Source organism: Rhipicephalus microplus, chromosome X (assembly GCF_043290135.1).
Source record: "Rhipicephalus microplus isolate Deutch F79 chromosome X, USDA_Rmic, whole genome shotgun sequence".
NCBI lineage: Eukaryota > Metazoa > Arthropoda > Arachnida > Ixodida > Ixodidae > Rhipicephalus > Rhipicephalus microplus.
In genome coordinates, this window is record NC_134710.1 from 217,508,761 (window position 1) to 217,580,849 (window position 72,089).

The following is a 72,089-nucleotide window of genomic DNA, read 5'->3' on the forward strand; positions in this document are numbered from 1 at the left end:
GTCTCTTTAATGTTCATTGTCTCCAATTTCAAGTGATATAATTTGTATATTTAGGATATTACTTAGTCCATTGAATGTATTAATTCATGATGTGCTTCCCATCAATGTGTATTCTGATTTCCAAGAAGTATCATAAATAGTGTTTAATGATTTCACGATTAACGTGAAACTATGGTGCTATGGAATCTTAAACAGCTTATTGCGAGGTCGTCTAGAGGCACTATCCCCAAACGTTTTCATTACCACAAATGATTCATGATTCGCAACGAAGTGGTATCTTTTTAGAATATTTTGTACTGCTTTAAACTGGTTACGGTTGTTTCATTACGTTTCTTCAATCTTGTGTCTACTTTTCTTGCTGTTTTTATTATTATTATACATTGAATATTGTGGCTGCGTGGATGAAATTCTCCAACTGCAATAGCTGCTAGTTTTACCGACACATCATTGGTGTGCTCTTTGCTTTCGGCACAATCGCTCAGCATGAAGCATTGGAGATCCTGCATATACTTTACAAAAATAGAATCCGAAAGTCCATAGACACTCTAAATTCATTCTTGTGAGGAATATACGATTAGTTAATTTATGTTAGGTACGTCATCATCAAACTTTGTTTTCAATGAAATTGTTCATTACTTGAAGCCGCTTTGAGGGTAAGTATCTTCACATTCTTTCACGTATAGCACAAACTATAGGGAGTATATTACGGAGGCCGTCAATTATGAGGCATTATCACATCTAGCACGTGTTGCTTCTGGAAATTATAAAGACATGGTATTTCCTTGACATAGAAAATCAATCAAAACAAGGATGACTAAGACGTCCGCAATGGATTAGCTACGGTTCATTTCCTCACTTATCTTTCACTTGCACCCATGTGGCCTAGTTCCCATTCCTTTCGTTCTTCTTGCAATCCGGTGTAAGTGAATCATCAATTTTTTCTCTCTTGTCACCGTTTTTCTGCTTGAAAGAAAGGGTGTTTAAGACACTTGGCATGGGCCTAGCAGAACCTGGCAGTATCCGATCCTTCGGAGCTTCTATGATCTGAGATTACGACACAACTAAGAATGTTTGCTGTACTGTCGAAATGTTTTTGAGAACGCCAACAGAATTTTTTTTTTAAATGTTGCATCTCTTTTATTTGTGTATGTACTCTCGAATTCTTACTTCCATTTCTATATTGTGAGCCGACAAGTGAATTGCTCTTCCTTCCCTTGACATATCTTCACCTGTATATCTTCGTCATCTGTACGTATCATCATCAATGTGCTTTAGCTTACGAGGAACCGCTTTATTCAGCCAGGCTCGAGCTAAAGCATGATGACAATATGTCAAGATAATGAAGAGTCATTCACTTGTCACGCTCACAATATTGATTTTGTCACATAAGCTCGCCCTTTAAGAACGCTTAATATATACCCATCCTAACAATTAAAATTTCTTTATTTAATATTTTTTGAATTTATGAATACCTTGTCGGATTAAAAGTTATGAGTACAAAACTTGGCCTAACCCACCAATTCTATTGTCAATAACCCTTCATCACTTGCTCGACGGGCAACAAAAGCGACGACAGCGCCAAACTGGTATTTTTATGGTTTGTACAAAAAGTATCCCAACATAATTTATCGAACATTATGGCAAGCGACTCTCTGCCAGTATGCACAACCACTTGCAGTATCCCAGAACTCATCAACTTTCGTTTGCACTAGCTCCTCCCCATGGCAATGATTACGTTTTGCACCGTGGGACCCGCCGCTGTAGTCTACTGGTTACGATGCTCGACTGCTAGCCCGAAGTTCGCGGAATCAAATGCCGACCGCGGCAGCGACATTCACGAAGAAGCTGAAAGTGCTTGAGGTCCGTGTACATATATTTAGGTGCCCGTTAAAAAAACCCAGGTGGTGAAATCTTCGAATCCCCCAACTACAGCATCCCTCGTTATAATATCGTGGTCTTGGTACGTTAAACTCAACAATTACCAATATTAGTGCACTGTATCACCCCGCATTGCTCCTAACTGAAACGACCACCTGGCTTACTCATTCCTTGGTGGCCGCATTTTAATACTGCCTGCTTTAGCTTACGTCATTATGGCTAAATGCTGAAATTTTGAAATACTTTCAATATTCAAAAAAAAAAAAATCTAAACTCATAGTATCTTCTGACTTCAATCGTATGAGCTGCTCAATGACTAATAATTGGTGTACAATGGTGTGTCTCAACGGGAATATGTAGCCGCATATATGCAGAACCAATTGAAATAATGCTGCATAAATGTGGTCAGGAATTACAGAGGGCTGATCTCTAGTTGGTAGGTAATCATAGTATATAGAGACAGGGCAGAACAAAGTGCTCAGAAAAACGCAGTAATATAGATGAAGAGATAGAACATCAAAAAAATAGAGAGAAAGAAGTAGATGAAGAGGAAGCAAGCAAACCATGCACACTGACGAAGACACTTCGCGCAACACCCGCTCTATAGAGCGCATAGTTCGGTCGTGCTCGATGGTGTCCAGAAAGTCGTGAGGCATCCTTAGAAAGCGCGTACTCCAGAGAAAGAAGAATCGTGAATCTGGAGACGTGTCGGTCGACGGGGAGTCCAAGTGGCGATTCGTGCTTCACTGTGCTAAGGTTTGTGCGACTTGGAGCAAACACATTTTTTTTTTACAATAATGGCAACGATATTTCTCTGGTGTTACATTAGTAGGGCTGTTGACTTGCCACCTTTATTCCGGAGTCCGCCAGAGTATATCAGTGGTTAAAGGGGTCCTGAAACACTTTTGTGAGTAACTGTGAAATTTATTCACTAGAAAAGCGTATTGTCTGATAGGTCAACGCCGCAAAAATTTTAATATTCCGTCGTGGACGAGCGGAGTTAAAGATTTGTCACACCCTGCAATCGCATTCTCTCTTCTCTCGTTCCGACGAAACCGCTGGAAGCTAAGCAGGGAGAGATAAGAGGGGCAAACAAACAAACAAACAAACAAACAAACAAACAAACAAACAAACAAACAAACAAACAAACAAAAACACGTCACGCGCACCTTAGGACCCTCAGCATTTTTTTTTTCATCAAATATGTGGTTTTTTCAGCATACTTGCGTGCGTACGCGTGGGCAAGTGATGGCCTCTCCCGGTGATTTCTGTAACAACCGAGCACGCCAATCAGCCAATGACTGATAGATTGGTCATCTACGTGTGATTTTTGGGCCCATTCCGTGATTTGTCAAGCGAAGAGAACGCTATTTTTAGCTGACTGATAATTTATCGAGAATTCCAGGCCGCGTGCTGTGCTATACCATGTGGCTCGCGTGTTCTCGAAAGCCTTTACTACCGATGGGCAGCATTTTCTGACCATGCTCGAAAAGTGTTTCAGGGCACCTTTGATGTGTTTGGCTGCTGATCCGAAGGTCGCGAGTTCGATCGCTGTCGCAGCGGTCGCATTTCTTCGGGAGCAAAATGCTAGGGGCCCGTGTACTATGCGATGTCAGCGCACGTTAAAGAACACCAGATGGTCGAAATTTCCACAGCCCCCCACTACAGCGTCTTTCATAATCATGTCGTGGTTTTGGGATGACAGGCCCCAGATATTATTATTTATACCCGAAAGCTGGGGACGAATGGCAGGCCTTTGTCAGAAGCACGTGATCAGTACATTTTCATTTTTGCATCTATTATAGAACTCGTTTCTAGTAATCATACGTTTACGCAGTTTGCCTTTATACTATTCCTCAGCATGCACCTGTGAGAGACGCGAATGAAGATATCGCTTTGAAGAGTATCAATTACGAAAAGTAAACATGTGTGCTTTCTTGGGGCTAAGCTGGACTACTGAATAAATTAGCGACGTACTGCAGACACTACGAGCTTAGCCCTTTTACCACAGGTAAGCAACGTTCGGTGGTTGGCTAATATAAGCTGAGGATGCCAATCATCATGATGACAAAGTTGAATATGGCAATAATTTTCAACCACGTGCTCTTCACAATTTTCCTAATTTCTCCCAAAAGCTTCCGTTAGTACGGCCGAAAACAATTGTCAAGGCCTCAGAGTTTTCCTGAGAGTGCCTCTAGCAGCGACCAGCTTAACGGTCCTCCATGAATCTCGGCCGCCACCGAGATTCGGGGAGTCTCCTGGCCTCTCTATAACTGCTCATGCAGCTATCTTCACTAAATGAATTGCGCCCAGGTCGAGCATTCCTCAGTCACCTGCGGCGACACGCGAAATCACATCTCAGCTTTTTGTCGTGTTTGTCTGGAATTTACCAAAGAAAGCGAATTGCACTAAGCCACTTTGTTCATATGGACAGCCTGCTGACCCTTCCTTGGATGCACAGCAAGCAGTCGTGGTACTGTGGGGCAGAGAATGCCTGTTCTGTTGCGGACACAGCAGAGGTTTGTTTTGGAGAAGCGCACACGAAGATCTCTGCATATTCACAAAGATCTATAGACAATATAGGACTTAACATAGTTCTCGAGTGACTTCCGCTGCATATATGGTTATAGCGGGTAATAAGGTGGCGGACAGAATTACTCGGAATGTTTTAGAGCTTAGGTAAAAAAATAAAAATAAAAGGTTCCTAGAGACCCTTAGCATCTATTCAGACAAGCCACGATGAATAGTTTTCAACGTTCATGTTTGTCACCCCACCAGCCCCACCAGCTTTATGTGACAAAAGGGCTATTCAAGACTACATCGCATCCGCATGGGTTCAGCACGTATACGTACGTGTTGTTCTACAAAATTAGACTTGCAGTGACACTACTATGTGCTGCTTGAAAGGCCTATATATGGGGATACGTAGCATCATTTGTTGAACAAGGAGGACCTTGTTGAAGATCGAAACTGTTTGAAGCACTCAAGCGTTTAAGGCCCTCCACACATCACTGTGAGCAATTTGCTTTTTTTCTTTCTGCGAGGTCGCTGGACATTCAGAAGAGAGTCGTCTCGATCGTTCTTGATTTTGTGAAATGGTACCGCCCCAGCCTTTGATTGGTAAGTAGTGACTTATTCTAGAGTGTTGTGGCGTGTGGTAGGAGACCCAGCCCAGAGCTATGGGATGAAGGATGCACTTCACATGGGCTGCGCCAAATTGTGGCTTCACCCCAGACAGTGAGACCCTAGCGTACTTCAATTGACACCTACGGCTTCCTAACGAAAAGAGGAACCCAGAGGTACCAACAAGAATACGCACGATGATGAGTGACCATCCTAGACCAATTTTTTTCTCGCGGCCACGCTGGTTGCCGCGCTTAGAATTACTGTATATGCTCCCTACGGGAGCAGAGTTTCACTTATGTGCGCCATTATGTTCCACGGCTGCGCAGTGAGCCACTCGTCGCGCACGCAAGAGGAAAATGCGGCACGATGTTCTGGCGTGGGCGGCGTGCCGCAGACTTATTTAGACGCGCTGAACAAGATTGCACGGTTGTAGAGAGGCGGTATGTTGCTATATGTAGCGAAAATGGTTGAGGCCCGTGTGCTTAAATTTAGGTTCACGTGAATGAATTCCAGGTGGTCGAAATTTCCGGAGCCCTCCACTATGGTATCTTTAATTAAAATATGGTGCTTTGGGGAAGGTAAACTCAACAATTATCTGAGTGAGGTGAAAATGATTAAAAACGTAACTCATTCTTGATGACGCCGCAGTGCGGTTTTTACATCAGTCGTACAATGCACTGTTTCTGCAAAAACAGTTTTGTGGTCGCCTGGTTCCTTTTGAAACCGCTAGATGGCGCGACCTATCTAGTCTGTCAGCGGCTCACACGATTGCGGTTTCCATGTTCTAGCAATTTTAGCTTTGGTAATCCGGCTGAAACAATGTAATCGCTATTGGCGCTTGCCCTTCGGCTTATTTTGATACGATGCGTGGAATGTCCGCAATGCGGATATCGTGAGTTTTGACGAACGAAGTAAAGCCTACCCGGCGGGTAATTTACGTTAGGTAAAGCTTTACATCATGGAGGAAGGAAAGGTAGGAGAGGGCATGCCCAGCCGTCGCATTACGTGAAAAGTGTGGAGGAAATGACATCGTAGTGGCGATATTCACTGGGCACAATGGTGGCGCTGCCATGGTTACGTGTTGCGCAGTGGAGCTGGCGGCGGCATGTGTGCCTCCCCAGGTCTCGTGCTGAGCCGTGGCGGACAATATCCGTGCTCTGCGCCGCGTTATTGGTTACGCAGTGTTCTTCTGGCAGTTACCGTACTCTTAGCAACGTTTACAAATCCTTTTATTCATCACGGGGTTTCAACAGTATGTAGAGCGAGTGCATATCCATGTGTCGTGCGGCGGATGACGTGGATGATGCAATTAGTATTCAGCGAAATCGCTTTGGGCACTATGACGAAGCGGAACGACGACGAACGCCTTGCAGGTCAGTGACGGTTGGGCAGTGCTTCTACTTATGGCAACGGACGACGCTGTTGAGCCCAGCAAGACGCAATGAGGACCATGTGCACACACGCAGTTTCGTGTTGTGTGTGTACAGTAACAACTTGCATGTGCGTATTAGAACACATTTTCTGTTCCGCTTCGTATACTCTCCCCCAGCATTGCATGTAATCTCAACGTAACAGCAACCACGTTCAAGTGTCACTTGCAGCGTGCTCAAAGTCACCACGGTCGCAGAATGCTGACGCCGGTGAGTTTCGCACGAAACACGACACAGTGGCCGGACGCTGCGTCGGCCGCGTGGCGGAATGCAACCGTAGAAGGCGCACGACCAATCGTGTTGTCTGTACAGTTGCTGAATTAATGACGTGAAAACACTCACCGTTTTCAGTACATCTAGCGCGCGTTCTCTTGTACTTGCTTCGTTGTCGGTGAGCTATTACTCGCCGTTAATACTCGGACGAAATGATTTCACCGAAGGTGTCGCGCTGGCCCTGAGTTTTGAGCCTCGTTCTATTAGTATCGGATCGTCACGACGCGCGCGCTGCGCAGCTCACGTGATTTTCGAGCCGGAGAGTCTCGCCTTCTGTTTTACATTCGGATGTAAACAAGAGAGGAGAGTTTTCCCAGCCAATATGGCCGACTTTCGGCTTCATCACGGCTTCACAACGAGTGACGTCAGGGCCTTTCCTACCTTTCCTTCCTCCGTTATTTACGTTCTGTAAAGACCCGCGCATGTGCAGATTCTATCCGGTAACATGGTAACGTAAATCGTACACGTACAAGGTAAAACCTCCAATGGCAGTCACGATGAGGCCAAAGTATGTGCTGGCAGAGCACGCGTGGGCGCTGCGCCATCGTGCACGTGAAGTTGGCTTCGCCGCATGAAATTGAACATTTGACGTCACTTCACACCACGTGACAGCGCTCGCTGAATAGCGGCGCGAGCGGCGGAAGAAAAATGTATGCGCAACTCTGGTACCTAAAGGTAGCATATACAGTATCTCTAGCCGCGGTAGGCCTACCGCGCCGAGCCGAGGATTGCAGACTTCCTCCCAAAACAGAAAAGAGCCACCTGCAGTCACCCAGCAGCTTGGAGTTTCTTCTACTATGCGCCATCCAGCTGCGTCACTGTCATCTTCCCCCGCCTCACAAGGACATCAATAGCCGGTGAGTACGCAGGAGAGAACTCCCAGTACCTCAGACACACACAAAACCATTGTAGAACTGACAGCAGTTATACAACTCATAATCGAAGTGGAGGCTCTTGAAAGTCGAACCACATCACACACCCCGCTTACGCCGGTCGCGCAGTCACCACCTACGGTAGAACCTATGAAAATGGCGCCTCCTAGCGGACCAGCACACAAACGCAAAGCTCCAGCTGACAACAATCCCAAACCCGAAGATTGTCAAACTTGTCTCGACAAACTCCAGAAAAAATACAAACTCAGTCACACTCTCATCAGGGCACTAGAAGCACACATCGAGCATTCACTTAACAGAATTGGCTTATAGGTCGCCCAACAAATTGAGGGCTTGAGCAAAATCATAGAAGCCCAGAGAAAACCCCCAGTTATCACTGAACCCACGGCCACTGCGCCGGCACTCTCTTTATTGCCAAAAGTTTTCCAGCCTAATCATGGCTAACACCACCGTCTGGATATGAAACTGTCAGGCGTTCGCGCAGAATCCTGTGGTTCTTCAACAGTTCCTCATCGTGAGTAATCATCTGGAGGTGATAGCCCGGCCTTCAAGAAGGGTGAACGAACACGCAAATTGCCGGTTTCCCAACATACTTGTCAGAACGAGTAAAGCCTCAAGTACCCACCATCGTCAAGCGCGAACTCACTAGCCTGCCGCATAATTTGAATCATACATTCACCTAACACATATTGTTAGAAGTATTACCTCGATCCGTGAACAATCGTCGCCCTAATTAGTTTTTATTTCATGTATACAGCACTCCACGGGCCCCTAAAGACGTTTTCGGACTCTTTTTTTTTCCCTAAGTGCCCAGGAGCTAGTGCAAGGGCAGCCTCTCCTTGTAATCAGTGACTTCAATGCGCGTCATCGCGCTTGGGGCTAACACTACGAATCAGCCAAGGGCAGACGCCTCTGGAATGACTGGCATACCCACCAGCTCACCCTTATCACAGATTTATCCTACCCTACTAGGCTGGTTTCGGGCCTACACCGAGACACAACGCCAGATCTCGTTTTTACGAACTCCAGAGCAGAAGCTTCTTGGTTTTATACTAACGAAGATTTTGGAAGCGATCACTTCATGCTTGAGATTGTGGTACAAGAGCCCATGAGGCAACGCACATGGCCGGCTCAGGTGATCGACTGGGACCTTTTTCGCACACACAAGAAAGAGCAAGCCGCACCTTCCGCCATTACTAACATCAACACATGGACAACAGAACTTTTCAAACAAGTGGCGGACATAGTTATGAAGGGCACAAAAACACGGGACACAAAATGATGAGAACACAAGGACGCGTGCCGTTTGCGTGGCGGACGCCACGCAGGCGATCGAAGTGAAGGACACAGTCCTTTACTGTGACCGTTACAACTCCTATCTCTGGGAGCACAAGAAGACGCCGAGGCCCTACTGTCCTCTTCAAAATATGACCATGACATCCGCCGTCGGTCGGCATGCTCCCATACAGATACAGAGAACTACGCAATCGAACTCACCGACAGAAGAAGTAAAACATTTGCTGCCAGGTAAACAAGACCCTTAACACTAGAAAAACATGGTGCCTTCTCAGACATGTGGTCCATGGACACAAGTGGAGGAAAGCTTCAATCACGCTAAAAACTTGAGCGAATCTTCTACCTGTATCTTGGCACGCCAGATGAGCTCAAACAAAAGCTAGTAGACACTCACATTTGGACCAAACCGGCAACCCGCCTCTCCATTTATCAGAGATTGAACAATCATACCTTAGACGCTCCCATCCCTTTAACGGAAATCCAACCACAACTCAATCGCCTTAAGACCAACTCAGCGGCCTGCTCCGACCACCTTTCTAACACACTGTTTATAAATCTGGACGACGTCTCTATTCATGCCCTTACCGAGTACCTTCAAGAATGCTAGGCCAGCGGCACCATTCCGAAAGAATGAAAGTGCACCAATTGAGTCTTCATTCCCAAGCCGGGAAAATCACCTACCTTGGCCAATCTGCACCACATTTCTACCACTTTCTCTGTGGAACGCGTGATCTAGGCTAGACTACTTCGCTACCTTGAAGACAACCACGTTCTACCAGGCACAATTATGGACTTTCGCCTTATCTAGCAGCCCCGTACATTATGCTTATTGTTCACCACCAGATCGTCATGCGACGCACCCTTGATATAGAAGACATTGTGGGTCTCGATGTTTCGAAGGCTTTCGACAACGGTCTCCACGAAGCGATTCTTCGACAACTACAGACCCTTGGCATCAGACGTTGTACTTATGCATACGTACCAGGCTTTCACCCCGACCGAAAAATAAAAATTGGCAGATCCCACGTACAGCGAGAATCGATGATATGCGAAGCACGAAGGACGAAGGTTCATATGTCAATTTAAAATCAGCACAACGTTACGAGGCGGACGTAAATTATGGGGTACATGACTTCCATGTCATGATTATCATGTTGATGCCTGGCTTTTGTGTTCGTCGTCCATTCACATCACGTAATACCCAATTTCGCATATGGGAAGCTAGCAAAACGGCCGCGAGCATGCTATGAGCGTAGCATGTAGTCATGTTCTACATGATACGCATGTTATGATTATCTTGTTTGGAGGTGTCATTTACCTTCGTCGTTCATTCAAGTCACGTAATACTAAATTTAGTATATGTGAAGCTAGCGAAACGGCCGCGAGCGCATCATAAGCGTGACGTGTAGTCATGACTTACATGACATCCATGTCATGATTTCCACGTTAGGGCCTGTCACTTATGTTCACCATGCAGTCAATCATACCATACCAGTTTGGCAATATGTCATCTGAACGAAACCACCACAAGAGCAGCAAGACCATGACATATAAAATATGACATTCATGACATACACGTCGTGATTTCTATGTTATGACCAGTCATTTAAGGTCGTCTCACAGTCATGTTTGGCCATACCAATTTTTGTATAGATCCGATTATGTAAACAGCAGAGAGAGCTAAATGTTGTAGGCGGATTGCTAGCTAACTAGCTCGCTAGCTAGCTCGCTAGATACATAGATAGATAGATAGATACATAGATAGATAGATAGATAGATAGATAGATAGATAGATAGATAGATAGATAGATAGATTCAAAGTCAGCGAAGTTCGCTGTGAAATGCTTGTCATTTAAAACTGGGTATCGGCACGGCAAGTTCATGTATCGTCTCTCCTGGTAACAGTCGCACACCGCAAGGCTCTTGTATCACTCCTGCTTTTCAACGCCGCACTGATGGGACTTCATCTAAGCCAGGTAGTCATGGGACTACCTGGCTTAGACCAAAGGCAGAGCAGTGGCAGCCAAACCTAAGAGGCGCTCCAAACCGCCTTCGTTCGTGTCGGCAGATACCTCCATACAGTTTGTCTTAGATGTTCGGTGACTAAGTCTTTTTTTCTTGGGGTTTAACGTCCCAAAACCACCATTTGATTATGAGAGATGCCGTAGTGGAGGGCTCCGGAAATTTTGATCACCTGGGGATCTTTAACGTGCACCCAAATCTGAGTACATGGGCCTACAACATTTCCGCCTCCATCGGAAATGCAGCCGCCGCAGCCGGGAATCGAACCCACGACCTGCGGGTCAGCAGCCGAGTACCTTAGCCACCAGACCACCGCGGCGGGGCTCGGTGACTAAGTCAGAGTACATCATAATCCCGTCCCCAGGATGACGTGCATCAAAGCCACTTCCTCAGATGAACCTCCAGGTCCATGGTAGCCCCATCCCTGAAAGAGATCACACCATGATTCTGGGTCTGCACCTACAGGCAAACGTCAGTAATACTAGTTCGTTCCAACGCATTGACCAGTCGGTGGTGCAGATCGGACGTCATCTCAAGCGAGCCTTTAACAAGCACCGAGGCATGCGAGAGTCTGACCTCCTGCGCCTCTTTCAAGCCTTCATCTGCTCTCGCATCACCTACTCTGCACCTTACCTACAGGTCTCACCCACGCCGAAAGCGAACGGCTGGAGACAACACCTCGCAATGCATATAAGACAGGCCGGGGTCTTCTCATGTCCCCAGTCCCTCACAAAGTAATGTCCACCTCTTGGCATCACCAACACTGTGAGCGAGCTGATGGAAGCTACCCTCACCACCCAATATGAGCGGCTGTCATTCACACACGCTGGCCGGGCACTACTGCAGCGAGTTGGACCAACGAGCGCGGACCCCAACAATTGAGACCTCGATCATAACAGAATGCCATCGAAGCATCTGCATCCCTCGCATTTCCAAGCGAATAAATCCGGAACACCACGCTGAAAGACGGGCCGACCGGGCACGTCAATTCGATCAACGCTTCAATGGACGTCCGGACGTTACGTATAGGGACGCCTCTTAGCACCCCTCAAAACCAGCGATGGTAGCGCTAGCCCTCACCCCGCACCATAGCTGGCAAACAGCATGCAGCGTTCGCAAAACAGAAACGGCCACCGTGGCAGAGGAGGTTGTCATCACGCTTGCGCTAGCTGATGCCATTACCAAATGTGGTGTCGGTGTTTTGATTACGGTTTCAGTAGTGTGACCTTGTGAAGCACACCGGACACCACACCACCGATGCAGTATTTCCTGATGACTACCTGCTTGTGACACACCAAAACTATACCTGCATTTCTCCGCGTCTATCCTGCCGAAATGTGAGCCATTCTACGTTCTACCACAGAACACCTATATACTACCATTTTCTCCCGTGCAGATTACTATGAAGACGCTAACTAGGGATATTTCGGTGGATTGACGGGACTGCAGACCTTTACACGTGGAGTAGCTGCTCTACATTCATTACCTCCGCATCCGGCCTGTCTCGGCAGCAGCATGTTCCCCGCAACTCCACCACCTCCGTTCTTGCAATGTCCTGGCGTGCCTTCGATTCCGTGGAAGACTTGGCGCCGCGTCTTGCAAGTTTACGTTGACGCAGTGGCCCTGGACGCTACGCCAGGCAGGAAGAAGGCGTTGCTGCTTAACGCGCTTAGAGTTGAGGGATAGCGTGCATACTACAATGCTGATGACGAGCAGACGCTGCTTGACGGCGTCGGCGCTTCAGGAGATGGCGTTACATGTGACGCGTTAGCTGTTCTGGACGCATACTTCGCGCCGCCTGAAGACGCTGTCTACGCGTATGCCTGATTCCGGTGGAGAATTCAAGAACCGGACGAGGCCTGCCGTTCAATTCATGCAAGTGCTGCGTCATTTGGCCAACAACTGCGATTTCAGCACCGCAGGAGATAAGATAATCCAGGACCAAACTCTACACGACCTGCGTGACGCCAACCTGCTTCGGACATTCATTGAGAGGAGGGACGCTTTCACTGTCCAGACAGCGTTGGAACATGCTAGGGAAGAGGAATGCGTCGACCACGCGTTGCAGCAGCTGGCTGCTCTGCAAATCGACTCGGTTACTCGGTCGACTCGGTTACTGGGTCGACTCGGTTACTGCAGGTCGACTCGGTTACTGCAGCTCAACTCGGAGGTTGCCTACGGGCTTGTGCTAGCTGACCCCATTACCAAAGTTTTCATCAGGGACTCTCAACAAGCGATCCGCAAATTCGATGCAGGCCACACCATTCGCCAGGCATCACACATACTACTATCTCACATACTACTATCCCGCTTACTCTTTTTGGCTCCAGCCCATGAGTCGCTGAGCGGAAACGCACTGGTGCACACTCTCGCCCGAGGTCTTAGCTGTAGAGCTGAGTGTAGGGTTCACCGTGCCGCTTCCCCTGATACAAGTATGTCGCGCGACACTTTATGCTCCCCACGTATACGGAAATCTTACAGTGCAACCGGTCCGGAAGATGCTTATACCCTCCTGCACACCACGATTTAACAAGAAGTGAGGCCATCTAATGGCACAAACTACAGACCACCAGCTTTCCACACCATCTTTTATATGGCAGGATTTTACCGGAATAGATAACACCAAGGTGCAAGCCTTGCTCATATCCGGCGAGCCTCATATATACGGTGTCGACGTGCACGCACTAGAACACTGACAACACAAAATCCCCAGAGTCGTAGGAGTCCATCTCTCGTGCTTTCGAGCCAGAAGACCAACGGTGGCTCATCCAGCGCATGGTGGAGGCTGCGGTATCCCAACAGATCCCCGTCGACCTCCTCTGAAGTAGCGCAACCAGTCTCTGCACTGGTCCCCCCCCCCCCCCCCCATATATTTTTCTGTGGGAGAAATAAAGGTGTCACCACCACCGCCAGCGCAGCGCTGTGCGCCGGATGGCTCACGGGCCGCCGACAAGTGAGCTGTTTCGTCGCGCTGCACCTGTCTTCTTCGCATTCCCGCGCTGAGCTTATAAGAGAACTTCATATTCCCTACACATCCTGAAAGGAGGCGACAGGGTGGCTTGCAAGGCTAGATCCTTGTTGTTCTTATTCACCCTCACCTTTGGCTCACACCCGCTGTGGGGCATTGGCCAAGAATTGAGTGGTCTTATGAAATGTTATGAAGCTTCAGATTGAAGAAGGTTATATTACCAAATTTTAAATCTGGTAGGAAGGCTTGGTGCTCGGCCACTTGTATATATAAAAAAGCAGTGCTTGTTATAGTTACAGATAATACAAATAAATCACAACCCTATTTAAAATACTACACATGTGCTGACAAAGATGAATATTATTAGATTAGCTAGTTCACTGAAGCGTTTCATTGAGATAATTACGCGTAGCTTCACATATTATCACATTGCAAATCCCTCAAATAGAGGCCTCCTGAAAAATGACCGGCACAGATAAATCCATTCCAAGGGCACGTACACGTGTTTTTTAAAGGGTTTTTCGAGCAGTAGTAAACCACCTGCAGGTCGAAAGTAAATATTCGATAGTTTCTGTCTCACCACAAAATCCGCACCATGAAGAAGGTGCCTGAAAAAAACTTGTTCCGGTAAAATTCAGTTTCGACTCCCCACAGCACAGCCTCGTTATTGTCACTTCTAGTTTACGGATTTGACGGAATAATCTCCTCCAGTGATGCAATAAGAGTTAGGCACGAATGAAAAGAGGGGGGGAGGGGGGGCTTCCTACCCTTGAGGTTTGTCCACTCGGCAAATGACGCTAGAATATAGAGACACAAGTAAATGTTGCGGCATGCGCATTTAAACAAATGAAAAGTAAGCGAATTAAACAGAGCTAACCATGCTACCAAAGAACCTTTTTCTGAAAGCATGGCAACGCTCGCCGAGAAATTCAGCATCTGGCCCGTGAATCAGCGCAACAACTGAAGCACCCCTCACTCATATGTCTGAGGCGCCAGCGAAACCATTGCCTGTACAAGAAAGAAGACATCCATGTGACTGATAAACCTATGACCACATGCTCTCTACATATTGCCAAAGACAGTCAGTCCACCGAGTGAGACATCCGAAGACGCTCTATACACGGTCAGCTTAAAAAAGGGGGACTTCAGAACGGAATTCGACGGCTTCGACAACCCATTAGCCCATTGGGCTCCACTCGCACCTATGTGAGCCTCGGACCCTTCGTCCGCTGCATGCCTCTGTCTTCGGGCAGGCGCCCGCGGGATGGAAAGAGTAAAAAGTGTAAGCAATTTGTGTGTTTTGGACACCCACTTGTTGAATGAGGGTTTTTGCGGCTCTTGCGCGCCGACGGACGGTGCCATAGTTGGCGAACTTGCCCATCACTTTCGGGAAAGTAAGCAGACGACCATCGTTCTTATTTACGTCGTTATTTGTGTGGTACCATGTTCTTCATGTTTCTGTTTCCGTTAGAAAATAGCAAGATTCTTCGTATGTGTGATGCCTGAAACTTTTTATGGATGTCTAATAGTTGCTCTGGGGTGGGGTGCTCAGCACCTACAAAACTCGCCCGCCACACGGTTTTACTCACTTACCGCAAAGCCTTATGAGAAAGAGCGACAAAGGCAATGCATCGCCGCGATGTGTTGGGACAGATTAGCCGCTCAAACATTGGGCGAGTGAATGCGTCGCTTCTTCTTCTCTAGCTTTCATACTGCCCTATCGGCTCTCGTTGCATGCACTCTATCATGCTGACACTGGTAAACAACGAAAGTTATCGTATCCTAAGCATGTGTTGGTTTGGTTCGACCGCCGTGCAGGGGCACTTTGCCCGAACGTTGTGTATATACTACTTACAGAAGCAGAAATTGGGCAATCGTTGACTTCAGCAAGAATAAAGCAGTAATTTAGACGTCGCATTCGTAATAAAAACAAATCAAATGGCTTGACGATGCACTCCTTCGCAGTAGGAGGTGATCACGTGCCTTCTCGGCAATCTTCTTCAAAACTTGTCACTGCACCCACGGCCTCATCTATTGATACTTTTGAACAGTCCGACTGACGGCGCTACGTCATCAAACACGTCTACTCTGGTCAAGCGAACTACAATATCTCTTGAGCAACAGACTTCCCTAACTGAGGCCTCACTGAGTCATCTTGCGTGCCTCCGTTGCTGTGCGCTTGGACCCGGGCTGGGGAGCGAGGGAAGCTTCTGCATGATTCGTGTTTGCGTAGCACAGCGAAAACTGTGGGGAAGGGCCACATCCTTCTCACAGATTCGTATGTGGATTCAAAATATGGCACTTTGATTTCTCAAGTTCTCGCGATCTTGAACAGTGTTGGGGCTTTGAAGTTAGAAGGGTGCACCTCTGCCTCCAGTTTGTTGGGACCAGGTCCGGCCGGTCTCGACTGGTAGCTGGCCCTGGTCACCGGACCAATCCTTTGTAGTGAGGAGATGTACTCTTGCAGAACAGACGGAGGTTTATTTACATCTCACGAGGATAGAAAAGAAGCAGAAGAAGAGGAAGAGCGCAATGTATAACCGTCTTCGGCTTATACAGCCAGTCGTCGTACAAGCCTAAAGGCACCCGGTGTCCACAGTTCCCGCCAGTTAGATGGCTTGACAACCCAGCGGCGAGGATGAGAGTCTGACAGGGTGAAAGTGAAGGAAAGAGTGTCGCTGAACTCCAGGGGTGCAGGTGCTCTTCTGGAACGACTTCCTAATGACTTTGTACACGCCTTGTTCATTGGACTCCCTGAACCTTTGTTTGAGTGACACCTTAGCCATCCAAGATATTCGACGGACTTTGCGCAATCAGTTGAGTGTGCACTTTCTTTTGGGCGTCGCCCAAAAGGACAGCAGTCGTGAGAAAAAACATCTGGAAGCGCCTATAATTTCATTTAGCCGGCTGCACTGATATTGTGAAAAAAGGTTTGTTAAACGCCACAGTTGCATTGGTTAGAGAAGCGCTATCCGAAATAGTTCGCTCACTTGAAGAGTTCAGAGACACCTTCTGTGACAAAGCAACAGCGTCCATCGCTCATTGCCTCTATCAGCGAATCTGTTTGCCCAACTTTCTTATATTCCTAGCTGTTGGCGAGACATTCCTAGATCTCACACACCATTTCTCTGAGTATCTTCAGAGGCAGCAGAGCCTATCTATTGACATGAGCATCGCCTTGCAGCAGGTTTACTTGGTTATGACTATGCTGAAAGAGATGGGAACTAAGGTGTAGGCAGAATTTCACAAAATATTATTTTCTCTATGTCAAGACAGAGCGGTGGAGTTTGGAGTGAAGCGCTAGATTCCATGGGTGGTAGGAACACGGAGATACCGGGCAAACTACGATGGTAGTTTTGCGAAAGACTACTACAGCCTCGTTTATTCCGTATACATGGATGGATGGATGGATGGATGGATGGATGGATGGATGGATGGATGGATGGATGGATGGATGGATGGATGGATGGATGGATGGATGAATGGACGGACGGAAGGACGGATGGATGGATGTATCCAGCAGTGCCCTTTAGATCGGTCGGTGGCTCACGTCATCTAGTCATAAAGTTAAGTACTGTCACTATGTGTCTAAGGATTAATTTCACTCGCGCCTTGATAGTAACCACCAATCAGTTAGCCTCCTCCTGATTATTTCTAACCGGTTAAAGTCCATTTGGCCTTCACTGTCTCTAAACCTCAATGTTTTGAAAAATTCAGCGCCATTATCTTGGACTATAGGGTAGAATCCTTGTATAGAACATTATCAAACGTTCAGGTGTTTCCTCCTCCTCTCTACACGCACTACATACCGTGTCTGTGCCTTCGTATTCGGCTCCGTACGTCTTGGTCCGCAATACTCCCGTTTTGGCCTCGAACAGCAGAAAACTACCCCGAGAATCATCGTAGATCTTTTCTTTTACAATTTCCTGCTTGAAAGTCCGGAAGGTCTCCAGTGATGATTTCGTAAGCATTCGGATCTTACACATGTCCCTCTCTGTTTCCTTCACCTTCTTCTTAACCAATGTTTCCTTTTGGCTTTGTATTCTGCTGTTGTCTAAATACTTGCTTGACAATTTTCGAGTTCGCTTCCTCCATTTAGTACCAACATTCTTCATGTACAAGTAGCTGAAAACTTTCCTAGCCCAACGCTCCTCTCCCATTTTTCTCAATCGCTCCTCAAATTCTATCTTGCTGCTAGAAAGATAAACAAGAACGATAGAATCCCTGCACTCAAACGATGTCCATTCCATGTCACCATGTACCCCCTGATATGGGGTATTCCCGTGTGCTCCTAAAGCAAGTCTATCTATGCCACGTTGTTTAATTTCCAATCTTGCTTGAACCTGTGACATCATGCACAAGTCCGCATTGCCAAACGTCGAGTCCAGAACCATGGCACCTTTAAAAATTCCTCTCACAATGTCATACATATTGTAGTTCCACAGTGCCCTATTTTTCATTACAGCTGCATTCCTGTTACCCTTAGTCATTACGTATCTTTCATGCTACCTTAGGTACTTAGCCCCGTTATTTATCCACACGCCCGAATATTTGTATTTATCCACTATTTCTAGCGTGACTTCCAGTATCTTATGCTCAATGTCTTTGTTATTACTAAAAATCGTGATTGTCGACCTTTCCCTGCTGAACTTCAAATTTAACCTATTTCCCTTATTACCACAGATGCCTATCAATCCCTGCAGATCTTCCTTGTTGTCGGCTATCAATACTATATAATCGGCATACACCAATGCTGGTAATGACTGTTCAATGTGTTTTCCTTGCCTGGCAAAAGGGAAGCTGAGGTCGAGTCGACTCTCCTCTAATTTAGATTCTAGTCCCCGTAGATATAGCATAAATAACAAAGGTGACAAGGAACATCCATGTCGAAGCCAGCGTTGTTTCTGAATAGGTTCAGGTACCTGTTCTTCCCATTTTATAACTACCTTGTTACTTTTATGGATATCCTTTGTAAAATTAGTTATTCCATCTTCTACATCTAGTGTGTCCATATTACCCACAAGTCTTGAATCACACTATCGTAAGCTCCCTTGATATCTATAAATGCCAACCGCAGGAGCCTGTGTTCGTTTTCGACAATTTTAATACACCGCATAATGAAAACAAATCGTCCTCCAACCTCCTTCCTTTACAAAACCAATTTTGTAGTTCTCCCAGCATTCCCTCAATCTCGACCCACGGCTGAAGCCTTTCCTTTACTATCTGCATCACCAGCCTGTAAACTACTGATTTCACTGCTATAGTACGGCAGTTGTTTATATCAGTTTTGTCCCCTTTTACTTTATAGATCGTGCTCATCCTGCTTAGTTTCCACCCATTGGGGGCGTCACCATTCATTATTGCTTTGCTCATTCCCTCTTCTAATGTTTGCTTAAAGTTTGGTTCTAGTTTCTTTATTACCATATTTGGTATGCCGTCAGGGTCTGTTGATGTGCAATTAGGAACTCTTTTTTTCTGCCCTTTTCCACTTTCGTTGTCGCAGTGGAACCACTGCGCTAATTGGTCCATTCTCATCTGTTACGGTGCATGCAGCGCTTTCTTGGTGCTTAAATTTTTGTCATTATTGTTTTTATATATTTCATTGCCTCCTCCCCTTCTAATCTAACCCCCTGAACTGTATATATAAACTTCTGTTTCATGCTTGTCTTATTATTCAGAGAATTGAGATGGTTGCAAAACTTTGCAGCTGCCTTTATATCCTTTTTGTTCATTTCCGCCATACATTGGCCCCCCTTTCTTATAATGTTTTCACTGCTTAGAGCAGACGCTTCTCTCAAATCTGAAAGGTGATTTTAAAGATGACCTGAAAGCTTTCCTCAAACGGCGCTTTGAAATCTATCGAAAAATACTGCAAAGTTTGCTTTTTGTGTTGCCAAAGCACGCCTCCAAAGGCAAATTTGAATCTCTGCAGCTGGCTTTTGATTTTTACCTCAACGATATGGCTAAACGGTTAAGGAAAATCTGGAAAACTAAATGGCAAGCCATGCAAGAAGACTAATTCCCGCGCTTTGCGATGAACGCTTCAGCTGAATGCCACAAAACCCGCTTCTCGAACATTCTCACACTCCTCAAGATATTGCCAATTTTCTCACTGAGTTCAGCTGCTGCAGAATGCAGCTTCTCGACACCGAAATTAGTGGAAACGTATCTGAGAAATTCGTATCTGAGGTACGTATCTGAGGGAAACGTATCTGAGGGCGGCTTGATGGTCTGGCCCTGATCTCCATTCATCTGATACAAGCCATTGTCAACGAAGTTATCACGGTGTTTATGGAGAAATCGGGACGCAAGAAAATTGTAGCGTGAACCACTCTCTTCGGCCAGACTATAGGATGTTCTTTTTTTTTGTCTTTTTCATTGACCTCTAGTATATGAAAAAGCCATGGATTGGCAATGCTGTTCTTTAATATTGCTTGGTAAAATGAATGCTAATATACCTCTTTTGTGTCAGAGAAGCTTCTGTGTTTCAGTTTTTTTGTTGTCCAATAAAATATAGGTTTCTTGTATGTGTGTGTTTTTTAATAATAAAAATTCCTGCCATAAAATGGCTACTATTCTTCTCACAGGCCTGTTGTTAAGGCAGAGTGTGAGAACTTCGGCAGAAAAAGCGTCCAATATTTTTTTTTTGTCTGCACACATGCGTAGTGGACGACTGATTCCTTACCTCCCCTACCCCCTTTTTTGTTTCCGTCACTCGTTTTCCGTTACTGCTTTTGTATGAAACTTGTCCGTCGACATTATTTGGTAGGATAGCATTCTTTTTGGTGCACACTCACTAACTTTACTGAAGTGTCAAAATTTGCTCTTCATCGCTGATTAACTCGCCTCTTTTGCTGCATATGCTTTTGTGTTCATTTTCAATTTTCTTCTCGTAATTAAGCCTCTTCTATACTCCCGGACAACTTTCTTTCCATTTGCCAAGAAAATACTTTCTTTCAAACAATTAGCCCTCGCCCCCCTCCCGCCTAAAAAAAAATCCTGGCTACGTGCCTGATAAGAGCCGATATTCGGTGGAATACGTCAGATCTGTGTCTGCGAAAGCTTCATTAATATTACGCCCGCGCAATCGTGCAGCGATCACGTAAGCGAATGGTGGAGGGTATACAGTAAAATCAGCCCACTTATTGAGGACTTCGCTGAAAAATTGGCAATTTCAAAAAAGAGCAGCCCCTCATGTCCAGACGCAAAAAGTAATTGAACTTTGTTCAAATGCGTGGAGACAAATGTACTAAACGCCTTTATTACAGTGCAATGCAAAGACACAGAAAAAGTGCGACGCAAAGAGATAAGGTATAGCTGATTATAACGGGTCATGTACGTAGCTTCTGTGGTTAACTTTCTGAAGGTGAGCACAACTGCCAGAAATTCAGCCACAAAAACGCCGGTAGCTAATGTCCTCCTTCTGCTTTTCCTCCTCCTTGACGTGATGGTAGATGGTCTTCGGCTATTTAGCTTGTCAGCTGTACTTATTTCTGGTCTTCTGTTGGTGATTGTGTAGGCTTGTTTGTGGATACTTGTTGCATTCCCTACCCGCATGGTAGAGCGTGTTCGGCAGCTTGCGAAGTTGGCCGTCTCGCCGTCTCCTGTTATGAAACACATGCCATGATTATCATGTTTGTACGTGTCATATACCTTCGTCGTCTATTCATGTCACGTGACACCAAATTCGGTATATGTCGAGCTAGCGAAACAGCCGTGAGCATGCTATGAGTGTAGCATTTAGTCATGTTTTACATGACGCACATGTCATGATAATCATGTTTGGAGGTGTCATTTACCTTCGCCGTCTATTCACGTTACGCGATACCAAGTTTGGTATATCTGGAGCAAGCAAAACGACCGTCAGCGCACTATAAGTGTAACATGTAGTCATGTTTTACAAGACATGCATGTCATAATTATCATGATTGGACGCGTCATATACCTTCCTCTCAATTCACGTCCGTATTACCAAATTCGGTATATGTTAAGCTAGCGAAACGAGTGTGAGCGCACCATGAGCGTGGCGTGTAGCCATGACTTATATGCCATGCATGGCTGGGTGCTCTCGGGTGCTTACGTCTTGGTGCTCTCGTGATCATCCCCAAAACTTGACGTGAACCAAAATTAGTATGGGAGGGTAAAATAGACTGACGAATATGACACCCTAGCCAAGACATGAATAATGTCACAATCCCGTCGCGTACGTCACCAAACACTTCTCGCCAGACAGTGACACATAGCTGTGGGCGGGTATGTGCCACTGGTATGCGGGTATGTGCCACAGCTGATTGACACCTATAGTATCTATCCAGGAACGACGAGAACAAACATCGACAATTTCAAAGTGTGTTCGTAAAGAAGAAACATGAGACTGGCAGTTCTGACCCGGCGAATGCAAAGAATAAATGTCAGTGTCCCATCGAGAATTGAGCCCAAGCATTCTGCGTGGTAATCAAGCGTTATACCACAAAACTACGCCAGGTCTTGTAACTACTTTTTGAATAGATTCTAATGTTCGTGAAATGTCAGTCGTGGTTGCTGTACTGACTATCTAATTTTATAAACATTACACTTGTACTCCTACGATACAGCCGTAACGTCGTGTTAACGTCAATTGTAGTTAGGTGCCATTGAATCTGTCGGTTGGTCAGGATCCCACCGCTGCTGTTCGTTGCTCAAGTGTTGGGACTTTGCCGTTACCGGCTTCGGGGACTCGGGTGGAAGACGCCGACCATGAAGAGACTGGTGAGATTCTACATTATTTACAAGCAAGCGTTTCTCGCCACACGGTGAACATCTATACAAAGATGTCGTCCTACATCGTGACGATCTCATCGAAGGCTCTCTCAGGAGCCCACTGCGGTTGGTTATCAAGAGTCTTTTTTCCCCTCAACCTTAGATGGGGAAACGAGTTTAAACTTCTCTGTCCAACTCAAAGCTGTTGTGGGAGAAGTGTCCACTTCCCTCTGTCCACATTTTCGCCCAACCTGCTTTTCTTTTTCTTTTCGTGAGGTGGCTCGAGTGCATGCGAAATTTCTTCGAGGCCGATGACAAACGCCTCGTTTCGCCTACTACCTTCAAATAGTTCGAGCTCTTCTTTAAACGGGTTGTGCGTTTTGTCGCATCACAGACTCTGTGACACCACTTTCGTCTACTCCTTTTCTTAGTGCTCCTTTCCTGACTCCTCGTTTGCAGCTCGCGCTAGTCGACTCTCTTCTTTCCCTTGTTACCTATCTCGCCCTCACAGTCCCAATCATTTACTTGCAAGGCATAGTCTCCATTGCCCGCCAGACTGGCGGACAGCTTCGCGCAACAACCTAGCTCGCAAACCTGCGTGCTGTTGACAACTATGCCGTGTTCTACACTCTGTTCTACTCTAGCACGCCCTACTGGCCTCACCGTGGCGTTCTTACTAACCTGAAAGTTAGAGTTACCTTCGGTACGCTTTTCTGGACAGTCATTTACGTGTTCAGGCACGAGGAATGTTTCAAGCTCCACATTAGCTCTTTTCGAGTACCTGAAACAAACCTAGGCCCCGCAAGGAACACTCTCCTCAAACGTCACTGCTTCTGGACCAGTGATGGCCTCATGCGGTACGTGCTCTACATTAACCCATTTGTAGAGAGACACATCTTTTTCTAACAGGTTCTCGCTGCTCGCGACATGTTTGTTCTTTGACGAGAATGGAAGCTTTACCTGTGTCTTCCTTCCACCTTCTTCTTTCTCAACCGCAGTACCGAAGCGCCGGAATAACGCTGCCTTAGCAACTTCGTATTTCTCATACTCCTCGTCAGAAAGGTGTAGCAATACACAGGCCACATCACTCGGACGAACGCATAATAAACCAACAGTCCAAAAGTCACGGTCTAGCCCCACCTCTGCGCAAACACACTCGAAAGACGCGAGAAAACTTATGATGTTTTCGCCGACTTTGAATGCGTGTAGCTTAGACCACACTTGCTGGACCCCGACATGTTTGATTTCTCTTCTATGACCTTCCGTCTGAACTCTTTGTTCACCTTCGCTCTCATGCTCGCACTTTTCCTGTTCTCGCTCGCTTGCTTTTTCAGGACTATTACTTACTCCTCCTTTTACAGCTAAAGGCTGTCTCTCAACTTCGAGCTGTAACCTCCTAATTTTAATTTCCTCCCTTTTTTTTCAAACAGCCTCTTCACTTCTTCCTCCTTCAGAGTTTTCTGAACTAGATCCCAAGCAATATCTATGCTTGCCGCATTACTACTACAATTCTATAATTTTAGTGCATCGAACTTTTTCATCGTTTCATCACCTTCAAGTTTTAATTCCTCACACAACAAAACAGTTCTGCCTTCCGTGACTTCATAAGGTCCATAGTCACTGCTTTAGAGCGTTGTCTTTGCCCTCTCAATGATGCTCAAAACCGCACTTTGCATCAAAAGATGTCTAGCTTCCCAGGAATTCAAATTGTTAAGGAATCTCGTTCTTATATGTTCTCACTGAAAAAAAATCTGTTCCAAAGTAAGGTATATAGCCTTGTTAACTTTAGAAGCTATTCTTTCAAGGTTATATCGTAACAAAATGTCGACAGTACATTGCTTAGCTACGAATTGTTTAAGGTTTACCGTTCTAAAATTCTTTTTTACGGCCGTTAGTGCTTAACGGCTGTTAACGGCTTTAATGCCTTTTTTTAGAACATACTGTCCGGCACAATTACGAAATACCCTTCCTTATCTGAAGTTACTGGTCTGAGTTTCTTCCCAAAATAATTAACCAAAGGCCGGTTAGGATCAGGAGATTTTAGATGCATATTATATCCCTTGATACTACCAACGCAGTCTAAATTTCACTGCAAGCGTTGTTCCTCAGAACCTATTCTAGTGATAATACGCGACAAACTTAAACCATGCATTGCACATCTTGAATTGTTAGTAGATGTTTCGGTTGTCTTGAATTTCTTCTTGTGTCTGTGTTTGCACGCCCTGCTTTCTTAACTTTTTCTTTTTCAGAGGGGAAGTACCGCTCTATAATATTGCCACTATTTACATTTCCGACGTTCCATACAGAAGCAGTACTAAAATAAGCGGCAATAAGTTGTGTCACTTGCATTATTTGCTGTGAGAATGTCCCCGCTGGAATTTTGCACTGACGGGCTATGCCGTGAAGGTGAGGCAAAGAAAAACGTCGTACGACATTGTGGTTTTTCAGTTGAAAGGTTTATCTTTTTCCTAGCTTAAAACAAAAGCTACTCCTTTGAAATTTTCTATATATTACACCAACAAAGCGTACTACATAATGATGCCTAAATCATAGTTTTACTGCCAACTCTGCATTGCGAAAATTATTCCGCACTATGAAAGAAAAGTTAATTTTCCCAACTTTGTTGCAATATTATGGGAACTTTTCTGGTTCTTTGGATACCACAGTATTTTCAACACTTTTACAGGAAGCTACAAAGCCTGCAATGATAATATATTACTCGCGAGAAAATGTTTGCTTGCTCTAAAGGACGCTAAAGATGAATTTCAGTCAAGGTCAAAAGTAATGAAGGTTAAAATAATAATGATTAAACTGTCATAGGAATGTGAGGTTGGTGCCTTGATATTTAAAAAAAATGTTTTGTAGTAATGGTGAAACTAGTAAATTTATATGAGTTATTTAGCGCGACACAGTTTCTATACCGTGCCCAATATTTGAAGCACCCTCTTGGCAAGAAAATTTTCTGTCCAGAAATATAACGCCTCAATAACTACTCCGAACATTTACAAATATTAGTAACATGTGTTTAGGCATATTCGAAGAAGGCTATATATATATATATATATATATATATATATATATATATATATATATATATATATATATATTGACGGTCAGCGCTGGGTTCCCGTTCTACCCCGATCGCTTCGGTCCGAAGTCCTCAGAGCACTTCATGACCATCCGACGGCAGGTCACCTTGGTTACCACAAAACCTACGATCGCCTTCGAAGTCGGTTTTATTGGCCAGGTAATACCACTAGTGTAGCTCGGTACGTTGGGTCCTGCACTACCTGTCAATCTAGAAAACTACCCACATCTGCTCAAGCCGGTACACTACAGCCTCTTCCGTGCCCAGCCACTCCATTCGAAGTTGTAGGCATCGATCTTTATGGCCCCCTTCCAGTCAGTGCTGCTGGAAACCGATGGATAGTAACAGCCGTCGACCATTTGACGCGCTACGCCGAGACGGCCTCCGTCACTACCGGTTCAGCTTCTGAAATTGCCGATTTCATCCTCCGAGCCATTATACTGCGTCATGGTGCTCCACGTGTATTGCTCAGTGACCGTGGAAGGGCCTTCCTTTCACAACTAGTGAACGAACTTCTTCGCGCTTCTGGCACAACTCACAAGAGTGCCTCTAGTTATCATCCCCAAACTAACGGCCTCACTGAGCGATTCCACCGCACTCTTTCTGACATGATCGCCGCCTACATTGAACCGGACCACAAGAACTGGGATGTAGTCCTACCATTCGTCACTTTCGCCTACAATACGGCTATTCAGCGGACAACCGGCTACTCACCATTTTACCTAGTTTATGGACGCTCCCCTACTTCTCTCCTGGACGTCTCTTTCTTTACTTGCCATGTGGATTCATCTCCATCCTCTTCAGAGGAATACGTTTTACGGCTCGCAGAGAACCGCCAACGTGCTCGTATAAACACTGAAGCCCGACAGCAAGACAGAAGGCTGGTTTATGATGAATCCCATCGTGCTGTATCCTTTCAACCTGGAGACGAAGTGCTTCTTTTGACGCCTATTCGCACACCTGGTTTGTGCGACAAATTCCAGCCACTGTTTATTGGGCCGTACACAGTTCTTGAAGAAACTTCACCAGTGAATTATCGTGTGACGCCACTTGTAGCCCCAGCTGATCGCCGTTATCGAACTACTGAGGTCGTCCATGTCTCCCGTATGAAGCCCTTCATGCGACGTTCTTTGTCCCCTTGACTTGCCGCGGCCAGGCTGGCCGCTTTCACGTGGGGGGAATTAGTGTGGGCATTTAGTATACCAATCTTCTTCATCTGTACATTATCATCATTATCATGTGTTGCTCATGCATCCTCATCGTTATCACGTAGCATCATCATCTTGGTCCGTTCATCTCAGCTGTCGGCTGCCGGTTCTTCGGGGCGCTGACAGGTTGTCGCAACGTCAGCAACGGTAGCCGGATTCTGGATTGCAAGGGCATTGAACGCGACGGGTCCAATCCCCTTAAGAAGCTGGCGTACCTTGTCTGACTCTGTCATTGGGGTGTCAACCCGGCGGCAAAGTGAAAGGACATCCTCGATGTAGGATGTATACGACTCCCCGATGTGCGAGAGGATGACGGGGGATCCAACAGCACCTCCACCACGTATGAAGTCTTGGTTTGGAAGGCCTTTATTAGGCCCGAAGAACCGGCAGCCGACAGCTGAGATGAACGGACCAAGATGATGATGCTACATGACAACGATGAGGATGCATGAGCAACACATGATAATGATGATAATGTACAGATGAAGAAGATTGGTATACTAAATGCCCACAATATATATATATATATATATTTATATATATATATATATATATATATGTATATATTTATATATATATATATTTATATATATATATATATATATATATATATATATATATATATATATATATATATATATATTTATATATATATATGTAAGCCCCTGAGTTACGGGATTAAATCCCGGCTTCGGTGACTGCATTTTCGATGGAGGTGACAATGCTGTAGGCCGTAGGCCTGTGGGCTCATATTTGGGTGGACGTCAAAGAACCCCAGGTGTCGAAGTTTCTAGAGCCCCACACTACGGCATCTCTCATAATCACATGGTGGTTTTGGGACGTTAAAGCCCACATATCAGTGTCATGTGTTGCTTGTAAGGACGCCGGTGAAGTATGGATGACAACGACATTGAGTGAACGCAACGCTGACAACGAAAGTGAAAGTAAACGAAGAGAGACGCGAGGAACCTCATGGCATGGGAATCTTTAAAAAAAAAGAGAGAAGGAAGAGGAGAAGTCGAGGAGCAGCGCCTGGAGGAGAAGCAGAGATCGGCGGAAGAAGCAGCCATGCGGAGAAAAAACCCTGGCTCCTGCCGATGCCTGGTGCCACTGAGCCTGTGGCTCTGAAGGGTTGACAAAGTCTTGGCCAGTGTACGTGGACATCACTCGTCTTGCAGTACACCGATGACAACCGTTCACGACACACCACCTGGCTACCAGACCACCAGAGGAATATCGAGCCCCGACTTCGAAGCGTCGCGTCTGGAACGCTCCTGGTTTCCCCGGCTGGCACCAACGGTGATGTGTGCACCCTGGCTGTGCCTTCCTTTTACGAACTGTGATCTGAGTATATGCTTATCGGTATCTAATTAGAGTACATACGGCGAGTATTTTGTTGAATATTGTGTATAACGCGGGTTGGTCGAGTCTTTATAAAAGGTCTGTGTGTGTAACTGTGCGGTGAATGATGCGGTGAATGATGCGGTGAATCTACTACACCGTGACAATCAATCAATCAATCAATCAATCAATCAATCAATGAAATAATGAACGGAAACGAAAAACTGACGGCTTCGTCTTCATTTAGGCTCTTTATTCTTCGTGTAATTTATTTACGGTCGGTTATGCGCCGAGATTGGGTGAATGTGCGTAAACACAGAACGTAGTTTAACGCCTGCGATACCGCTCGTTGATCTCGTGAGGAGACATATGATCCTTTCCTCGAGATCCAGAAAATTCCGGGGCCGCGTCGGTGTGGCCCGGTACCGAGCTCCTAGCGCCATTTTCGACGCGAGTGCCTGTAGTAGCTTTGGAAACCACACTGGTTTCGGCAGCACCACCACGGCTGTCAATAACGGCGCTTCCGCGGCCGCTATCAGCAGCTCTGACAGCTGATGGGAGCATGGTGCTTGAAGGGACACCCGCTTGCAAACTGGTGACTGACGTGAATTCGCGATACTTAGCCAAGTCATCTTCGCTCATGTCTGGACGAAGTATGTCGGAAACAACCAGAATGTCGTCCTTTGTTACGTGGTCGACTCTTTCAGCATCTTCCTTGAGCTTTATGTACTCCAGTTTGTCGAAATTGCGAGCCAAAGCCAATCGCAGAGTGCTCATGACTTGGTAGCACGAGTATCGTTCGGTTCGCGACGCGAGATCGTGAATATCACTCTCTGTGAATGAAGGACACCTTACTTTTCCCAACTCGCGCGTGATGATGGCCACACGCTCATCAAATGACGGCGGAGGGAGCCAGATCTTTGCCTGAAATGTCTCCAGCATGCTCTTTTCCAAGCGCCATGGCTTTCTCGCAGTGGCGACTATTACCTCACGAAATTCTCTCTTTTCCTTCACTTCCTGCATGTAGGATATTATTTCTTTTCTCATGGCATCAATCTCTCGTCCTATTCCTTCTACCCTGTGTGAATAGAGGCGATCAAGGTCCTCTAGAACCAAAATGGCACAATCGTGCTTCTTAAAATTCTTGATAATCGAGCTTGCTAGCTTCATACCCTCGTGCTGAATTGTGGCAGCCATCAACGCTTCAATGTTGACGATGAATAGCGACTTGTCCGGGTACTTGGACGCAATTGCCCTGACTATAAAGCTTTTGCCACTGCCGTGGGGTCCGTAGAGTAGTATGACGGATGCTCCTCTTGCCTTTGGATTCATGAGAATCTGGGCGAACTTGTCCTTCACTGAGTCGATGCCTACGATGTCATTCATATAGCAGATCCTTCTCCTGGCACTCACCGTCACTGCCGGAAGACACCAGGGGGGCAGAAGCAAGCCCAGTAGAAACAGCTGGTGTAGACAACTCATTTCGGGCATGCCCGCGCACAGCACGTCTTGGTCGATGTCTCGCGCGTGATCCTTCAGTCGCAACACCCTGTCAATGTACGGAGAGCACATGGTTCGCACCGCAAAAGTGGCATTGAGGTAGGCTTCCACGGTCTTGCGGTAGATCCGGTACGCATTTGCGAACTGTCGCTTGGCTTCTTCGTCGGCAGCTTGCTTGGAGAGGTTTACCGCAGTTTTGATGTCCGTCGCTGCCGATGCTGGCTTAGAAGTCATCATGTGTTCTTGCTCCTCATCAATGGCTCGCACCCTCTACAAAAAGGGCACGATACCCCAGATACCCACTTTGTAATGGTACGCGCTTGGTCAAGATGGTCATACAATTGCTTTTAGTAAATTAGAACCGGAGAAAAGAGCGCAAAGAAATTACAGTGATATTCTAGAACATAATAAAAAGAGCAGGCGTGAATACCGAACACCATAATGCAAGCTGAACGGAGGAAAAGCCGTAATGTGGGGATTTACCTTCAAGCACTCTGCTACAGGCAACATATTCCGGGACATATTAAATTTTATCACTATCTTTTCCATAGCACTTTCTATACACTCCTCCTCACTTTTTTTCTTTCGAATATGTAGTCCGTTCGTACGAATTGCGGTTTCTGTTTGAACGTAGCTGGTGCATGAAGTAATAAAAAGTTTCCCTTGTTTCCCTTGAAAGTTGAGGTATTGGTAGTGATTTTCATACACGAAGTAAGATATGCACAGTTTTAACACCTATACACGACTGTAAACGCATGCTTACTCATTGAACTAACACACGCCGTGGTGTTATAGAGGCTATGATGCTTCACTACTGACCCAAAGGTCGCGGGATCAAATACTGACGTCGGACGTGCATCGTGTGTCGGACGCGGCACACGGAGAACACGAGGCACGGCGTCTGAACCGCGGGCCGGGGAGGAGAAAGAAGTGGCACACACGAGCCTTGGGCGGAAAACTCTTTTTACTATGTACACGAGCATCTCTATATATACAATTATACAACGCCCCATAGGGGCAAGCGAACCAGTTTCGAAACCGAAACTATAACAGACATCCCGAGACCACATCATCCCCCCTTGAATTGCGAGCTCCAAACACGTAACGAAGGCAAAATAACCATGAAAATCTACTGTATACACAGAAAAGTAAAGGATTGCGCAGGATACTAGCGTGAAGAAATGCACAGCAAACACACGATAATTAAAAAATAATGTACGCTAAAATAAGAAAGAAATAAGTAAAGCGCACGAAAGCAAGGCACATTGCCAATTGCATCACCACATCATCTCCTCCCTCGAGAGAGGATGTCCGCATAATCACGCTCATGTTTAAGTGTACGGCACTGACACCTGTGTAGGTGCCATTTCGCACGACAATCGTTTGAACTGTCGCTGTCCACAGCAATCCGGCGCAGAGACAGAATAGGCCCATGAACTCTTCATCCTGGGTACTTTCGGCATAGTAGGGGCCGGTACAAGCAGATAATGACGCTCCGATGGAACATGACCAACAGCCCCTAAACTCCTAAGGCATTTGCGATGGTTGCGTGACGTCACTGTATGGGTCCGTGCGGGCGTCGCGCTCGCCTCTCTACTACTGGTGTTGTAATAGTCTGTGATGTGTGCGAAATACTGTGTCATGTATTTGAAAAGGTTTCTCTGGCCCGAGTGAAGCATTCCGCATGTAGTTTCGCTCTCGTAAGAAAAACGATATGACACAAGATAAGCTTTATTCCGTTAAAACATCCCTTTTTCTTCACTATTGCTAATTTCCGTGCGGCGGCTTCTTTCTGCGCATTGTATTGGATGCTGTCATTTTTCAGCCTGCAGAAGTTGATTCAAGACAATATTAGTTGCTGTGAGAACTACCAAGCACAAGACAGTTTGTTCGGGGAGGCCATTCTCACAAGCATTAATGTCGGTCTGTGGTTCCAGCAAGGAAAAGGCCAGTGAACCGACGATACCACGTTGGTCACTGCATGAGGGAGTCTTTGGCATGTTCTATTGATGACAGTTTCTGCATAACAAGCTTTGTTACCAGAACTATATCACAGCGCTACCCCAATCACACCACTTGGCTCAGCGCTGAATCGATCGGAGTTGCGCTCCGTTCAAAACAACAGAAAGTGAAAGATCTGGGAGAACAGTCAGTGAGCATTTAACGTATAAGGAGAAGGATTGTTTTCAATGACAAGAAAACTCACGCACTTGTCACTGATAGTTACTGTCCAAAATTTATTACTGCAGATTCCGGACAGCTTCGTCTTGAAGTCCGTATATGAAGACACCTGGTTTCTTTTTTGCTCAAGTTCGATCTCTAGACTCAAGTGACCTGTTTAAAGCTTCTTGAAAAGCAACGCTGTCCTTTCTTCCGATCTTTCTCCCTGGCGATTCATGACGTTTTGACTTTGAGGACAAGTATTCTGCACAGTTTAGAAAGATAGAAGATACAAAACTGTACTTCATCTTGCGTTTCTTTCGTTCTACTTCTACTAATATTCCTGTTAATTCAGCTTGGTGTGACAACATTGTTATAAAATCCTCTGCTTGGAAGTGCAGCTCACAAATCTGCGAGCGCAAAAAAGGCGGCTGATATAAACTCACCACACATGAAACACACTACGCTAGATATAACCTGGCAATAGCTGTTTCTTCATAAATATTTAACTGTGGTATAAGTATACCGTTCATAAAAATGCGCAGTGATACGTGTAGCATACCAATAAAACAGATTTTTTTACGTGGCAGTATTAACTTTGCTATGCATGGACTGGACAAGTACTGTTCCGACGATTATTCATTAAAAAATAAAGAAAGCAAGCAAAAAATAAAAACCCTCTTCGAAGGCGGGTTCGAATATTAACAATGAAGACAAAAATAATTTTTTACTAATTTTGTTTCTATTTTCATGCATAGCATCATGAGAATGGCATTTTTATTGTCGCAATGACTTGCCACATAGCACGCTTGGCATCGGAGTTCGGCTGCACACATCAACATGCAGAAAACAAAACACAAAGACCAAATCAGGCGTAGTTTATGGCAGTAAGAGCAAAATAAAAGTTATTTTAACTATACTGTGAAAAGGATATATTTCTCAGCACTGCTCATTTACAAAAGCACCCAAATGATACTCACAAAAAAAGGCATGCTTCTTCATCATTGTGATGAAGTATTCTCATTATGTACGAATTAATAATTACAGCTGTTGCAGCTAAGAACGGTGAATTCAATAATTACAGCTGTTGCAGCTGAGCACGGTGATTCACACACCCGATAAAGCAATGTTAGAATTCTTTGCCTCCGAATCTATTGTTGGCGTGAAATCCTTTCGTGGGGTAGCTCGAAGTTCAGCTTGTTTTTGCGCGTCATCACTTGGGAATGAATACAGGCGCACTTTTGACCCTTGTCATAGTTTCCGCGGTATCCAGGAACACAACACCGGCTGATGTTGCATGGACTTGCAGTCGTTGCGATCCTTGTAATTTGCGCCAAACACCACATAGGGCGTAAACACGTGTACGCCGAAAAAAGAACGCTCACGCAGACACGAAGAACACCGAATCGAGCACGAAAACACGCCACGAAGAACACTAATTGCACAGCAGCTTGGCGCACACGCACTAATTTGCCTGGGCAGTTGCACCAATAACAGACGTGGAGCCAGGCGATACAGTGTAGTAAGGCGTTTTTCCAATTGTTCTGTTGGCTGGTCCCTCTCCATGATGTAGCACGCAGGAAAGGAGGATGGGAACAGGTACTGAAGAATTTTTAGAGGGTGTTGGCATGACTCGGCACCACCGATGCAGAACGCACGCTGACAGCAAGGACGGGCACAGTCAGCGCCGACACGACAGACAGAAACACCTTTACAGCACGAAGAACAGTAACTGGATCTAGAAGGACGGCTGGCACGCTTGGCGGATGCATCTCCGGTGGACATAGAGCAGTACCAGTCTCCTGGAAATCATCACCAGTCGGAAGAAGCACAGCCAGAGCGGAAGCAGTAGCAGACAGAACGGGAGTAGCAGGCATAACCGAAGTATGGACAGCTGAGACGCAAGCAGGTAAAGTATACGGTTAGCAGCAGCATACCCTATCGGAACAGCCATCCTCGCAACAGAAGTAGTCCCAGTCGTAGCAGGTAGAGCCAGATGGAGCTCAACTGCAGGCAACACGGCAGCAGCAGGCACACCAGGAGCACGGTCAGCTGCGACGCGTACAGGTGCAACACAAGTGAGCAAGCTCTCAGTCTGGACAGGGACCATCACAGTACGTGCAGTCGATGCATGGTTAGGTACAGAAATGGCAAGATTTCCGCAGAACTCGGAGGGACCAACGGCAAAGCAGGGTTTGAAGCATAACATTGCAGCAGTATGGGTCAAGGAGGATAAACACCACGGCGTTTATGCTCGCGTCACGTAACCTAGCCGGCCTGCAGAGCAGCCAGCTCCTGCAACGCATGGTCGACGCATTCGTCTTCCCTGGCATGTTATTACGCTGTCCGGACAGTTAAAGCGTCCCCCATCTCAATGAATGTCTGAAGCAGATTGGGGTCATGCAGGCAATGTAGAATTTGGTCCTGGATCATCTTATCAGCCGCGGTGCCGAAATTGCAGTGGTTGGCCAAACGACGCAGCGCTTGCATGAATTAGACGGCAGGTCTCGTCCGGTTCTTGAACTTTCCGCCGGAATCGGGCATACACGCAGGGAGCCTATTCAGGCGGCGCGAAGTATGCGTCCAGAGCAGCTAGCGCGTAACATGTTACGCCATCTCCTTAAGCTTGGACGCCGTCAAGCTGTGTCTGCTCGTCAGTAGTCTTGTAGTATGCACGTGATCCCTCAATTTCAAGCACGTTGAGCAGCAGCGCCTTCTTCGTGTCTGGCGTAGCGTCCAGCGCCACGTCGACGTATACTAGCAAGACGCTGCGCCAAGTCTTCCACGGAGTCGCGGGCACGCCAGGGCATTGCAGGAACGGAGGTGTTGGAATTTCGGGAAACATGTTGATGCCGGGACAGACCAGATGCAGAGGAAATAAATGTAGAGCCATCCCGCGTGTAAAGTCCCGTCAATCCACTGAAATATCCCTAGGTAGCGTATTTTTATTCAGCCACATAGGAGAAAGTAGAACGTATGCACAATGGCTCATATTTTGGCAGGATAGACGTGGAGCAACGCAGGTATGGTCTTGATGTGTCACAAGCAGGTAATCGTCAGGAAATACGCACTGGTGGGGTATTATCCTGTGTTCTGAACAAGGTAGCACTAGTAGTTCAATTCATATGTCCACCTTCGGCTGGATGCACGCGGATGTCGTCACCAGATGTTGTAACGTGCGTCGGGCGCGAAGCAGGGAGAACACGAGGCCAGGCGCCCGAAGCGCGGGCCGGGAAGGAGAAGGAAATGTCACACACGAGACCAGAGACCAATTCAGATTCAGTGCATATTCAGATTCAGAACATAGGTCATACTGCCTGTATGACCTATGTTCTCCCGCCTTCCCGCTTTTCGTCTGGTTTGAAATGTTCGAGGTCTTAAGATTTTGTGCATGTGTGAAATGAAAGTGTATTGAAATGTGTGTATCCTCTGTTCGGTTGTGCCGAGAGTGGACAGTGCAGGCGAAGTGTGTGATGTGCTCACATGGTAAGGAACCTTCCGCATTCATGACTGAACGCTGCGTGCCAAACCATCCGACGAGCAGCTGTGACCAGTGTGCGTTTTGTCCACGCGTCATCCACGAGTTTCTGCAGTGATTCTGAATTCTGAATATGCACTGAATCGCCCTCGCATACCATCTCCTGCCTGGCCTCTGCTGCACCTGCCGGTGAGGAAAAGGGACCTTCAACCCGATTTGCGTGTTCAGATTGGCTGAGAACGTAAGGTATATGCTGTCCTATGCAACTGTGACATTGGGCGTTGTACATCAATACCGATCACGACGCCCCCTGCCTCCTAACGAGGCACGACACTTCCGTGCGGGGAGACGCCGTCAAACCATTTCAATCTGAACTTTCACCTCGCCTCGTCGATACCGGGGCTGCTTCATCTCTTCCCACAAGCCAGCCCTCCCCGCCTCCTATCGAGGCACGACACTATTGTGTAGGGAGAACGCCGTAGCTTGTCTGTTATCTTGTGTCATCTCATCACCTGTTGTGCAGCGCCTATTTAGGTATCTCGACCAACCACCTCGCATAATCTGCCTAGTTTGGGCCACAGATGCCAGTCACATATCCTGTCTATCTAAACCACACCGTTCCCAGACCTGTCCCCCTCGCACTTGAGACGTCCCCACTACGCCACCAATCGCCAAAGAGAGGGAAGACCCTTCAACCCCCTTTTTATCCGGTTCCCTCTTGACTACGTGTCTCAATCACTTTTTACCTACAGGGATTCGTGCTGGGGCCGGGAAGTAAGAGACGTCACGATATTTTCTTGTTTACTGATTCACGGACGCATTTAATTCAACAACAAGTGCGAACGGCGTACACACATATTGTCCGTGAACGACATCACTGTTACACGAAATCGTAACACATCAGCAAATACTAGCGACACGTGAAACAGGATACATAAACAAAGTAACGGTGACAATACAAGGGTAGGGTGCCTCAATACAGAGTAAACACACGACGACACAAATGATAAAGTCATAAATTAATAAAACCGCACAATGTATCAATATGCCGCATCCCTTCCCGCAAAGCTCGTTTAAGTAAAGGAGGTGAAGTTCATCTCACAGAATGTCCATGTAGTCAGGGCCTCGGAGTTGGCTGCTCGAGTCGGGGCCGAAGGTCGGTTCTCGGCGTCGAGGTCTGATCTGTCCCCTTCCGTCACCGTCTACTTCTTTTTTCTCCCCTGGGAAAGACTCCTCGCCTCTCCCCTTCCTTGACACGTGGCCGCTTTTCTCGGGTTCCGACTCTGCCCTACCGGGGCACCAAACCAATCGCCGCTATCCACGCGGCATATTTTCTTTTCAGTCGGAGTGTATCATCTTCGGCGGCCGCCCCCGCGGCCTACACCAGTAGAAAACCCTCTCCCAAACAAAGCCGAGCAAGTAACGATGTATAAACTCAAGCCTCAGAGAGAGAGATGGGTGAGCTGTCCCAAGACACTTTAATTACGGGCGAACAATGGTCCCGATGCTTCCGGTACTTGATGAGCCGATGCCAAGACCAAGTCTCAACGTTTCCATGCAGCTCGGTGTCTCCCGCGAAATTCTTCGTAGCCGCCGCTTCTTCGTCATTCAACGGACCCGGCACAGGCGCTGCGGCAGAGTCGCATTCCCCGAACCAACAAAAGGTGCTCTCCCCCATGCCACAAATCTGAAGGGTACGCGCGGATTATCTCCACCGTACACTGTCACACTGTCTGTAGACGACACGGCGCCGCCCGGTCCTCGTGTTTGCGCGGGGGAGCCCACGAGAACAGTAGAAATAATCCTTCCAGGTACTCCACTCCGGGATGCGTATTCGTTACACCGAAGGTTTTCTTTTCCTTTTTTTCTGCGTGGGTTTGAAAAACGAGCGAAAACAACTTGAAAGGACGGGGATTCAGTCCGTGTTGGCGGGGACGTCACAGCTACATGACACAACACATTCGATGATTTAGGCAGTGACCACCGCATACTCAAAACACACGTACCATTCACCGATAGCGACAGGATTATGACCATGTGTAACACGAGACGTCTAGTTGACTGGGATAAATTTCAGATCAGAAAAACGATTACCGAACATCCTGACGATATCCAGCAATGGTGCTAGAGCATAATAGACACCGCAGGAAAGCCACACAGGAAGTAGAAAGAGATATCCCAGTTGAGCGCATCGATAACGTATTAATCAACCTGTGGCGAACTAAGGAAGCGTTACAACACAAATGGCGAAGGCAAAGGCACAACAGAACAATCCGGAAAAAAATAGCACAGCTCAACAAAGACATTAAAAGTCACTGCAAGGAGCTGTGTGAGCAACAATGGGCGGAGATATGTACCCATATTGGAACATTACAAACGTAGAAGTTGCTAAGGTTTCTTTTAGACCCCACCAATACCAAAACTGAACAGAGACACACTATCCGTCGTCTCACCCGCGAATACGCAGGAAACGAGGGACAGCTAATGACAGATCTACAATACATCGACCTGCCGAAATTGCCGCCACAACAACAGAAAAACTATACAGGTGGAAACAAACCCCAACATGGACAAAAACTTTGAGGTAGCGGAGATTAGAGTGGTGCTACACAAACGAAACACGCGTTGATAGGCTTCCGTCGTCCCCTAGCCACCCAAGACGCCATGCTACAGATTAAACACCAAATCTACCCCACAAGATCCACACGAGCCATACTCGGTCTGGGTCTCAAGAAAGAATTTAACAATGCAGCTCATGAAAGAATTCTCAGCCGCATATCGAGCTTAAACGTGGGTGAGTTAGCATGTAATTACTTCAGAAACTTCTTGACCAACAGGAAAACAAGGCTCAGCTTAAGAGGCCTTACATCTGATCTCCAAGAATTGGGCTGCAGAGGCACTTCACAGGGCTCCGTAATATCGACAATGCTCTTTAATGCAATCTTGATTGGACTACCAAAAAAGTTAAATAGAATCCCGGGTTTATATCACTCTACCTACGCGGATGACATCGCAATATGGTTCAGTGACGGCAGCGACGGTTACAGAGAACAGACTCCAAGAAGGAATAGGAACAGTTGAGCCATACTTGGAAAACACAGGACTCACATGCTCCCCGGAGGAATCGAAACTTCTTCTCTAGAGGCCAGCAATCAGAGGCAGACCACCCAAAACAGAGGAAAACAAGCGGCAATATGAGGAAATTAGGATTCATACACTGGAGGGCACAGCTATACCGACACTTCCAAAAATACGGGTACTGGGATTAGTCATCGAGGCTAACGGTGCCAACGGCGAGACTACACACAGACTAAACGCCAAAGTCACGAATGCGATGAGAGTGATTCGCAGGGTGACGAATAAATACCGAGGTATGAGAGAAGCCCACGTAATTCGTCTTATCCAGGCCTTCGACATAAGCCACATAACGTATGTAGCAGCCTACCACAACTGGCAAAAAGCTGAAACTAACAAAATAAATGCACTCATCCGGAAGGTCTACAAACAAGCGATAGGAATACCTGAGTATGCTAGCACAGACCTTTTTCTTCAGCTATGACTACACAATACGTTTCAAGAGATTATAGAAGCTCAGCGCATATCCTAGCTAGAAAGGCTCACTAAACTAAAACGAGAAGAAATATAATGAGTAGATTAGGAATCATGTACCATACACAACATGGTGTCAAACATGACATCCCCAATGCAATTAAAGCTAAGATCGTCTCTAACCCGATACCGAAAAACATGAACCCCATTATCAACATGGACCGCAGAAAACACCGAGCAAAAGCACTGCTCAAAGCACATGGCACGAACAGTAAATCTCTTTTTGTAGATGCTAGCCCATACCCGGAACGAAAAGCTCACACTGCTGTCATGATTGACACGTCCGGCATTTGTATTAATGCGTGCTCTGTCATAACAAACAATGTAGAGCAGGCTGAGGAGGTAGCCATAGCCATGTCTATCACCTCCAAAAAACACTCATTCATACGGAGCGATTCGCAAGTAGCAATCAGAAATTTTACGCAAGGACAGATTTCACAGCAAGCCCTCAAAATCCTCGTTAATAACCAAGAACTACACAAAGTAGATGAACCCAAATACCTCGTATGGTTTCCGGCGCACACAGAGACTGATACATCAAATCCTAACGAGCTGGCTCATTAGTTGTCGCGAAAGTTAACCCACCACGCAACCTGACCACACCGCTCGGTAATCATCCCTGGTGCCGCCGACGTACCACACAAAGACAGATTTACAAGCTACACAGAATACATGCAACACTACAGAGAAGCAAGGTGCGTCTTTCCCGCACCTCACCCGATTCTAAACAGGCAAGAAGCATCGGAATACCGACAGCTACAGACGAACCGCTACTCGAACCCTGTGCACATTTACAGGAGCTACCCACACTTATACCCGGACAATAAATATAAGCTATGTATAACAGAAAAGGCGTCTTACAAACATATATGATGGGAATGCCCCAACTTATCAACAAGTTCTCCTGAGGTCCTCCGGGAGCAGTGGCGGCTTGTGCTGCTCAGCTCGGAGGTTCAAGAGCAAAAATGGGCTATCCAGCAAGCCAGGGAGGCTGTACAGAGACAAAGTCTTCCGGTACCTCGTGCGGTCTAGCCCGGACCACAAATATGCCGGATAAGAAAATAAAGTTTATTCATCATTATCAGCCATTAAACTGATATTCACAATTCACAAACGCTCCCCAACTGGAAACTCGATCTCAAGGGATCCTTCAGACTCTTTGGATTGCAGAAATCGCCACACAAAACAGTCCTCAAGGATTTCTTGAGGTCGAGTTTCGAGTCGAGGAGCGTTTGTGAATACGGGCCGTAGACTCTATTATAGTATACTGGGACTACATAACCTTCACTTCTTCGCTTGCACAACATTTCGACTAAGCACAACACAACATTTCGATTTCGGCACAACATTTCGTTCAAACAATAATTCGGGCTGAGTGCAATGAAAAATTCAGCTTTGCAAGTTCTCATTTATTCAGAAAGCTTACAAATGAAGGTACTAAGCATTAAATTATAACAAGGACTTTTTTCATAGCACTCCCTGTATAATAGAAGTTCTGCGAATAAAGAAAAAAAATCATTTTCACTGTCGTGTTCTTAGCAAACATTTGAAGCTTGCAGTAGAGTAAAATATTAAAAGAGAAGTGCAAGAGCCTCCATAATTAAAGTGATGGCGGGTTCTAGAATATTCAACTAAGAACTTAAACTGAAAACCACATGTGTGTTGATTAATCAACTGTATAGTGAAGCCGCACCATGGAACTAAATTTTGTAGCTGTTGCACCATCTTTTGAAAGCATACTTCGGCGTGTTTGACCGTATCTATCTATCTATCTATCTATCTATCTATCTATCTATCTATCTATCTATCTATCTATCTATCTATCTATCTATCTATCTATCTATCTATCTATCTATCTATCTATCTATCTATCTATCTATCTATCTATCTATCTATCTATCTATCTATCTATCTATCTATCTATCTATCTATCTATCTATCTATCTATCTATCTATCTATCTATCTATCTATCTATCTATCTATCTATCTATCTATCTATCTATCTATCTATCTATCTATCTATCTATCTGTCTGTCTGTCTGTCTGTCTGTCTGTCTGTCTGTCTGTCTGTCTGTCTGTCTGTCTATCTATCTATCTATCTATCTATCTATCTATCTATCTATCTATCTATCTATCTATCTATCTATCTATCTATCTATCTATCTATCTATCTATCTATCTATCTATCTGTCCGTCCGTCCGTCCGTCCGTCCGTCCGTCCGTCCGTCCGTCCGTCCGTCTGTCTGTCTGTCTGTCTGTCTGTCTGTCTGTCTGTTAAATCCCTTGAACGGTTGACGTCATTTTCAGCCAACCGCAGCATTCTCGGTGCATGCTCCTTTGTTGGTGCGTGGTATGTTTTAGATTTATCCTCATCATCATCGCCATGCTGATCACCCTTGTGCCACTATCACTGTTTCCACGGTTATGGGGATTAGTAAATGCATAGAGAAACGTAGCCATATTGCGACGAATAATTCCTGGAAAAGTGTATAACTCTTGTTCACTCAGCAGCATTATTCATTTTAAACCGACCGTCCCGTTGTTAGCTTCACTTACCAACTTCCATGAGCCATTCGAACGTCTTACCTCAATGACTACTAAACCTATATTTTCTAATAGAAAGCCAATTGTGGCGGCGAATTCATCACCACGTGCCTGACTCCAGTGACAGTATACATGACTCCATGGGAACCATCCCTTTGATCGTCGTTTGGTGCGACGTGCGCACCGTTTCCCTGCATGGTAACGGCGATTCTCTCGACGGAGGAGCGTGAGAAGCGTTCTCCTGACGTGGACAAGCAAGAAAGAAATAAGAAAGGGCAGCGAGCGTCTCGCATATAGAGTTGCGTCTGCCGTCGGGCAATTGAGAAGCTCGCATTTGTAGGACGTACATCTGCTACTATTTCCTTTTGTTGTTGGCAAGCCGAGGTGCACTGTGGGCTTCCGAGTGCGCCAGGCAGGATCACGTTCTTTTTGGTTGGCGTGTGAATTTCCTGTCAGTCTGGTGCATTTCCGTAACAATAGAAAACATGGATGGCGGTCGAGGCGTCTCCAAGCTACAGCCATCGTCTGCCACCGGAGCGGTGTCGAACCGTCATGGGAACAGTGCACAGCATCCGCCTTCTGAGCTCAAATCTCACGCTCCCATACAACAGTGTTGCCATCCGTAGGGTGATTACCCTACTTGTGTGGTAATTTCGTGATGTTTTGGCGTGGTTAGCGTAGTAAGGCGGTAATGCAATTTTCTTACAAAGCGTAGGGCAGTTTCCACATTTTCGTCATCGTCAATCAGGTAAAAATGTACATGATCCACGTGAAAGTTTTGAGTGTTCTATCTATCTATCTATCTATCTATCTATCTATCTATCTATCTATCTATCTATCTATCTATCTATCTATCTATCTATCTATCTATCTATCTATCTATCTATCTATCTATCTATCTATCTATCTATCTATCTATCTATCTATCTATCTATCTATCTATCTATCTATCTATCTATCTATCTATCTATCTATCTATCTATCTATCTATCTATCTATCCTCCTACGACTTCTAGCTCTCCTGGCTATTTAGATGACGAGATCCGTACCAAATTTGTATGGCTTAACATGATTGTATGACGAGCATAAGTGACTTGTCATAACACGAAAATCCTGATGTGTATGTCATGAATGTCCTGATTTACATGCCAAGGTCTTGCTGCTCTTGCGGTGGTTTCGCTCACATGACATATTGCAAAACATGTATGGTATGACATGACTGCATGGCGAACATAAGTGACAGACCCTAACGTAGAAATAATAGCATGTATGTCATGTAAATAATGACAACACGCCACGCTCATGGTGCGCTCGCGGTCGTTTCGTTAGCTTCACATATACCAAATTTGGTTTTACGTGACGCGAACGGACGATGAAGGTAAATGACACGTCCAAACATGATAGTATGACATTCGTGCCATGTAAAAGATGACTACATGCTACGCTCGTGATGCGTTCGCGGCCACTACGATAGCTCCACATATAGAAAATTTGGTGTTACGTGATGTAAAGGGATGACGAAAGTATATGGCTGGTGCAAACATAATAATCATGACATACTTGTCATATAAAGTATGACTACATGACACGCTCATGATGCGCTCGCGGCTAATTCGCTGTCTTCACATATACCAAATTTGCTATTACGTGACCTGAATAGATTTATATGTGGGGTTTAACGTCCCAAAACCACTATATGATTATGAGAGACGCCGCAGTGGAGGGCTCCGGAAATTTAGACCACCTGGGGTTCTTTAACGTGCACCCAAATCTGAGCGCACGGGCCTTCAACATTTCCGCCTCCATCGGAAATGCAGCCGCCGCAGCCGGGATTCGAACCCGCGCCCTGCGGGTCAGCAGCCGAGTACCTTAGCCACTAGACCACCGCGGCGGGGCGTGACCTGAATAGACGACGAGCGTAAATGATACGTTCAAACATGATAATCATGACATGCGTGTCATGTAAAACATGACTACATGCTCAAAGCATGCTCATAGTGCTCGCGGCCGTTTCACTATAGCTCCACATATACGAAATTTCGCATCTCATGACGTGAACAGACTACGCAGGTAAATGACACGTTCAAACATGATAATCATGACATGGAAGTCGTGTAAGGCGTGATTTACATCTGCTACGTAACGTTGTGCTGGTTTTAAAGTTACATATAAACCTTCCTCATTCTCGCTTCGCATGTCACCGATTCCCACTGTACATGGAATATGCCAATTTTTTCAAAACCATACAGTGAGTGTCCATGGGATCTTCATGGTTATTGTCTATAACGATGCTTCAAGCGAAGCTGAAGCCTCTGTGTATGTGACTTTCGCGAGGTTTCTCCTTCAAATACCAGTGAAGCATGCGAATGACAGGCGTGGCCCCGCATGAATTTCGCACACGTGTGCCGCTTTTGTAGTAACGCACGCAACGCTGAACTCGTCCTTTGATGCACAACACGCACATCCAGGGGCGTCCTTTTTACTACCGACCACATTCGTTGGCAAAAATGAATGGAATCAGGAAAGAAATAATGTTACCTGCTCTTACATTAGGAAATGCACTTCTATTCTCAAAATCGAAAGTTGCGCTGGGGTTGGCAGTTAGCCGAAGGCCAGTGCATCGATTTGGTTTCAAGACCATACAGAAAACCGGAAATAACGCAGTGAACGTTGATATGATTTCAGTTCCTTCTAAAGAGAGGGAAGAAGAACGCAAGCCTACGTTTCTAGAATGACTAATATGAATAGCGGCTTCAGTGAACACATATGTGCCTTAAAAGCAAGGACACGGAATGTAAGAGCAGCCCAAGAAAGTGTTCAGCCACATGAGGAGTAATCGAAAGGGAACATGCAAAATCAGGGTTTTTAAAGAACGTGAGCGAAAAAAGGCCCCATATTTGCATGTTACATATCAAATTACGTCGAAAGACGATAGTCTTGCGTCTGGAGGGAGTGAACAAAATGTTTATTTGATCTTCTGCGCAAGAAAACTGGTGAATTGTATTCTGAAGGTGCTGCGTTAGAGTGCCTCGAGCGTGCAGCGAGGCGAAGGAGTACATCAAGTCACTTCACACGTGAGACATGAGCGCTATCTGGCAGTTATCCTAGAAAACGAAGCGCGTGGCATGCACGCCCATCTCGGAGGTGATAAGGTGTAGAATGCAAGGCGACAGGTAAATTCGACCACTCTGTCTTAGGAAAGCGTTGGAAACACTTTATTTTTCGTGCAAGCGTTGCATGGTCAGCGCAGCGTGATAAACACTAGGGCTCTTAGAATTACTTAGGTATGCATTTTATAGTAAAAGATACACATACAGAATATTCACGTTTTCTTATGTTGCCTCAGATAAGCACAATATTTGCGTTTTAATTGACAATCGCACAAGTATGAACGGTGAATCTTGAGCAACATTGGTGGGCGCTGCGGATGGGGTCGGCGGTTAGGAGTATCGTTTGGCCACTTTGGTGCCGTTTAGGGTACCGTTAAGGGCCGACAAACAGACATAAGTACAGACAGACAGACAAAAATTGCTGCGTTGAAGGTCCCCAAGAAAGGCTATCGTCTTTAAAAAGACCAACGATTACGACAATGCCTAATGCGAATTCTGGGGTGCTATGCAGGATGGCCCGACCTTCTCGGACAGACGAGTTTGCTCCGAGCTTGCTCTGCAGCGGCTATGGCAGGAAGATAGTGCGGAGCACGTGATAAGAGCATTGATAAAGATGGCTACAGAAACGCGCGTGGCGTTGGACACGCATGTGGGACATTTGCGGCGGTTATCAAAGAAACACCATGAGCGAACACGTCAGCGTCGCCACTAAGTCAACATTTTAACATTGCAGCGACATCAGCGTGATTGCCGCCCTATCTTTTTGACAAATCAACACGCACCTCCCACAGGCGTGTTCGTGGGCGTTTCTCATCTTTCAGATAGATTCTTTCGTTCCACCTGCCGCATGAAAATTTCCACTCCTTAAGGCAGCAGGGGTCCACCCACAGCAATCTTGTGCTGCTTGTTTCACTCCTATCAAATATTTCTGATAAATATAAGAGCAGGAGGTCAGCAGGGAAGTCTGCATAATGGCGGCGATGCGGCTCTGATTGGATATGTGGTGAGCGCGGTGAAATAGAATTTGAAAAATCGAGCCACGGGGTGATACCACTTTCACTTCTGCGTGCGTGTGTGCACAGTCTGCGCGATAATGCTAAAAGATAAATCTTGCTGCTACTGCTCCTCGGCAAGAGCAAACGTGGGGGGGGGGGGGGGGGGCGTTTTCTCGATCTTCTCCGCGGGCACTGTCAATCAAACTAACTGACGCGTGAACTCGGTTACAAACTCGTTGCCAACGAGTTAGATTCTGAGAAGGCCCGAGTTCAACTCGGGACTGTGATGGCGCCGGGGCGACTGTCGAACGTTTCGTGTGGTCAACGCTAAGCGGCAGCTTCTTTGCATATAAAATAATTTGGTGAGCTTACCCTACTTGTGCAAGGCTGGAGCCATGGAGGGGCTTGTGATAATCTCGCTTCTTGCAGCTTTTAAAGTTGGTCGTCTACTCATGTGCGTGATCAGCTTCGAAGTGAAGACCGCATCAGCTCTGTCTTGAAATTTATTGAACTAATCGACAGAGGCTTAATCACTCTTATACTAAGCTGTGTTATTTTCATTAGTAAGGCTTTAATTAAACGGCAATTCTCTCAGGCGTATTTAGCGAGGCCGTAACCAATACGAAGCTATTGAATATAATTCTGATTAGCAGGATACTAATTTTTATAATAATAATAAAGGCTAATTAGCACGGTTTTACTTAGCGTGGTCATGATGAATGTCACATTAATTAGCATGGTTAAGTTAGCTCATCAACTTGCATGCTTTAGTTAGCCCGGTTCTAGCTTTACATGGCTTCATCAGCATGGTCTTCTTAAGGTGTGGCCTAATTACCTCGGTCTCACCATGACTTGGCGTAATCAGCTTGATCATAGCATGTTTTGGCCTAACTAGCGAAGTATACCGTCCGTCCAAATAGCTAATTAGCCAGCCGCACGTAATCGGGTCCTAGCGGGTGATCCCAACAAAGACGACGTGCACCAACCGAACAGCGCGCTTGAATGTACAGGCTGACACGTGGCCTCGGATTTAGCTGCGGTCGCGATGTCGTACTGATCTCAGATGCCACTATGCTGATTATTCCAAAACAGACTTAGTACAGGCATTAAAAGCTTCAAAATAAATTTAAACCCCCTTGCTTATAAAAATATCATCACGAAAACTCTCTGACATTTTTATTGCATGTGTGCACTTCTGCACTCAGTGGAACGAGAAACAAATGAAAAAAGATGCCTGTGGTTTGAAAACACCACTCTCCTTAGTCGACCACTTTTCAGGCGATGACTGGTTTCATCGTAACCAACGGAACGCGGAGCACTGAGGCAGCACTGAGGGGTAGATTTGACGTTTTCGTCGTGTTGGTTCGTTCAAAAGGGGGTGTCGCCAGAGCTCGGAAATACCCCGAGTTTCGCGAAACAAGGCCGATCCTGCGTAGCGCCCCTGAGTGCAGCTTCGTGTTGGCTCAACGTAAACCGTGTTTGAAGTTTCAGCTATCCGCAGTGTGCAGAACTGCAACATTCGTTAATACCACACAAACTGCCACCGGTCGAGGGCTACGCACTTAATGCACTCTGTGCAGTAGAGGCGTCGAGTACCAAGCTTAACGCTTACAGCCCTTTCCTTCAAGTGAAGTCAGCTGAAGTGAATGTCCCAGCCCTGCATGCACACGAACTGCGACCATGGCGCCAGCGCGCGGGACAGATGTATAAAACGAGGCTAGAGGCCTCATGTTATTTACAGGTTCCGTGTCTCTTCTCTTTCGTCTTCATTCGCTTTCAACGTAAGAACGGTGGCTGAAGAGGTGAACTGTGTGCGAATGCCTATATATGCTTAGCAATAGAAAGTTTCACAGGCTTGAGTTATTGGTGTCAATATGAACAGCTTAGGGGGAGACTGGCGACACATCGACAGCATTCTACCAAGGTGCCAAGTGTATCACAGAGCTGGCTTGCGCTACGGAAATTTATCGGGAAACCATATCAGCGTTAGGAAAAACACGTCAGGTGTCTGAACACTCTTGCTTGTATGCGGGACTTTATTAAAGACTTTCAACTATGCCTGCGTAATGAGGCATGCGGTTTTGGCGTGTAAATTAGATCGTCGGGCTTCGGCACTGGGTGCCCAGAGTGAAAATCTCGCCGTCAATACGTAGTTAACAATTTGATTTACGGCTTTTGTGCTTATCCTGTGTACATATGAATACGCTGTGCAAATGTCACCCACGCACGAACGAGCGCTAGAGCCTGCGTGTGTGTGTGTAACACATACACACACACACACACACACATATATATATATATATATATATATATATATATATATATATATATATATATATATATATATATATATATATATATGAAACAGCATAAGGCATTTGCTGAAATCAAGAAAAAGAAATGGACATGGGCCGGGCATGTAGCGCGTAGACAGGATAACCGCTGGTCGTTAAGGGTAACTAACTGGATTCCCAGAGAAGGCAAGCGGGTTAGGGGCAGACAGAAGTTAGGTGGGCAGATGAGATTAAGAAGTTTGCGGGTATAAATTGGCAGCAGCAAGCACAGGACCGGGTTAACTGGCGGAACATGGGAGAGGCCTTTGTCCTGCAGTGGACGTATTCAGGCTGATGATGATGATGATGGTGAAGGTATTTGTTCATTGCTACAAATGATCAGAAATTACTAAGTGCTTTCTAATATAGTGTTGAGATACTGAAAGGGCCGAGCAATACCCGCAGAAGACATTCATCTTTGAGGAGCACTGGGCCTCGGAGTATTTGGAAGGATTCACTGTGCTTGAAATAGGCAATACAGAGTTAGATAGAGTACCGGTGAAAATAAAAATTAGGTGACCTTAGAGGTTCATTTAAGTTTTTTTAATGTCGTGCATAACCTGGACATCCAATATATGTCAACGAGATCTGGTGGTCAATACTGGGAAAAGGGGTGGCAAGGGGTCAACTACCTTTTATATGTGCTCGTGCGCGTGCGATGGTGCTTTCACCCTCCTAACCCTTGTGTACGCCAGTGATGAGCATAACGGCGGGAACAAAAAATGCAGACGCGGAACATTGTCGTGCTGCGGCAGACAACAATATTGGCCTACCACTCACGGCGTATCGTTGGTCACCAACACCTACATTCCCGGGTCCCATGGTGTCACTAAAACGGCCACTTCGATCAACTTGCTTGATTCGCATCCTAGTTGGTAGTTGATCTAAACACGACCTGCGAAGTCGGCAGGCGGGAGCACATGGACTCAAACGTGATTTAGAAGGAATAAAGAGAGCAAGAAAGAAGGAGAAGAAAAAAAATGTCAGAGCTGAAACTCCCTCGTGGAGAATTTTCAGATGAAGCGTCATCATTAAGTTCAGCAGTGCAACGTACAAATGGCAAATTCTCTAGAACTTGCTAAAAGACTGTTTTCGGCCAGTAATCTGTGCCTCATTGTGACATGCGAGTCCCAGTATCTACCATCCGACTGCCCAGCCCCACACTGAAACAACATTAAAATATGGTATTTGACTACCGCCCTTGGTATTCCCTGTAAGGCAGGCGACATGAACCATTATTTAGCTAATATTAAGAAGCACTAGCCGCCACTTGCCACAGTGAACACTAGACGATACTAGCTATCATTTATACAACTCTCGCGACCTATAATGGGTAGTAACCAGTGTTGGTAACATGCTAGTAAATACGGTAGGCTAGCACATCGGCATTGCTGAAACGGTAGTGGCCTACTTTCTTTCTGCACCAACTGCTTTTGTTACGCCACCACGCTGTTGCAAAGCAGATTTAAATACGCAACCCCTGATGCATGTTTTTCGCTGAAGAGCGATAAGAAGAATCACAACATGAATCAAATCCTTTTATTCACGTCAAAGCTCATTTTAAGGAGACACCAAATGGCATTACTATTTTTCTTGGGTCAGTCAATTGCTCCTTCATGGTAGCAAAAGCGCCGCTTCAGGCCGGAAGATGCTTGGTACTACGAGAAAACGCCCAAATAGAGCACGTATAGATGGTGACGGCACCTTTAGGTTTCCCAACCATTTAGCGTGACGTCATATATTCGTCACGAGGCTGCAAAATTCGCAAGGCCGCAAAGTAAACTAATAAGAATAAAAATAAAAATAAGAAAGGTATGCTTGGAACTTGTGCTGGCAAGACTGAAGGAACAACTGACTGGCGTCTTTGCCTATTTTTATTTTTTTCTTTCTTACTCACCTTTTCCTTCCTCGTTATCCCTGTTTGTTTTTTTTAAAGCGCAGAGCACATTAGGGGCCCGGGCTGTCGCATGCTGTCGTCGTCTCATGTAGCCTGGCTTAACGCTGGCGAAACTGCGTGTAGCATAGCCATCTGTAGCATATTAAGCACGCGCTAAGGAGAGGCCATCTTCCTCTTGGAGCGCCTCGATGATTCTATCAAGTGCGTAACACTTTAGGGGCTCGGGCTGTCGTACTCTGAAATATATTCTGTCCTCCCTTGCCGTAGAGCAGGCGAAACCACGTCTGAAATTATAGAGAAAGGAAGTGAGTGAGGAATGGAAAGAGAAATAGATGGAAGAGAGAAATAGATAAAAAAATAAAAAAATACGACAAACTCTAAAACAGAAAAAAAGAAAAAAAGAGAGGAAGTAGACAGAAAAGAAAACCGGAGAAAAAAAAAACGGCTTCCCAGCTCCGCCCTTCCTTTAGGCTTGCCACCATTGTGGGGCGAAGCTCCCGTACTTACTTTTCTATGCTTCTGTCTACGAACACGAGAGTCAGGTGCTAATGCTACAGGCGTGAAGCAGGCGATGAAGGAGAGGACGAAGTGAGATCGCATCGGTCGAGGTATTGCGTTGCACACACTTTTCACCCTCCTCTTCGTCATATCCATGGTACGCCTCCTGAGCACTTGTGTCCGGCGCGCGCTCAACCAAATCCGCTTCTTTGAGTAAGCATAGCTTCATAGAATAAAATAAGTGGCACTCACATTTTTCTTTCACAACCAACATCGCATTGCACGCGCCGCCTTTTCTCACGCTCGAGGCTATCGAGAACACCGCTTGCTCTGCGCAGTGAAAGAGAACTCCACGTGTTGGGCACTGGCTCCGTTATTCTCTCGTCTCGCATTGCCTCCAAAGAATCTCCCGGTTTCAGGGGTGAATCGTTTTAAGCCGTGGGTCCTCCGTCTCCGATAATTGCGGTAGTAGTAGTAAGTAGCAGCAGCAGCAGCAGTAGTAGTAGTAGTAGTAGTAGTAGTAGTAGTAGTAGTAGTAGTAGTAGTAGTAGTAGTAGTAGTAGTAGTAGTGGTGGTATAGCAGGGTCCTTCAATACCTTTACTGGTCATGAACGTTCGGCGAAAGTAAGATATAGAGAAAGGAGCAACCACTAGGGGCGCCTTCACCCACGACGGGGTAGAGTTACTATAGAGGTAGAGTATACAGTAACTCTATACGACGGGCTTCGGAGCGGCCGCGGCGGTGCAGTTGTACGGCACGCGCCGTAACTGTTAAACGTTATTAAATATAGCCGGGAAAAACGTAATACATCCTCAGGGTGATGTTAGCTTCAAGCCAGTTCGGGAAAGCTCTAATACAGTGAAATTGAGCGCGGAATGAGGCCTTGAAGTTAGAAATTCAACGGCAAGCCGATTCCACTGTAAGATATGCTATACCGCTATAAAAGCACGCTTATTTTGTCTTCATGAAGCACCTGATGAATATTCGTGTACAATTCAGAGTTTTTCAACGAATCTGGTGGTTCTTAAGGCGTCACAGAAGTGCAGTGGTTGCAACCTGTGACAGCGCATATCCGACCCTCAAGACTATTTATACATTCAGTGTTTCCACATACGAAGATATTCATGTTAAAATTGCCTGGCATTTATTGAACCAGCGGCCACTTTGAATGAATTATTGCTTTTAATTTAGCAAGTGATGACTGATTTATATGTAGGGTTTAGCGTCCCAAAACCACCATATTATTATGAAAGACGCCGTAGTGGAGGGCTCCGGAAACTTTACCACTTAGGGTTCTTTGACGCGCACCCAAATCTGAGCACACTGGCCTCAGCATTTTCGCCTCCATCGAAAATTCAGCCGCCGCAGCCGGGATTCGATCCCGCGACCTGCGGGTCAGCCGCCGAGTACCTTAGTCACTAGACCACCGCGGTGGGGCAGCAAGTGATGAGGATCAAGCATTACTTGATATAACGTTTGCCTTGGTTTCGTGTTTTGTTTTGCGTTATTTATCAATACGCTGTTGTAGCGCGTATTAAGATCGGTGCATGGGCCATGCAATGTAGTTTATATGTCCTTTACAATGCTGTGTAGCTTACTCATTCTGTGTTTTCCCTGTTTTTCTTAATTGTTACTGTAAAGGCTAAAAGTTTACATGACTCCTCAAACGTGAAAATTGACCGACTGCGTTCCCTACCGAACGCGTGAACATGTGACGCAAAAAGTTATCTTCTTATGCTCATGACGCATTGATATCGAAAACTAACTTTGCACGCTTTCACAGATTTCGCATATTTTGAACTACAATGTGGTGCAATCTCTCTTGCGCCGTCACCCTAGCAAACATCTATTAGAATCGCCGAAGTCTCTGTTGCACGGATCGGATGTGTGCTTTGATTTTTTCTAGCTGTGAGAAGCTGCATGTAGCGCCGCCTGTTCGGCATATCACCTTTTCACGTTTGGTCATTTCAGTGCCTAGTGTAAACGAAAACGGTGAGCATTTTACTCATCGCGCTTCTGCACGCGGCTGGTGCGCTCACATTCATTAACTACGTCGTTATCCATCGCAGTTATGTCAAGAGGGCTCAGGCACAGTTCAATGCTGCCTACTCAGTCTCGAGCTCACTGACGGTTCCTGTCGAGGCTTGGTAGGTGGCGAGCTATGCATCGTAGACGAAAAAGGGCTTAACAGCGCAAACGAGATGATGGGATAGAAGAGTTGAGAACAGAGCACTGAACAGTGCTGAGCGCACATCAGAACAGAGCGCGTCTCTTCTATCCCCTCCTGTCGTTTGCGCTGTTAAGCACTTTCTTCGTCTACCGAGCAGAACACACCAGCAAAATCAAGTACTTTGAGCTATGCACCTTTTTGCACTATACAAATACGTCGTGAGGCCGTGGGAAATCCTCGGCACAGCGTCACCAAAAATTTCGGAACGTCACGTGGTGACTTGACAACAATGCCTCTGATTAGTCACTGGTCCACGCCAATGATGTCAGTCTCATCGAAGTGCTTTTCGCACACGGGCACATTCAGGGAAACAAATGCGAATCCACCAGTTTCTTGTCGCAGCATTGCGCGCTTCCACTTTTCCCATGAATCACCAGTATAGGCAACAAGAACTCGAAATATTTTTCGTCATTTCATTTGTAATGGATCGCCAACCAAGGACCCAGCAGGTATACGGTTTCCTTCCTGAACTTCAGGCACAGCAAACTAGGCACAATAGTAATCACATGGTAAAACAGACTACCGTCTTTAAAAACTACGCGAGGGCACAGCAGGATGTTATGCATTGACCCCATAGTGGCACAAGTAGCCAGCTACCCTCCCGTCTGCCCCATGCCTCTTGAAGTCATGAAACGCTTCTCGCGGTCCGCTCGCAGTGCACAAAGCTCTCCTATAGAGATACGGCGAAGCTTCACAACCAGTAAATGTAGTGAAAAACTCTGGTAGTACTAGTAGTAGTAGTAGTAGTAGTGGTAGTATTAGTAGTAGTAGCAGTAGTAGCAGTAGTAGCAGTAGTAGGCAGCTGCCTCTCGTTCAGTCCTTGGAATATCGGCTGGATTGCGGTGCTTGAATATAATTAATATGTGATAAAAAGATGCGTTATGGCGATACTTGAATTATTCACTAGATGAACGGACAGATGGAAAGACGGACAGATGCACAAATGAACGGACGGACGCATGGACAGACAGACAGACAGACAGACAGACAGACAGACAGACAGACAGACAGACAGACAGACGGGCGGACTGCCGCATGGACGGATGCACACATAAATGGACGTATGGACGGACAGACAAACAAAGGCACGGATGAACGGACGCATGCATGGACGCATGGACGGACGAATGGATGGATGGATGGACGCATGGATGGACGCTCGGACAGATGCACGGACGTATAGGTACCGACGGATGGACGCATGGACGGACGCACGGACAGACTGACATACGTTTTGCCCCCTGATTATCATTGAATCCATGGATATGCTGTGTTTTTAAATGCGAATTCATTTTTCAGGCTATGTCAGGCGTCCGTCAGGCTCCGTCCACCACCCTCTCCCATAGTAACAGCGGCGGGCGCGCGCGTCCCTGACAATCGGAGCCCTCATCATTTCCCGTTTCGTTGTCGTCAGCTGCTGCAGCAACACCTTCGGGGGCGCGCCCTTATCCGTGCCCCTAGCAGCTGGAGCTCCCACTTCATTTACTTGAACGTGGCTTAGAAGAGGACAAAGTGAGATTTCGCCGGTCGAGGTATTGCGTTGCACACGTTTTTCATCTTCCACTTCATCATGTGCATGCTACGCTTCCTGAACACTTGTGTCCGGCGCGCGCTCTCCAACTGCACCGAGTGGTTCGGCGTGGTATTTTCGCTAACGCTACACGGCGGAACCAAAAGCTTACACAGGTACACTTTTAAAACAGAAACGTGCACAATACGCCTTAAGTCTTAAAGCTTTCTCCTTCGCAGTTAAACTTCGTTGAAATCTCGCATTTTTCTTGACTAGTAACCATAGTAACACTAGGCATGGGTGTTAGCAATATGTGTAGAAACCCCAATACCAATTCCTGCATATAACTTCCGTCAACACGCAATACCTGCGCTGTATATATACAATGTGAGCGATAAACAAAGAGCTGCCTTACAGTCGTAAACAGCCAAAGTGCACTCACAAGTGATTTTATTGTCGCAGAAGTTGTATTTAGGCCTTACAAACAGGCGATCACTCTATAGTCAATCGAGCGAAGCGTGAAATTCTGCCAGGTTTGTATTGCAAAGACACTGCGCGCTTGGCACAAAGCTTCGCATCATACAGTTAGCTTTGGGAGACCTATAGATTACTTACACCCTTACACCTTAGCTTGCATCAAGCCTAAGCCGTATAGCTGAGGCTTCTACTTTTCGTCATAAATGTGGCCAGGGAAACTTAAGTGAAGCCGCCAACCACACACTTTTTTTCCATGAGAACTACAACAAACACAGGCTCCAAAAATTGGTTCTTGTCACATAAACAACGGATAAATAAATAAAGTTCACGGGGAGAAAGTTCCACATCCTCGGCCCAAACTACAGGGCTGTAACTTATCCGTAGTCAGTCACTTACTGACCCTTAAACCTCACCCTTTAGTCCTGGCTGTGTTCTGGGTCTGCGGATGCGGACAAATGAAGGCACGGCTTCCTGCCCTGGTGGCGGCATGTTGAACTCGCCGATATTGCAAGCAACAAAGCAGTAGGGTGGGACGTAGTCCGATACGGGCAAACGATGATTCTCGACGACACCATTTTCACACTTGGGCCAGGAACAGGAAATGGAAGCAACCATGGCTCCTTTCGTGGTGGCGTAAAACGTACCAGATACCCATCGAGTGAAGCCAGACGATAAGCTCGACAGTTAATATAGACGCTCACTTGTTCACACGGGTGATCCACGATGATGTGTCCTAGCACAGGGCTGGGCGCAAACGTACAGTGCCTTGGGGTAAGAAACAGCAGCCACGAGCTGAAATACTAACGTTTGAAGAACGTTCTCCTTCGTGGGACGTGCAAATGAACCACACTATGAACACATGCCGAGACGATGACATCTTCGTCATCGTCTCCAGGTTTCAGCGCCAACCGAAATGACAAAACAGAAGAACATGAAACGTTTTGCGTTTCCTCTGCTACATATTTTTACAATGTTTTGTTATTGTAAGTGATAAATCCATCTCTCTCTCTCTCTCTTTCTCTCTCTCTCTCTCTGGTGGTTCAATGAAGTAATTTGTCAAATCAACCTAATCCGTTTCATTAAGTTGCATGGCTCCATCGAATAAAATAAGTGACGCTCACCTTTTTCTTTCACAACCAACATCGCATTGCACGCCCCGCCTTTTCTCACGCTCGAGGCTATCGAGAACACCGCTTGCTCTGCGCAGTGAAAGAGAACTCCACGTGTTGGGCACTGGCTCCGTTATTCTCTCGGCTCTCATTGACTCGAACAAATCTTCCGGTTTTAGGGGTGAAGCTCCTTAAGCCGTGGGTCGTCCGCCTCCGATGTATGTATGTATGTATGTATGTATGTATGTATGTATGTATGTATGTATGTATGTATGTATGTATGTATGTATGTATGTATGTATGTATGTATGTATGTATGTATGTATGTATGTATGTATGTATGTATGTATGTATGTATGTATGTACGTATGTATGTATGTATGTATGTATGTATGTATGTATGTATGTATGTATGTATGTATGTATGTATGTATGTATGTATGTATGTATGTATGTATGTATGTATGTATGTATGTATGTATGTATGTATGTATGTATGTATGTACGTATGTATGTATGTATGTAGTAGTAGTAGCATTAGTAGTAGTAGCAGTAGTAGTATCAGAGGGATTCAATACCTTTACTCGTCATGAAGCTTCGGCAAAAGTGTGATATAGAGGCAAGAGGAACCACTAGGGGCTCCTTCAGCCACGACAGGGCATCGGAACGGCTGCGGTGGTGGAATTGCACACCATGCGCCGGAGCTGTGAAACGTTAATAAATATAGCCGTGAAAATTGAATACGTCTTTAAAGTGATGTTAGCTTTAAGTAAATTCGGGAAAGTTCTAATACAGTAAAATTTAGCGTCAAATGAGGCCTTGAAGTTAGGAATTCGACGGCAAGCTGATTCCACTGTAAGAGATGCTAAAACTCTAAAAGCATGCTCATTTCGTCTTCCTGAAGCATATAGTGAACTTTTGTGTACAATCCAGAGTTTTTCAACAATTCCAGTGGTTCTTAAGGCACCGAAAAAGTGCAGTGGTTGCAACTTTTGACAGCGCATGTGCAACTTTACAAGCTATATATACATTGGGTGTTTCTATATACAAGATATACATCTCTTAAAATGACCTTGCACTGTTTTAACTAACAAGCACTTTGAATGAATTATTTCGTTTTATTGAGGATGTGATGAGGATAAAGCAATACCTTATATGACGTTTGCCTCGTTTTCGTGTTTTGTTTTGCGTTAATTTAAACCTACGGTGCCGTAGTGCGTTCTAAGTTCGGTTGGGCATGCAATGTAGTTTATCTGTCGTTTACTCTGCTGTGTAGCTTATTCATGCTATGTTTCCCTCTCCTTCTTTATTGTTGTTACTGTACATGCGAAAGGCCTACATGACTCCTTAAACGTGAATATTTGCCGAGTTGGTCCCGTGCCGAACGCGTCAACATGTGACTAGACACGTTATCTTCTCGCGCTCATGACGCATTGATACCGAAAACTAACTTTGCACACTTTCACAGATTTCGTAAGTTTTTAACTTCATTGTGTTGCAATATTTCTTGCGCCGTAACCCTAGAAAACATCTATTGGTAGCGCTGAAGTCTCTGTTGCATGCAACGGATGGGTGCTTTGATTTTTCAAGCTGTGAGATGCTTCATGTAGCTCCGCCTGTTCCGCATATCACCTATACACTTTTGGTTATTTCAGTGCCTAGTATAAACGAAAACGGTGAGCATTTTACTCATAGCGCTTCTGTATTACCTGCTGGCATGAACAAGAAAAAGGCGGCTGGTATGCTCACCTTCATTGACTACGTGATTATCCATTACTGCTATGTCAAGAGGGCTCATGCACAATTTAATGCTGCCTCAACAGTTTCGAACTCACTGACGGTTCCATTGGACGCTTGGTAGGCAGGCCAGCTATGCATTTTTTGCACATACAAATACGTCGTGAGGCCGTGGAAAATCTTCGGCCCAGTGTCGCCTAAAGTTTTGGAACGTCGCGCGGATTCTTCACAACAACACCTCCGATTAGCCACTGGCCTAGCAAACGACGTCACTCTCATCGAAGTGCTTTTCGCACACGTGCACATTCGGAAGAACAAACTTGAAACCACCAGTGTCTTGTCGTGGCATTGCGCGCCTCCAGTTTCCCCGCCGATCACTAGAGGTAGCGAGAACTCTGAGACTTTTTCGTCATTTCTTTTGCAATAGGTCGGCAACCAGGTACCCAGTGGGTATACGGTATCCTTCCCGATGTTCAGACACAGCACACTATAGGCACAATAGTAATCATATGGTGAAAAACTATGTGGTGACATGCCAGGATATCATGTATTTACCCCATAGCGGCACAAGTAGCCAGCTTCCTTCCACTCTGCCCGATGCCCCACGCGTTGATGCAGCGCACAAAGCTCTCCCATAAAGTTGCGGTGAAGCTTCACGACCAGTAAGTGTAGTGAAGGACTCCGGTAGTGCGAGATGGCGGTACTTGGAGTGTTGACTGGATGGGTGGATGGGCGGAAACATGGACGGACGGACAGACAGACAGACAGACAGACAGACAGACAGACAGACAGACAGACAGACAGACAGACAGACAGACAGACAGACAGACAGACGAACGCACGGATGGATGGACGTACGCACGGACAGACAGAAGCGCGGACAAACTGACAGATGCTTCGCCCCATTCATCATCGTTCACTTTGTGGATATGATGTGATTATTAAATGCGAATGCATTTCTTAGTCGGGCTTTGTCAGGCGTCTGTCGGGATCCGTCCACCACCCTCTCGCATAGCAACAGCTGAAGGCGCGCGGGTCGCTAGACATCAGAGCCCCACATGTCGCGCTTCACGGTCGGCAGCTGTGCGCAACAGCTGCGGGCGTGCACGCGCTTATCCTCACCTATAATCCCGACAACGAACACTGGCATCGCTGTGGTCGCGGTGTTGTGACGTCACGGCAAGGACTGGCGTCCTTCGCCGGCGCCTGTCACCTTTTTTGCGCCACCGTGTACACGCTCTTTAGCGATACGCTGGTAATTGCTCCTCGATTTCGTGAACCAAACTTCTCAAGACACAAGGTGGAAGGTTTCGCAACTAGTGAACATTTTGAAAGCTGTAAGAAATTTCCATATTTAGCTTAGCATAGGCACATTCCGTCCGAACAGAAGATTGATTGTGAATATGGTGATGCAGCAGACGACGTTCGTTGTTTTTATCGCATGCACAACGGAATTGATGCTAAGAAAGCATGGTAATTGGTAATAACATGATTACAACTAGGCATAAACTCCAGGATTAGAACGTATCTGTGCCGAAGTAGCATAAATAAAATTGGGACGTTTTCAATAAACTAAATACATTGTGTTTTTCCGTGCAAGTTACGCCTGCATATGGGAATAATCTAAATGATTTGAAAGAACTGCGCTTTCTCCAGCAGGAAACATTACATGAATATGACTGTCATAAGTACTCCTTTAACATATTTGGCAAACAAACAAAATAATACGTCCGCATACACAACGATTTCCGAAATAATTAGATAATTTCGTTTACTGGGATCATATGTAAAGTTTCTTTTCAACAGTCGCCAGGGATTATGTAGTCGTATACCCTGATTTGCGTGAAATGCCGGACTCTTCTACCACCGCGGCACAAACGCTAATCGAAGCTTCACATAAGAGCACTGCTGTGTGCAACGATTTAAACACAAACGTCAGAAAGTCTCTTTCTATGGCACACTCGCCGACGTGGCCCAAGCGAAGGCGTAACCAGGTGATGGCTCACAGGGCCTGGCCCTGCCCCCCAAAATTTATTGTCTATCCAAAGAGAAAATTGATCATTTCAAGAGGACTCCCCCCCCTCCCCCCATTCCCCAACGCGACAAAAATTTCAGCCTATATACTTCTGAGCCCATGCACTAACTAAATAACCTTCGCCTCTATGAGGCGATGAAGTCATGTACTACAGCAAGGAAATTTGACATATGAGGTGCCTATCTAAACTGGTAGTCAGGAGCGCAACCGCACAGTTGCTACAATCTGCACGAAAACAGAATGTGACAGCAATAGAACTTTCTTCATCTAATCTCAACCGCACTTGACCTCAATAATTTCGGTAAATTAAAGCTTCAAAATTATTGCGAGAAAAACATGAAACTTTACAACCTGTTGAGTGAGCAAGTACATGAGAAAAACACACAACGGAGGTGGTATTATAGGACGAGCACAATCCGGTATATGTTGCGACACTCGATTCCGCACGCGAGCGCGGGGCTTGATACACAAGAGAAAGCGCTTTTCGTAGATACGTGGATTTCTCCGACACAAATTATTCTAGGGCAGGAGAAGCCCTGACATCTCCGATAGGAATCACCCATGCACATCTCAGCCTAATAATGCAAGTAAATATGGTGCCTCAATTCTTTCTCAAAACCACATAATTACATGCCAATGAGTTTGTAATATCCAAACAGGAGCGTTTTTTGATTTTCACACCCGTTGAAATGTGACTGTAGGGGCCACGAGTGGAATCCATCATTGGTGTTACCAGCGCGATACAGACCTTTTCACTTTCACATTGCTATACGACCCAGCAGGTGATTGTGAAAAAGCAAAAGGAAACTCCTATTATTTTACCTAAAATGTCATCACTTCTGTTTTCTTAATTCATCTGCATGCAGCTTGAGACAAGCAAAAAGCGAACGCAATCATTGGAACGGCGCACGAAGCGAGCGCTTCATTATGTAGGCGCGGCGCGGCTGACATAGAGGAGTCAGTGCCGTGACATCATCCGCCAGGCGACGCCACTCCAACTTCTCGGGGCTAATAGTGAATTATAATATACTCTAGTGGCGCGACCGGCTGGGCTCCGGTGTGAACTTTGGCACGGATGCCGCCAGGTGGCGCCGCTGCTTCTTTTTATGGCTTGCTTCTTTTCACGGCTTGGTGGCGCTAGCCACCGCCCGATCTAAAGGGTACAGCCATATCTATCCATCCATCCATCCATACATTTATGCCCACGTCAGTTCTTTTCATGCTCTTTTCATATCCTACAGTGGGCTATTATTTCATCATCATCATCAGCCTGACTACGTCCACTGCAAGACAAAGGCCTCTCCCATGTTCCGCCAGTTAACCCGGTCCTGTGCTTGCTGCTGCCAATTTATACCCGCAAACTTCTTAATCTCATCTGCCCGCCTAACCTTCTGTCTCCCCCTAACCCGCTTCCCTTCTCTGGGAATCCAGTCAGTTACCCTTAATGACCAGCGGTTATCTTGTCTACGCGCTACATGCCCTGCCCATGTCCATTTCTTCTTCTTCATTTCAGCTATGATATCCTTAACCCCAGTTTGTTCCCTAATCCACTCTGCTCTCTTCTTGTCTCTTAAAGTTACACCTACCATTTTTCTTTCCATTGCCCGCTGCGTCGTCCTCAATTTAGGCTGAACCCTCTTTGTAAGTCTCCAGGTTTCTGCTCCGTAGCTAAGTACCGGCAAGATACAGCTGTTATATACCTTCCTCTTGAGGGATAGTGGCAATCTACCTGTCATAATTTGAGAGTGCTTGCCGAATGTGCTCCACCCCATTCTTATTCTTCTGGTTACTTCAATCTCGTGGTTCGGCTCTGCGGTTATTACCTGCCCTAAGTAGACATAGTCTTTTACAACTTCAAGCGCACTATTACCTATCTCGAAGCGCTGCTCCTTGCCGAGGTTGTTGTACATTACTTTCGTTTTCTGCAGATTAATTTTAAGACCCACCTTTCTGCTCTCCTTGTCTAACTCCGTAATCATGAGTTGCACTTCGTCCCCCGAGTTACTCAGCAATGCAATGTCATCGGCGAAGCACAGGTTACTAAGGTATTCTCCATTGACTCTTATCCCTAACTGTTCCCATTCTAGGCTTCTGAAAACCTCCTGTAAGCACGCGGTAAATAGCATTGGGGAAATTGTGTCCCCCTGTCTTACACCCTTCTTGATTGGTATTCTGTTGCTTTTTTTATGAAGCACTATGGTAGCAGTTGATCCCCTGTAGATTTCTTCCAGAATGTTTATATATACTTCATCTACGCCCTGATTCCGCAGTGTTTGCATGACGGCTGATATTTCTACTGAATCAAACGCCTTCTCGTAATCTATGAAGGCTATGTATAGTGGTTGGTTATACTCTGAGCATTTCTCTATTACCTGATTGATAGTATGAATGTGGTCAATTGTTGAGTAGCCTGTTCGAAATCCTGCTTGTTCCTTTGGTTGATTGAATTCTAATGTTTTCTTTACTCTGTTAGCTATTACCTTTGTAAATAGCTTGTATACTACAGAGATCAAGCTGATCGGCCTGTAATTCTTCAAGTCCTTGTCATCTCCTTTCTTATGTATTAAGATGATGTTAGCGTTCTTCCAAGACTCTGGTACTCTTCCCGTCAGGAGACACCTCGTAAACAGGGTGGCTAGTTTTTCTAACACAATCTGTCCTCCATCTTTCAGCAGATCTGATGTTACCTGATCCTCACCAGCAGCTTTGCCCCTTTGCATGCTCTCCAAAGCTTTTCTGACTTCTTCTATCATTACTGGTGGGGTGTAATCTGGGTTACTGCTAGTTCTCATAGTATTAAGGTCGTGGTTGTCTCGGCTACTGTACAGATCTCTATAAAACTCTTCCGCTATTTTAAATATCCTATCCATATTGGTAGTTATTGTGCCTTCTTTGTCCCTTAGCGCATACGTCCGACTTTTGCCTATCCCAAGTTTCCTCTTCAATGCTTTGACACTTCCTCCGTTTTTCAGAGCGTGTTCAATTCTCTCCATGTTATACCTTCTTACATCGCATACCTTACGTGTATTAATCAACTTCGAAAGCTCTGCCAGTTCTATTTTGTCTGTTGTACTTGACACTTTCATGATTTGACGCTTCTTAATTAAGTTCTTCGTTTCCCGGGAAAGCTTGCCAGTGTCCTGTTTAACTACCCTGCCTCCAACTTCCACTGCACACTCCGTAATGATACTCGTCAGATTATCATTCATTGTATCTACGCTAAGGTTGGTTTCCTCACTAAGAGCGGAGTACCTGTTCTGCAGCGACACTCTGAATTCCTGTACTTTCCCTCTCAGTGCTAGCTGATTGATTGGCTTCTTGCGTATCAGTTTCTGTCGTTCCTTCTTCAAGTCTAGGCGAATTCGAGACCGTACCATTCTATGGTCACTGCATCGTACCTTGCCAATCACTTCCACATCCTGCACGATTCCAGGGTGTGCACTCATTATAAAGTCTATTTCATTCTTATTTTCGCCAATAGGGCTCCTCCATGTCCACTTGCGGTTTTCACGTTTTCGGTAGAAGGTATTCGAAATCCGCAAATTATTGCGTTCTGCGAATTCTACTAGTAGCTCTCCTCTGGCGTTTCTAGTACCGATGCCATAATCTCCTACTGCCTGGTTTCCAGCCTGCTTCTTCCCTACCTTTGCAGTAAAGTCGCCCATCACTATAGTATACTGTGTTTTTACCTTACTCATTGCCGATTCCACGTCTTCATAGAAGCTTTCAACTGAAGCGTCATCATGGCTGGATGTAGGTGCGTAAGCCTGTACTACCTTCATCTTGTATCTTTTATTCAGTTTAATTACGATACCTACCACCCTTTCATTAATGCTATAGTATTCCTCTATGTTGCCAGCTATGTTTCTGTGAATTAGGAACCCCACTCCCAGTTCTCTTCTGTCTGCCAAGCCCCTGTAGGAAAGGACGTGCCCATTCTGTAGCACCGTATAGGCCTCATCTGTCCTCCTAACCTCACTGAGCCCTATTATATCCCATTTAACACCCTCTAGCTCCTCGAATAGTACAGCTAGACTTCCCTCACTAGATAGGGTTCTAGCGTTAAACGTTGCCAAGTTCAGGTTCCAATGGCGGCCTGTCCGGATCCAGAGATTCTTAGCACCCTCTGCTGCGCTGCAGATCTGACCGCCGCCGTGGTCAGTTGGTTCGCAGCTGCCGGGGACTGAGGGCCGTGAGTTATTTGACGTAAGCATGTGGGAGGTAGTGGCCAGATACTGCACCAGGGTGGCCAATCCTTCTCTGGTGAGGGAGTGCGTTCTCGGCGGTGTTTGCCGGTGAGGCCGCACCCCAGGCCTCTTAATGCTGTTCCATCAACACGCGGATTTTTTTTTAATCCGGTTGGGAACTGCGCGGTACCGGGATTTAAACCACGGACCTCTTGCATGCGAGGCGGATGCTCTAACCACTACGCCATCGCCGCCACTCCACTACGCCATCGCCGCCACTAGGCTATTATTTCAAGTGATACCTAAATGCGATCAAGGCGTGCATGGCTATTCCCCTGAAAAAGCGTGAAACGCGCTTCCCGCGTTCCCTCCGTACAGCCACCCACGTCTTCTAACTCGAATTCAGTAATTATGTCTGCTATAGCGTCCTACTACTTTTATGGCACATGGCGCGGGCATTTGGTCGATCTCACCCATTGAAGACGCAGTTGAAATCACCAAGTAATACAAATTTCCTTTCCGAAGTGAAGTGCTCTCTTAGCTTTGAAAAAAAAAGAGCGTTCTTCGCCAATGGTTGGTGCTTAAATACACACAATACGCCACTAACTTTAGTCTTATAAGGTGAAAAAGAATGACCGAAAATATGTTCAAGGGGGTGAGTAAAAAACAACTAGTTTGTTTGGAGTACTCTTCAGAAGCGCGATGTTTCGTATGCAGAAATGACTAACCAATTAGTGAGTCAGTGCACTGAATGACGTTCATATAATTCGTTGCGCGAATCTTCCTGTTTCTACTGTAAAAGAAGCGTAGGATAGAGGTTGTAACCTCACGAAACACAAAACAAACACCGTAAACACGTTAGCTACAGTCCGGATGGTTTTGAGAAGCGCAGAGACACTGAAATCTATGCGTCTAAACAAGAAATTGTAGGACATGTCACCAAAATCACTTATCACAAAAAGAAATAAAGGCCCGATCACCGTCTGTAAGTGTAGTGTAGGAAACCAATCTACCTGACGGGCACGACTTGTTGAAAAGTCGAAAAAGGCCGGGATAGTGCAGCCATCGCCGCTAAAAATACACAGGAATTTTCAAAGAGCTCTGAAAATAGACAACTATGTCCATATAGCGCAGAACATATCATGCTTTTCCAGAGGCGTTGATTAAGCAAACAGCAAACGCTAGATGATGTGCTGTCATCTGTGAGGCATTGTGAGACTCTTCGTGGTGTCCCAGATGAGAAGCGCGTGGCGTGTATCTTGGAGGCCACGCGATTCTTGCTTTTGATCAAAAACCTGTACGTACCATTCACGCGCTCGCTCACGCGCGCGCGCGCGCGTGTGTGTGTGTGTGTGTGTGTGTGTGTGTGTGTGTGTGTGTGTGTGTGTGTGTGTGTGCCATCTGTGAGGCATTGTGAAATTCGTGTCTCGACACCAGCAGAGCGCCGTTCTAGCAGAGAGAAGAGACCACACTGCACAGTCTTGCTCATCAATGGAGCAATGAGTCACGCCTACGCACACTTCATAATACAGGACCATGTGACTATCATTACAATATTTTCATGAAGTTGTTATAAAAGTGCTGTTAAGCAGATCGAAAACTTGTGCCATTACTACAGATACGTCGCACTTGCACGCGCTCGCGTTTGTGTGTGTGTGCGTGCGTGTGTGTGTGTGTGTGTGTGTGTACGTGCGTGTGTAACAAAACATATTAATAAGTCTGCACTTAGCGGTTGGAGGGCGCACAAGGGCCGGATTTCGCTATCGCATTCAAGTGTTAAAGGCGAAGCTTCAGGGGCCCCCAATTTTTGTAAGCTTTATTATAACAATATCTGGGCTTTTACGTCCCGAAACCAACAACAATCAAGATATGTTCCTGAGAGACGCCGTATTGCAGGGCTCCGAACATTTTTAACCGTCTGGTGTTTTTTAACGTGCTCTGGCATCGCATAGTACACGGGCTTCAACTGTTACGCATCCATCGAAATGCCACCGCCACGGCCGGTATAGAACCCGCGATCTTCGGGTGAGCAGCCGAGCAGCTTAGCCCCTGTTCCACCGAAGCGGACATTTTGTAAGCTTTAAGCGATGCGCAATATTCAGGGAACCAATTTTTAAAATTGAAGTTAGGTACCTTTGTTTCCGTCTTCATCAGTTTGTGCTACATAGGCGTGATCTTGGTTCATTACCTTTAGTCACCTCCATCCCATTTAGTGACCATGGGCCACATTCTCAAAATTTTCTTACGAATCAATTTTCCTGCTAGACACACTGCAAAATTATTGAAAGGTAGGCTATTTGGCAGTTCGTAATAATTCAGCGAAATTTAAATGTACGCCTCAAAGAACATAAAAGGTCGTTGAAACGTACTCCATATTTCTACTTAGCGTCGCATTGCGATTCGTGCAAAGGGCAACCACTGTTTGAAAAAAAAAAATCGTGTGCTCTTTCGACATCCTCTTCAAACTACGCGCGAAAATTTTATAGAGCATCACAATCCCAGGAACGCAGATCAGTGTATCAGCCATCGATCATTATCACTATATGACTCCGAGCTTAACTGCATCGATAATCAATAGACAAAAGCCTGGTATAAACACTTCGCATGCTGTTTGTGTTGACGTCATGTCTTTTTTGACATGCGCACTTTTATGTACAAATGTGCCTTTCTAAAAGTAATAAAAACAGTGATTATTCAGCGCTCGTGCCTTGTGGTTCTTCTTTAGTCTGTTGTTCGTCCGCGCTCCAAGTTCACTGATCGCGTAAAAGACATTGTGCAGCATAAGTGCATTTCTGAAACAACAACAACGACGTATAAGGTGCTTACATGTTCTCCCATCAGGTGCCGTGCTGAGGCGCACTGCGAATGTCCAGTGATATGTCAGCGACTGCAACGCAGTTGCTATACTGAGTTTCAGCGTAACCAAAAAATGCCCGTCTATGGATTCTAGAAGCAGGAACATTAAAAAAATGGTGCGCCCACGCACAAATCCTCAAAATGGCCCGGGCCACTCTTACGAGCAACGCGATGATGATTGAACTCAGAACATCGGTGTGGTGTTAGTTTTCATGACAGCTATATATCAACTGCGCCCACAAAAAGCCTGCATAAAAATAGTCAATATTGGCTATGTTTTCAATCTCAGGACACCTTGAGTTTTCTGCTTCAGGTTTCTTTTTCCATTGCAGCGTACAATACTTCAGATTTTATGAATTGTTGCAATAAGGTCAGTGTGTGACATGAGTAGGGAATCTTACCATTTGACATGCATTGAGTGTTTAAATAAAACAATATATGTATTCCGATGCGTATGGTTGAATGTATATATTACGCACGCGATTGGTCAATGACAGTCTAATGTGTTGCGCATCGTAATGTTTTTATTGCTTGCGTTTGGTGCCACTTAATAATGCAATGTTCTATCCAACATAGGGCATATAACTCGCCATGCAGTATTGATTTAACGTACCAGCAACTGCATCGCATTTGATGGAAAGAAAATTGTACGCAACATTTCACTCAGTGGTCACTGCATTGATGAAGTGATGTCATGGCTTCTTTAGGTGGATTGGCGTTAACTGTCCAACGACCACACGCTCCCTGTGAAGCAGCTTCCCTAAACAGTTTGGTAGAAAGGCGAAAAAGATGATGTTCTTGTGTAGGATTTTGTGTCGCTTCCTGCTGAATCAGCGCTCTCACTTTCACGTAACAGTATCAAGCATAAACAATTAGCTTAGACAAACTGCTGCCACTATCACAAAGAAGACCCCCCCCCCCCCCTCCAAGTTTTCTTAGCATCACATCGTCCCCTCTCCCCATCTTTTCCATTCGAATTTTTATGTAGATGTTACAATGAGTAATACAAGTGACCCTTTGGTACTATCAGGACAAAAAAAAAAAAAAAAAACGCCAAAGATACGGTATTGTGTGGGCGCAGGCTCTGATGTAGTCTAAGTGCGTAGCACTTTAGGGGACCGGCTTGTCGTCCACCATCGCATGGTCACGCTGTGTTCAATACAGCTCTACAGAGGGGTGGCAGCTTAGGCTAGTTGGTATGGCATGACGATAGTTACAGCGCGAGAACAAAACGATGACACAGAGACAAGAAGGCGTGTCTTCGTGTCCTTCGTGTCATTCTTGTCTCTGTGTCGTCGTTTTGTTCTCGCGCTATAACTATCGTCTACAGAGGGGCGTAGGCAGAAATTTGTTCCGGGGGGGGGGGGGGGGAGGCAGCTCTTCTAAGTTAGGAGCGGGGCATCTTTTTCAAATCACTATTTTTAACACTGTATTCTCTGACTAAAAAAACGTTTTGGTATGGGGGGGGGCTGATGTTTTTCCCCCTGGCTACCCCTTTCAGTATAAGGACGAATTATGCTCAAAACCAGTGTACAAAATAAGTTAACTAAGTTTCAAATGATATCAAAATTTAGACGTACGCCAAGCCCTAAACAGGGACGACATATCTATTTTATTATGGGCGGCGTATAACACCCCCCGATAAATATTCTTCCCCATGCGAACAGCTATATTTTGCGAAGCACTTCAACTGACCTGCAAGTTATCGCGCAACTGTATCGAAAGCTACGCTGGGTATTGGGTCGTAATAATATTCTATGGAGCTTTAGGTGCCAAAACCATAATATGATTAGAAGACACGCCATAGTAAAGATGCACCGCATTAATTCCGACTATTTGAAGCTCTGTAATGTGCTCCTAAGTCTTAAAGAGCGCCTACACCACACTGAGTTCATAAGCGATACAGTATCGCCTTCACATCTCTTCGCATACGACCGTTATCCCTTCCCCGCCGCTTATTTCTTGACAAAACACGTGAAATGCCAGCACAAAGCCAGTCAGGATTTAGCGCTTTTCTACTATACACGCTTTTACCTCTGCTTGCGCTGGCGCAAACGCTGAAAACCAAGTGAAATCAGTTTATCGCGCATGGTAGCCACGCGAGTCCAGCCAGACCGTGCATGCGACTGCATATCGCAAAACAGGGTACGCGAAAGTTCTCAACAGATTTCTATTGTACGCCGACCAATAGAGAGCTTATTCCATCCTGACGTCACGTGAACAGACTGCTGGCGTCACAGATTGTGCCGCAAAGACCGGAAGTGGCAGAAAGAGAATAATGCGCTCTTTGTTCGTATTCTCAAAGGTGGTTTAGGGAAGTGTGGGATGAGGCTAGTTGGCATTCCATTAAACTGCTCAGCGCGGAAGTTTTCACAATGCACACAGAAAATACGAAGATGAGCTGTGGTTTTCATCTTTTCTGTGTGCATTGTGCAAATGTTGGCGCTGGGCAGTTGAATAGTAGTTGGGGCCCTTTAAAACACGGAAATCTCGCGCTATGGCGAAGCAGTCGTGTTCATTTTTCTAAGCTTCTGTCTCCTCACACGCACGTCGGACGCTTGTGTACGGGTGCAAAGCAGGCGATGAAGAAGAGGACGAAGTGAGATCGCGCTGGTCGAGGTATTGCGTTGCGCACGCCTTTCATCTTCCTCTTCATCGTATGCATGGTACGCTTCCTGAAAACGTGTGCCCGGTGTGCGCTCTTCAGCTGCGCCGATTGGTCCGACGTAGAATTTTCGCTAACGCTACACGGCAGAAGTAAAAGCTTAACACCTAAACTTCTAGAGCGGGGACGTGTACATTACGCCAAAATCTGAAAGCTTTCCACTCGCAGTTAAAGTTCGCTTAAAGCTCGCATTTTATTTCTGTTGGCTAGTAACCAAAGTAACACTAGGCATGGCTATTTGCAATATATGTCGCAGCCCCAGTACGAAATGTTGCGTATCAATTTATCCTCCTCCTCCTCCTCCTCCTTCTCCTCATCATCATCATCATCATCATCCTGACTACGTCCACTGCAGGACAAAGGCCTGTCCCATGTTCCGCCAGTTAACCCGGTCCTGAGCTTGCTGCTGCCAATTTATACCCGCAAACTTCGTAATCTCATCTGCCCACCGGTCCTTCTGTCTCCCCCTAACCCGCTTCCCTTCTCTGGAAATCCAGTTTGTTACCCTTAATGACCAGCGGTTATCCTGTCTACGCGCTACGTGCCCGGCCCATGTCCATTTCTTTTTCTTTATTTCAACTATGATATCCCTAACCCCCGTTTCTCCCCTAATCCACTCTGCTCTCTTCTTGTTTCTTAAGGTTACACGTACCAATTTTCTTTCCATTGCTCGCTGCGTCGTCCTCAATTTAAGCTGAACCATCTTTGTAAGTCTCCAGTCTGCTCCGTAGCTAAGTACCGGCAAGATACAGCTGTTATATACCTTCCTCTTGAGGGATAGTGGCAATCTACCTGTCATAATTTAAGAGTGCTTGCCGAATGTGCTCCACCCCGTTCTTATTCTTCTAGTTACTTCAATCTCGTGGTTCGGTTCTGCGGTTATTACCTGCCCTAAGTAGACATAGTCTTTTACAACTTGAAGTGCACTATTACCTATCTCAAAGCGCTGCTCTTTTCCGAGGCTGTTGTACATTACTTTTGTTTTGTGCAGATTAATTTTAAGACCCACCTTTCTGCTCTCCTTGTTTAACTCCGTAATCATGAGGTGCAATTCGTCCCCTGAGTTACTCAGCAATGCAATGCCATCGGTGAAGCGCAGGTTACTAAGGTACTCACCATTAACTCTTATCCTTAACTGTTCCCATTCTAGGCTTCTGAAAACCTCCTGTAAGCACGCGGTAAATAGCATTAGGGAGATTGTGTCCCCCTGCCTTACACACTTCTTGATTGGTATTCTGTTGCTTTCTTTATGAAGCACTATGGTAGCAGTTCATACCCTGTAGATTTCGTCCAGAATGTTTATATATACTTCATCTACGCCCTGATTACGCAGTGTCTGCATGACGGCTGATATATCTACTGAATCAAACGCCTTCTCGTAATCTATGAAGGCTATGTATAGTGGTTGGTTATATTTTGAGCATTTTTCTATTACCTGATTGACAGTATGAATGTGGTAAATTGTTGAATAGCCTGTTCGAAATCCTGCTTGTTTCTTTGGTTGATTGAATTCTAATGTTTTCTTTACTCTGTTAGCAATTACCTTTGTAAATAGCTTGTATACTACAGAGAGCAAGCTGATCGGCCTGTAATTCTTCAAGTCTTTGTCATCTCCTTTCTTATGTATTAAGATGATGTTAGCGTTCTTCCAAGACTCTGGTACTCTTCCCGTCAGGAGACACCTCGTAAACAGGGTGCACACAATCTGTCCTCCATCTTTCAGCAGATATGATGTTACCTGATCCTCACCAGCAGCTTTGCCTCTTTGCATGCTCGCCAAAGCTTTTCTGATTTATTCTATGATTACTGGTAGTGTGTCATCTGGGTTACTGCTAGTTCTTATAGTATTAGGGTCATGGTTGTCTCGGCTACTGTACAGATCTCTGTAAAACTCCTCCGCTATTTTAACTATACTATCCATATTGGTAGTTATTTTGCCTTGTGTGTCCCTTAGTGCTGTGGTGGATCCCACCGCTGCCACCCAGTTGTCGTGGGTCCCACCGCTGAGTCGTATCCCACCCAGTCTCTTCGGAGTCTACCCCAACGTTACTAGTAACGTTGGTCTACCCGGTCTCTTGTGGTAGTGTGGTGTAGCTTCGGGTTGAGGAAACGAGCGCTTACAAGATGGGGATACGAAAAAACAAACAGGTTTATGGCACTATTTACAAATATTTACAGCATGAGGTTAGGAGTTCACAAACCACGAGCGTAGTGGTTGAACCGTTACATGGTTCAGAGCGACGTCCCACACTCTGCGACGTCGTTATAAGCCCTGTCGGGCTCCTACTTTTTGAGTGGAACACCAATCACACATACACAACAGGCGAGGGGTACGAGCATGCACGGCCCACGTGAACATCTAATATTGAGTCGTGATCACTGCACTGCAAGGTGGCGCCAGAGGGGCTCTTCCTCGTCGTGTGTGTGCCGCTGGTCGAGGGGTCCCAAGCTCTTGACAGCATACATCAAACGGTCCGCCTAACGGTTCGCTCAATTAGCAGGGCAATTTGTGGCGGCGGCCGCGGTTTCTTCCAAGGAAGACACCGTCTTTGTTGTCATCTCTGGAACGGCCTACGGCGTCGTGGCGACACGACGTCTCATCCTCCGGCTAGCAGGGAAAATACCTGGCGGGCATAGGCAGCCGGCCAGTCGGCTACTTGTTTTAGGATTGAAATAGCGCCGCTCCCCCGTCAGCTCTGGACGCTGGTTCTGAGAGAACTGGGGTTCCAGGCGTGGGAGCGCTGCCCGGCTACGCTTCTCAGCGACTGCATGGCGCCTACTGACGACGGTGTTAACAGTGCATGCATCCGATTTTTGTCTATCCCAAGTTTCCTCTTCACTGCTTTGACGCTTCCTCCGTTTTCCAGAGCGTGTTCAATTCTCTCCATGTTATAC

The 72,089-nt window shown here is 45.9% G+C and overlaps 1 protein-coding gene and 1 pseudogene across 1 annotated transcript; one reads left to right on the forward strand and one right to left on the reverse strand.

The window, feature by feature from the left end:
* The first annotated feature begins 4,304 nt into the window (after window positions 1–4,304).
* LOC119187488 (uncharacterized) lies at window positions 4,305–13,741 on the forward strand (annotated as a pseudogene).
* Window positions 13,742–28,589: 14,848 nt separating this feature from the next.
* LOC119187487 (vacuolar protein sorting-associated protein 4) lies at window positions 28,590–29,996 on the reverse strand. The gene has a single exon (XM_037435606.2). The coding sequence runs from the start codon at window positions 29,994–29,996 to the stop codon at window positions 28,590–28,592; it is 1,407 nt and encodes a 468-aa protein (XP_037291503.2).
* Between the last annotated feature and the right edge of the window lie 42,093 nt (window positions 29,997–72,089).

Excerpts from the sequence above, each read along its gene's own strand:
- LOC119187487 (XM_037435606.2), bottom strand. The coding sequence starts at position 29,996 with ATGACTTCTAAGCCAGCATCGGCAGCGACGGACATCAAAACTGCGGTA.